The sequence below is a fragment of the Somniosus microcephalus genome, unplaced genomic scaffold, assembly GCF_052327205.1.
Source record: "Somniosus microcephalus isolate GS21.2 unplaced genomic scaffold, FLI_Smic_1.0 scaffold329, whole genome shotgun sequence".
NCBI classification, from domain to species: domain Eukaryota; kingdom Metazoa; phylum Chordata; class Chondrichthyes; order Squaliformes; family Somniosidae; genus Somniosus; species Somniosus microcephalus.
This window is the reverse complement of record NW_028225516.1, coordinates 284,347-345,811: the sequence shown is the minus strand read 5'-3', so window position 1 is coordinate 345,811 and position 61,465 is coordinate 284,347. Positions and strand designations below refer to the sequence as shown.

Sequence of the window (61,465 nt, the reverse complement as noted above, 5' to 3'; positions counted from 1 at the left end):
CACACACACACCGATACCCCACACACACACACAGATACCCCCACACACACACACAGATACCCACACACACTCACAGATACCCCCACACACAAACGCAGATACCCCACACACACACACACACGCACAGATACCCCCACACACACACACACACAGATACCCCCACACCACACACAGATACCCCCCACAGTCACACACACACAGATACCCACACACACATACACAGATACCCACACACACACACACAGATACCCCCACACACACACACACAGATACCCCACACACACACACAGATACCCACACACACACACACACAGATACCCCCACACACAAACGCAGATACCCCACACACACACACACACGCACAGATACCCCCACACACACACACACAGATACCCCCACACACACACAGATACCCCCCACACACACACACAGATACCCACACACACACACACACAGATACCCACACACACACACACAGATACCCCCCCACACACACACACACAGATACCCACACACACACACACAGATACCCCCCCACACACACACAGATACCCCCACACACACACACAGATACCCACACACACACACAGAACCCACACACACAGATACCCACACACACACACACACACAGATACCCCCACACACACACACACAGATACCCACGCACACACACACAGATACCCCCCACACACACACACAGATACCCACCACACACACACAGATACCCCCCCACACACACACACAGATACCCACACACACACACACAGATACCCCCCCACACACACACAGATACCCACACACACACACACAGATACCCCCCACACACACACAGATACCCACACACACACACAGATACCTCCACACCCACGCACACAGATACCCACACACACACACACAGATAACCCCCCACACACACACAGATACCCCCCCACACACACACAGATACCCACACACACACACACACACAGATACCAGCACACACACACACAGATACCCCCACACACACACACAGATACCCACACACACACACACACAGATACCCCCACACACACACACACAGATACCAGCACACACACACACACAGATACCCCCACACACACACACAGATACCCCCACACACACACACAGATACCCGCACACACACACACAGATACCCCCCCCACACACACACAGATACCCGCACACACACACACAGATACCCCCCACACACACACACAGATACCCGCACACACACACAGATACCCCCCCCCACACACACACAGATACCCCACACACACACACAGATACCCCCCACACACACACACAGATACCCGCACACACACACAGATACCCCCCCCACACACACACAGATACCCCACACACACACACACCACTGCAGTCTGTGTGGTGATGGTACTCTCACAGTGTTAGTAGGGAGGGAGTTCTAGGATTTTGACCCAGCGACGATGAATTTTCACACAGCAAGCTCCCACAAACAGCAATGTGATAATCTGTTTTAGTGATGTTGGTTGAGACATTAATATTGGTCAGGACACTGGGGATAACTCCCCTGCTCTTCTTTGACTAACGCACGTAAAAGATCCCTTAACTTAGGGATGCCTTTTACAATCTTACCTTTTGCCTTGTACAATCATACCTTTTGTAATTTAATCTCTCCTACCTTCCACCCTATCACAGACCTTCTCCTTTGTTCTTTCCTCCCCTCCCCCCTGTCCCTTCCTCTGTACTTCCTTAAAATCTGTTACATCTCTAACTTTTTCCAGTTCTGACGAAAGGTCCTCGACCTGAAACGTTAACTCTGTTTCTCTCTCCACAGATGCTGCCTGGCCTGCTGAGTATTTCCAGCATTTTCTGTTTTTATTTATGACTAATTTAACTAGTTTAACGGGACTAATTGTTCTGGATTTTTTTAACAATAACTCCTTAACACAAAATCTAACACTGCAATTTGGCTTTAGGACCGATTGCCCACAGTACAGGAAGTATGAGGGAGGAAACTTCACCAGCAATTTGAGCAACCTCAAGGAATACACCGAGCAGTTAAAGGAGATGGTTACGTTTTACCTGGGATGCAGCTTTTCCTTTGAGAGTGCAGTCCTCGAGGCTGGTGTTCCGATAAGAAATGTTGAACAAGGGTGTAATGTCAGCATGTACAAGGTAGGTTAAAGGTTGCACGTACACTTTCATGCATTTAGACATAAAATTAGCTGGTCCTTGTGCCATTGCTCATGATGCCAGGTAACAGGGGTATGTAGTGGTTTATGTTACTGGTCTAATATTCCAGTCGATCGTGAGTTGAGATCCCACCATGACAGTTTGAGACTTTGAATTCACTTTCAAATCAAAACCTGGTATTGTAGGAACGTGGGTTCCTAACTAAAAGACTGAGTTCTACTCAGGCGATCAAACAAACCGAACTTTAATGAAACAAACAGGCTTTAACAAGAAACTGCAGGATAACATCGAATGTAGGTCTGCTCTCTCTCTCTCTCTCTCTCTCTCGGCTCCACGAGGACTGCCCTTGCAGTCCCGTGGCTGACGTCATCACGTCATCACGTTCTCCCGCCAGTGGGGAATCACGTGATGAACGGCGTGACGTCATCACGTTTTAGCCGCGCTGTTAAAGTAACCACACTCTGTACAGTTAAACAGCATAAATAAAGATACAGACTCAGGCTGTAGCTAACATGTTGTTAAAGGAATTATATACAAACGATCTGAGTCCTTTGGTGGCTCCGCCACAGTATCAGTAAATGTGACCTTGAATCTGTTGGATTGTCGTTAAAAACCCAGCTGGTTCACTAATGTCCTTTAGGGAAGGAAACCTGCCGTCCTTACCCGGTCTGGCCTATATGTGACTCCAGTTCCCACATCAACATTGTTGATTCTTAACTCCCCACTGAAGTGACCTAGCAATACACTCAATTGTATAAAACCACCACACACTGCAGTGGGTGAAGAAGCAGGCCCACCACCACCTTCTCGGCAAGTAGGTAGTTAGAGGGCAATAAAAGCCGGCCTTGCCAGCGACGCCCATAAGAACATAAGAAATAGGAGCAGGAGTCGGCCATTTGGCCCTTCGAGCCTGCTCCGCCATTCAATAAGATCATGGCTGATCTTCTACCTCAACTCCACTTTCTTGCACTATCCCCATTTCCCTTGATTCCCTTAATATTAAAAAAAATCTATCAATCTCTGTCTTGAATATACTCAACGACTGAGCCTCCACAGCCCTCTGGGGTAGAGAATTCCAAAGATTCACCGCCCTCTGAGTGAAGAAATTTCTCCTCATCTCAGTCCCAAATGGCCAACCCCTTATTCTGAGACTGTGACCCCTGGTTCTAGACTCTCCAGCCAGGGGAAACATCCTCCCTGCATCTACCCTGTTAAGCCCTGTAAGAATTTTGTATGTTTCAATGAGATCACCTCTCATTCTTCTAAACTCTGGAGAATATAGGCCTAGACTACTCAATCTCTCCTCATAGGACAATCCCCCCATCCCAGGAATCAGTCTGGTGAACCTTCGTTGCACTCCCTCTATGGCAAGTATATGCTTCCTTAGGTAAGGAGACCAAAACTATACACAATACTCCAGGTGTGGTCTCATAATATATAATATCCCTATATAATTGCAGTAAGATGTCTTTACTCTTATACTCAAATCCTCTTGTAATAAAGGCCAACATACCATTTGCTTTCCTAATTGCTTGCTATACCTGCATGTTAACTTTCAATGATTCGTGTACAAGGACACCCAGGTCCCCCTGAACACCAACATTTCCCAATCTCTCACCATTTAAAAAATACTCTGCTTTTCTATTTTTCCTACCAAAGTGGATAACTTCACATTTCTCCACATTATAATCCATTTGTCATGTTCTTGCCCACTTACTTAGCCTATCTATATCCCCTTGAAGCCTCTTTACATTCCCACCCAGCTTTGTATCATCAGCAAACTTGGATATATTACATTTGGTCCCCTCATCCAAATCATTGATGTAGATTGTGAATAGCTGAGGCCCAAGCACTGATCCTTGTGGTACCCCACTAGTTACAGCTTGCCAACTCAAAAATTACCCGTTTATTCCTATGCTCTGTTTTCTGTCCGTTAACCAATCCTCAATCCATGCTAGTATATTACCCCCAATCCCATGAGCCCTAATTTTGTTTAATAACCTCTTGTGTGGCACCTTATCGAATGCCTTCTGAAAATCCAAATACACCACGTCCACTGGTTCCCCCTTATCGATTCTGCTAGTTACAACCTCAAAAATCTCTAACAGATTCGTAAAACACAATTTCCCTTTCATAAATCCGTGTTGACACTGCCCAATCCTATTATTATTTTCTAAGTGCCCTGTTACCATGTCCTTAATAATCCCTACTACTGATGTCAGGCTAACTGGTCTGTAGTTCCCCATTTTCTCTTTTCCCTCCTTTCTTAATTAGCGGGGTTACATTTGCTACCTTCCAATCCGTGGGAACCATTCAAGAATCTGTGGCATTTTGGAAAATGACAACCAATGCATCCACTATCTCTATAGCCACCTCTTTTAAAACCCTAGGTTGTAGGCCATCAGGTCCAGGGGATTTATCGGCGTTCAGTCCCATTAATTTCTCCAGTACTATTTTTTTACTAATACTAATTTCTTTCAGTTCCTCATTCTCGCTTGAGACCCTTGTTCTCCGCTATTTCCGAGAAGTTTTTTGCATCTTCTTCCGTGAAGACAGATACAAAGTATTTGTTTAATTTCTCTGCCATTTCCTTATTCCCCATTATAATTTCTCCTGTCTCAGCCTGTAAGGGACCCACATTTACTTTTGCTAATCTTTTCCTTTTTACATACCTATCGAAGCTTTTACAGTCTGTTTTACGTCTTTAGCTAGTTTACTCTCATATTCTATTTTCCTTTGCTTTATCAATTTCTTGTCCCTCCTTTGCTGAATTCTAAAATCCTCCCAATCCTCAGGCTTACTGTGCCTTTTCCGCCACCTCCAGTTTGATCCCACCCCCCCTTTCAGCATTCCGAGGGACCGCTACCACCGCAACACCCTGGTCCACTCCTCTATCACCCCTAACACCCCTTCCCCTTTGCCCGGCACCTTCCCATGCAAGTGCAGGAGATGCAACACCTGCCCTTTTACCTCCTCCCTTCCCACCATCCAGGGCCCCAAACACTCCTTCCGGGTGAAACAGCGATTTACTTGTACTTCTTACAATTTAATACACTGTATTTGCTGCTCACGATACGGTCTCCTCTACATTGGGGAGACCAAACACAGATTGGGTGACCGCTTTGTGGAACGCCTCCGTTCAGTCCACAAGCGTGACCCCGAGCTTCCGGTCACCTGTCACTTTAATTCACCACTCCACTCCCACTCTGATCTCTCCATCCTCGGCCTCTTACACTGTTCCAATGAAGCTCAACGTAAGCTCGAGGAACAGCACCTCATCTTTCAATTAGGCACTTTACAGTCTTCTGGACTTAACATCGAGTTCAACAATTTCAGACTATAAATTGGCCCCTGTATTTCTTTCTTTATTTTTCTCTCTCTTGTTTCCTCACATGGTAGCTGTTAATGTTGCTGCCATCGTCATTCACACATCATCTAGAACCATCTTTTGTTTCTTAACTTGTCCCATTACCTCTCCTTTTGCCTTGCACCATCATCCCTTTCGTCATTCCATCTCTCCTGCCTTCCATCCTATCACAGATCTTCCTTTTGATCTTTGCTCCTCTCCTCCCTAACCTTTTCCAGTTCTGACAAAGGGTTCGACCCGAAACATTGACTCTGTTTCTCTCTCCTCGATGCTGCCTGACTTGCTGAGTGTTTCCAGCACTTTCTGTTGTTACCTCAGGCTTACTATTCTTTTTGACAACATTATAAGCCTCTTCCTTTGATCTGATACTATCTTTAACTTCTCTTGTTAGCCACGGTTGGACCACTTTTACTGTGGAGGCTTTGTGCCTTAAAGGAATGTATATTTGTTGTAAATTATGTATTAATTCTTTAAATGCTAGCCATTGCTTGTCTACCATCATACCTTTTAATGTAGTTTCCCAATCTACCTTAGCCAACTCACCCCTCATATCTACATAGTTTGATTTGTTTAGATTTAAGACCATAGTTTCGGATTTAACTAAATCACTTTCAAACTCAATATAAAATTCTATCATATTATGATCACTCTTCCCTAAAGGTCCCTTTACTACAAGGTTATGAATTAATCCTTTCTCATTGCACAATACTAGATCTAAAATAGCCTATTCCCTAGTTGGTTCCTCAACATACTGATCTAGAAAACTATCTTGCATACATTCCATGAATTCGTCCTCCACACTATTACTGCAAATTTGGTTTGCCCAGTCTATATGTAGATTAAAGTCCCCTATGATTACTGTATTACCCTTGTTACATGCACCTCTAATTTCCTGATTTATACTCTGCTCTACATTACAACTACTGTTTGGGGGCCTATAAACAACTCCCACCAATGATTTCTGCCCCTTGCTGTTTCTTAGCTCCATCCAAACTGATTCTACTTCTTGATTTTCAGAGCTAAGATCCTTTCTCTCTACTGTCTTTATCCCATCCTTTATTATCAGGGCTACCCCCCCCCTCCTTTGCCATTTTGCCTATCTCTTCTAAAAGTTAAGTATCCTGGAATATTTAGTTCCAACTTTGGCCACTTTGCAACCACGTCTCCGTTATGGCTATTAGATCAAACCTGTTAATTTCTATCCGCGCTATTAATTCATCTATTTTGTTGCGAATGCTTTGCGCATTCAGATATAGTGTCTTTAGCTTTGACTTATTTCTATTTTTCCCTGATGCCTTATTACCTTTGTTACTCTCTCTGTCCCTTCCTGACCCACTCTGCTTATTTTTACCCAAATCTCTACTCTGCTCTTGAGCCTTGATATTTTTCTCGCTGCTTTTAAATTTACTCTTTCCTGATTCCTCCCACCCCACTTTCATTAGTTTAAAGCTCTGTCTATCTCGAGAATGAAGAAAAGAAAGCAGTCACAGCCAATCTCCTCAACTGATGTCCACACTTGTCTCTTAACTGTCCTCTGAAGTGGGTTGTATCAAACGGCCGCACAGTGTCCACCACTAAATAAAGACACATGCTGAAGCGATGCCGACTGGAGGCAAGCAGGTCTCGCTCCATCGACTCAGGGGACCCAGGATGTAGTGATGGAGGAGCCTCAGCCCCTGACCTTGTCTAACAGGTACGAGGCACTTGCTACCTGTATGGATGAAGAAAAGGACTGCAGGGAGAATGGGCAAACTGACCACGGCACCATGGTACAGGGGGCCATCCAAATGGGGGGGGAGGAAGGAATGTGATAGTGGTAGGGGACAGTATAGTCAGGGGGATAGATACTGTTCTCTGCAGCCTCGAAAGCGAGTTCCGAAGGTTGAGTTGCCTGCCAAGGTTAAGGATATCTCCTTGAGGCTGGAGAAGAACTTGGAGTAGGAGGGGAAGGATCCTCTACGGGAAACGTGATCCAGCCATGGCTAACTAAAGAAGTTAAGGATAGCATTAAATTGAAAGAAGAAGTTTATAATGTTGCAAAGAATAGTAGTAAGCCTGAGGATTGGGAGAGTTTCAGAAAACAGCAAAGGATGACCAAAAAATTGATAAAAAGGGAAAAAATAGAATATGAGAGGATACTAGCAAGACATATAAAAACAGATTGTAAGAGTTTCTACAAATATGTCAAAAGGAAAAGGGTAGCAAAAGTAAATGTTGGTCCCTTAGAGGCTGAGACAGGAGAAATTATTATGGGGAATAAGGAAATGGCAGAAGCGTTAAACAAATATTTTACATAAGAACATAAGAACATAAGAAATAGGAGCAGGAGTAGGCCAATCGGCCCCTCGAGCCTGCTCCACCATTCAATAAGATCATGGCTGATCTGATCCTAACTGCCAATCCACTATCACAGAACCATCTCCTGCATCTAACAGAATTAGACACACGAAATAGGAGCAGGATCAGGCTACACGGCCCCTGGGCCCGCTCCGCTACCCACAGGGCCATGACCGATCTGAACCTAGACTCATGTCCAAATTCCTGCCCGCTCCCCGTAACCCTTAATTCCCTTTACTTCTAGGAAACTGTCTATTTCTGTTTTAAATTTATGTAATGATGTAGCTTCTACAGTTTTTTGGGGCAGCATATTCCATGGACCTACCACCCTCTGAGTGAAGTAGTTCCTCCTCATCTCAGTTTTGAAAGAGCAGCCCCTTATTCTAAGACTATGCCCCCTAGTTCTAGTTTCACCCATCATCGGGAACATCTTCCCTGCATCCACCCGATCCAACCCCTTCACAATCTTATATGTTTCAATAAGATCGCCTCTCATTCTTCTGAACTCCAACGAGTAGAGTCCCAATCTACTCAACCTCTCCTCATATGTCCATCCCCTCATCCCCGGGATTAACCGAGTGAACCTTCTTTGTACTGACTCGAGAGCAAGTATGTCTTTTCTTAAGTATGGACACCAAAACTGTACGCAGTATTCCAGGTGCGGTCTCACCAATACCTTGTACAACTGAAGCAATACCTCCCTATTTTTATATTCTATCCCCCTATTGTATCTGTCTTCACAGTAGAAGACACAAAAAGCATACCAAAAATGGTGGGGAACTAAGGGTCTAATGAGGGTGAGGAACTTAACGTAATTAATATAAGTAGAGAAACTGTACTAGAGAAACTAATGGGACTAAAAGCCTACAAATCCCCTGGACCTGACAGCCTACATCCTAGGGTTCTAAAAGAGGTGGCTGCAGAGATAGTGGAGGCATTGGTTTTGATCTTCCAAAATTCCCTAGATTCTGGAACGGTCCCAGCAGATTGGAAGGTAGCAAATGTAACACCGCGATTCAAGAAAGAAGGGAGAGAGAAATCAGGGAATTACAGGCCAGTTAGCCTGACATCAGTCATCGGGAAAATGCTGGAATCCATTGTTAAGGAAGTGGTACAGTATCAGGGCACTTAGAAAATCATAATTAAGAGGGGGAAAATAGAGTATGAGAGTAAGATTTCAGGGAACATAAAAACTGACTGTAAAAGCTTTGATAGATATGTGAAGAGAAAAAGATTGGTGAAGTCAAGTGTAGGTCCCTTGCAGTCAGAATCAGGGAATTTATAATGGGGAACAAAGAAATGGCAGACCAATTAAATACATACTTTGGTTCTGTCTTCACAAAGGAGGACACAAATAACCTCCCAGTGATGTCGGGAAACATAGGGTCTAATGAAAGGGAGGAACTGATAGAAATCGGTATTTGTAGAGAAATGGTGTTAGAGAAATTGATGGGATTGAAGGCCGATAAATCCCCAGGGCCTGATAATCTATATCCTAGGATACTTAAGGAAGTGGCCCTAGAAATAATAGATGCATTACTGGTCATCTTCCAAAATTCGATAGACTCTGGAACAGTACCCATGGATTGGAGGGTAGCTAATGTTACCCCACTGTTCAAAAAAGGCGGTGGAGAGAAAATGGGGAATTACAGACCGGTAAGCCTGACATCGGTAGTGGGGAAAATGCTACAGTCCATTATAAAAGATGTAATAGCAGAGCACTTGGAAAACAGTGACCGGATCGGACAAAGTCAACATGGATTTACAAAAGGTAAATCGTGGTTGACTAATCTACTGGAATTTTTTGAGGATGTAACTGGTAAAATAGATAAGGGAGAACCAGTGGATGTGGTGTATTTGGACTTTCAAAAGGCTTTCGATAAGGTCCCGCATAAGAGATTAGCGTGTAAAGTTAAGGCACATGGGATTGGGGGCAAGGTATTGACTTGGATAGAAAACTGGTTGGCAGGCAGAAAGCAAAGAGTTGGAATAAACGGCTCTTTTTCCAAGTGGCAGGCAGTGACTAGTGGGGTACCGCAGGGATCGGTCCTTGGACCCCAGCTATTCACAATATATATATATGATCTGGACGAGGGAACTAGATGTAATATCTCCAAGTTTGCAGACGACACAAAGCTGGGTGGGCGTGTGTGCTGTGAGGAGGATGCCGAGAAACTCCAGTATGATTTGGACAGGTTGGGTGATTGGGCAGAAGCATGGCAGATGCAATATAACGTGGATAAATGCGAGGTTATCCACTTTGGTGTCAAAAACAAGAAGGCAGATTATTATCTGAATGGCAATAGGTTGGGAGAAGGAGAAGTGCAACGACACCTGGGCGTCCTTGTGCACCAGTCACTGAAGGTAAGCATGCGGGTGCAGCAGGCGGTTAAGAAGGCAAATGGTATGTTGGCCTTCGTAGTGAGAGGTTTCGAGTACAGGAACAAGGATGTCTTGCTGCAGTTGTACAGGGCCTTGGTGAGACCACACCTTGAGTATTGTGTGCAGTTTTGGTCACCTTATCTGCGGAAGGATGTTCTTGCCATGGAGGGAGTGCAGCGAAGATTCACCAGGCTAATACCTGGGATGGCAGGAATGACGTATGAGGAGAGATTGGGTCGATTGGGCTTGTACTCGCTGGAGTTTAGAAGAATGAGAGGGGATCTCATTGAAACTTATAAAATTCTAACAGGACTAGACAGACTAGATGCAGGAAGGATGTTCCCGATGGTCGGGGAGTCCAGAACCAGGGGTCACAGTCTAAGGATAAGGGGTAAGCCATTTAGGACAGAGATGAGGAGGAATTTCTCCACCCAGAGAGTGGTGAACCTGTGGAATTCTCTACCACAGAAGGCAGTAGAGGCCAATTCATTAAATATATTCAAGAAGGAGTTGGATATATTTCATAAGGCAAAAGGGATCAAGGGATATGGGGAGAAAGCAGGGACAGGGTACTGAATTTGGATGATCAGCCATGATCGCATTGAATGGCGGAGCAGGCTCGAGGGGCCAAATGGCCTACTCCTGCTCCTATCTTCTATGTTTCTATAACATGACTAGGCAGAGTCAACATGGTTTCATGAAAAGGAAATCGTGTTTGAAAATTTTATTTGAATTTTTTGAAGATGTAACTAGCAGGATAGATAAAGGGGAACCAGTGGGTGTTGTATATTTGGATTTCCAAAAGGCATTCGATAAGGTGCCACATAAAAGGTTATTGCACAAGATTAGGGCTCATGGGGTTGGGGGTAATCTTGTAGCATGGATAGAGGATTGGTTAATGGACAGAAAACAGAGAGTAGGGATAAATGTGTCTTTTTCAGGTTGGCAAGCTGTAACTAGTGGGCTGCCGCAAGGATCAGTGCTGGGGCCTCAGCTATTTACAATCTATATTAATGACCTAGATGAAGGGACCGAGTGTAATGTATCCATGTTTGCTGATGATACAAAGCTAGGTGGGACAGTAAGCTATGAGGAGAACACAGAGTCTGCAAAGTGATATAGATAGACTGAGTGAGTGGGCAGTAAGGTGGCAGATGGAGTATAATGTAGGGAAATGTGAGGTTATTCACTTTGGTAGGAAGAATAGAAAAGCAAAATATTTTTTAAATGGTGAGAAACTTTTAAATGTTGGTGTTCAGAGAGATTTGGGTGTCCTTGTGCAAGAAACACAGAAAGCTAGCATGCAGGTACATCAAGCAATAAGGAAAGCAATTGGCATGTTGGCCTTTATTGCAAGGGGGTTGGAGTATAAGAGTGAGGAAGTCTTGCTACAATTATACAGGGCCTTGGTGAGACCACACCTGGAGTACTGGGCACAGTTTTGGTCTCCTTATCTAAGGAGGCAGTGCTACAAAGGTTCACTAGATTGATTCCTGGGATGAGAGAGCTGTCCTATGATGAGAGATAGTGTAGAATAGGCCTATACTCTCTGGAGCTTCGAAGGATGAGAGCTGATCTCATTGAAACATACAAGATTCTGAGGGGGATTGACAGGGTAGATGATGAGATTGTTTCCCCTGGCTGGAGTGTCTAGAACTTGGGGGCATAGTCTCAGGATAAGGGGTCGGCCATTTAAGACTGAGATGAGGAGGAATTTCTTCACTCAGAGGGTTGTGAATCTTTGGAATTCTCTGCCCCAGAGGGCTGTGAATGCTGAGTCTTTGAGTATATTCAAAGCTGAGATAGGTAGATTTTTGGACTATAGGGGAATCAAGGGATATGGAGATCGGGCGGAAAAGTGGAGTTGAGGTCAATGATCAGCCATGATCTTATTGAATGGCGAAGCAGGCTCGAGGGGCCATATGGCCTATTCCTGCTCCTATTTCTTATGTTCTTATGACTCCGCTCGTGGGTGTGAACCACCCCCACCTCCATGTAGCCGACTGCAACTTTTTTGTTGACCTGGAGCTTGGCCATCGGCACGGCAACCGCTGTCTGTGTTCTGCTCAGTGCGCCAGCGCATTTCCCGTCACGATGCGTCGGACCGGCTCAGCATTAAATTACTGGGCTTCGGCCAGTCGGGCAAGAGGAATAGTAGACCTCTGATTTCGGCTGCCGCTGAGACCGGGCTGGGTGGCTGTGTGAATGCGGGAGAGCGGTTGCACCTAGGTCAGTTTGGCGTTGCTCACCTGGGTTCAATTATAGTCCAGTATTGGTCCAGTAACATAAACCACTACGCTACCGTACCCCTGTTATCTGGCATCATGAGCAAACCCACGTGGACCAGCCAATTTTATGTCTAAATGTGTGCACAATGCCTGCAAACCATATGCTGATTTTTTTTTTTATCGACAGCTTTGTGGCAAAATCTTCTTATCTTCTTTCCATTTCTTTCCCCTCCTCCCAGACGTCTATTCCATGTATCGAGGTTGGCAGTTTCCAGTGTAACATGGTGGTCACTATGCGACCCATCCCCATAGACAAGCTTGATGCAACTGTTCAAATAACCCATCGCATGGAGGATGCCCATGGTGCACCTGTACACATTGGTCATCCAGGTAACTTTACCTTAAGGCTCTTATAAAGAATGCACAAGGGGGGTTGATTTTCCTGTTCTTGCTTCTGGGACCAGCACATAGGAACAGGAGGAGGCCATTCAGCCCCTTGAGCCTGTTCCGCCATTCAGTTAGATCCTGGCTGCTCTGTATCTTAACTCCATCTGCCTGACTTGACTCCATATTCTTTTAGACTCTTGGCTATCAAAGATCTCAGATTTAAAATTATTAATTGAGCGAGCATCTGCTGCTTTTTGTGGGAGAGAGTTCCACATTTCTACCACCCTTTGCGTTAAGAAGTGTTTCCTAACTTCTCTCCTGAATGGCCTGGCACTGATTTTAAGATTATGTCATCTTGTCCTAGAGTCCCCAACCAGCAGAAAAAGTTTCTCTCTAACTACCTTATCAATTCCTTTCAAAATCCTAAAAACCGCAATCGAATCACCCCTTCACCTTCTATATTCCAGGGAATACAAGCCTAGTTTATGTAATCGCTCCTCATAATCTAACCCCTTGAGCCCTGGTAACATTCTGGTGAACCTACGCTGCCCTCCCTCCAAGGCCAATATACCCTTTCTAAGGTGCGGTGCCCAGAACTGTACACAGTGCTCCAGATGTGGTCTAACCAGGGCTTTGTATAGCTGTAGCGAAACGTCCTCCCCTTTATATTCTAGCCCTCTAGTTGTAACGGCTAACATTCCATTCGCCTTTTGGATTAATTTTTGTAATAAAAACAGAAAATGCTGGACATACTCAGCTGGTCAGGCAGCATCTGTAGAGAGAGAAACAGGTTTATTTTTGTACCTGACCATCACATTTTAGTGATCTGTGCACATGAAATCCCTAAATCTCTTTGGTACTCCAGATGCGATCTAACCATAGAGTAAAATCGCGTGGAGATAATGGCACACCCATAAAGGAGCCCTCCCCCCCTCTGTGGGACCTCTGTTTGATCATGAATTCTACCTCGCCCACGGTATCTGTTGTGTATGTAACCGTTCTACCTTTAAGAGAACTATTGTATGTAACCGTCCACCTTTAAGAGAACTATTTTAGGTGTTGCACTACTTTATTTTGGCTGCTGTATACTGTAATACCGGTGGTGACCACACCGGTATATAAGTGCTGTGTAATGAGTGATTGGGCAGATTCGCCCTGACCTTCGAATAGTAAAGTCCTGTTAAAGTTTACTCTTGTAGTCTGTGTATTAATTCGCTATACAACACACAGACTTTACAGTGGCGACGAGTTCGATCTTACCCTGCGGCAGCGATACATCCGAAGCAGTTAACAAGCGTCGAGAAGAGGCATCCGCCCTCGCCGTTCTGCTGCGAGAAGACTCGAGTCTGCAGAGCAAGGAAGAAGGAAGAATTCTGACACGAGGCCTTCCATCAGCAACAGGCAGTGATCGTCCCTTCTGTCACGGTAGTGAGTGAGCCGATCAGCCACGAGAAGCAAGTCGGCCACGTTGACTGTGAGTAGGGGGAAAAATAAAAAAGAAACGGAGGATAAGGGCAGTGAACTCGACCACGGCCAGGGGAAAGGAGCCGGACAGAAGTCGGGGCCAGAGGCGCTGAGACTGGGGCAGCGTAGGGCACGGCAGCCGCGGTGCAGGGAACGCAGCCGGTGTGAGAGACTGGACTACAAGCGGGAACGCAGCGGGTAAAAGGCCGGGCATCTACCGAGGCCGCGAGGCGCTGTGACCGGGATCATAAGGCGCGGAGGCAATAAATAAATAAATAAACCGCGAGGGACTCGGCCGCAGCCGGGGGAGGAAAGGACCGGACTGCGGGAGGTCTGGGAGAGCTGAGCGAGCGGGAGAGACGGAGCCCGAGAGAGAGAGCGAGCGAGACCGTGCCGGCGAGCGGGAGAGACAGAGCCCGAGCAAGGGGGGAGCGGGGCCGAACGAGGTTCCGGCCAGCGGCTTACACCGGCTGCCGTGAAGGACCGGGAGCTGGAGCTGTCCGACGCCAACTGGTTGTCCCCAGCGCCGGTTGCCCCTGCCGAAAAAGGGAACGCGATCGGCTGTTCTCGCGCGCGCTTCAGAATAAACTGAAGCCGGCGCGCAGGCTGCAAACCCCGTAAACCAGCGGTCGTCGTCCGAGGGCAAAGCTTACCCCTCCCACCAGAGGAAGAAACGCGGGAAGCCGCCAGTTAGGCGGGGAAGAAGACAAGCGCGAAACCGCCATCTTGAAAGTGGGCGGGGAAGAAGATCAGCGCGGGAAACCGCCATTTTAGAAAAAAAAAAAGTTAAAGGAAAACTTCGTTGTTGTTTCTTAGAAAGATTGTGAAGATGCCTAAGCGTGGTAACATCAACGATTTCGATTCCGAGGTAGAAGATTGGGCCACGTATGTAGAACGCATCGAGATATATTGTGAGGCCAATAAAATAGAAGATGATGATAAAGCTATAACCTTACTAAACTCAATGGGGGCGAAGACATACGGGCTATTGAAGCATCTTCTATCACCGGCTAAACCGGCGGATCAGACGTTCGCTAATATTGTTGCTGTCCTGAAGGATCATTTGAACCCCACACCACTGATGTTGGCGGAACGATTCAAATTTTATGCGAGAACGCAACGGAAAGAGGAAAGCAATGCGGAATATTTGGTTGAACTACGTAGACTAGCGAAATACTGTCAGTTTGGGGAAAATCTGACAGAGGCATTGAGAGACAAGTTCGTGTGCGGGTTGTCGAAGGAAGGAACACAAAAGCGACTGCTTGAAGAGAACGATCTTACACTTGATAAGGCTGTCCTTATTGCAGCATCGCACGAAGCCGCAGCGAGAGGCACGGCGGAAATGCAGCTGAAGGCAGCGGTACTCAGCGTGGATCAAATGACTTCGGGTACAACGAAATGTTATCGTTGTGGGAAGACAACACACGACCAGAACCAATGCTGGTTTAAAAACCAGGAATGTAGAAAATGTGGCAAGATTGGTCACATAGCTAAAGTATGCCGGTCAGGAAAGAAAACCAGCAACAAAAAAAAGTCACCGCAGGAAAAGCACAGTAAGGTACACAAGGTGACTGAGAAGAGTTCAGATGAACAGAATTCGGATTCAGACTCCAACAGCCAAGAACTGGATAGTCTGAGAATTCACAATGCGAGTAAGGAAGTTGACCTACAAATTATCTGGGTCACACTCAAAATAGCCGGAGTCCAAGTGAAAATGGAATTGGACACAGGATCAGCCCTAACAGTCATAAACCGAAAGGACTACAAGAGGCTATTCTCACATATTCCCTTGCGAGATACCAAGATTGTATTGCAGACATACACGGGGCGAAGAGTATACCCCATCGGAAAGATAAAAGTCAAGGTGAGAGACAAGGGCAAAGAACACCAAGGAATGGACTTATATGTACTGCCTGAGGGGGGTCCACCACTTCTGGGACGGGAGTGGATCAGGAAAATAAATATGGACTGGCACTTCCTAAAAACCATAAAGAGTGAGAACTCGGTGAAGATAATCAGCCCAGACTCTGGAACTGATGATGGTAAGACCAACCCATGTGCAAAAGACAAGGCTAAAATGGACTTGCAGACTAATGTTGGAAAAACGAAGGAGTGCATAAATGCTTATGCTTTAGAGGAGAACAAAGTTTCAGAACAGAATTCCACTGAGCAACAACAACATAGTTTGACAGAGAATTCTGAGTCTGTCCAGCCTACAGACATGCACACTTCTGAGGGACACCGGGCTCGAACTCAACTCCAATTCAAACTACAACAACAATTAGAACAAATGATTCACCGTCTTGAGCAAGAGATGAATGCAACGAAAAAGTTCTTTGATACAGAGTGGGAGAATCTGGAAAGACAACAGAAGCAGCTGATGGAGAAAATGGAGCAGGAGCACACAAACCGTCTGCGCGAGGAGGCCAAACGAATCAAAGCTGATTCGGGTTTTGAAGGGGCGTGCCCTAATCTGGTGGAGCAAGGTGTTCAGCAACCGAAGGCGCTTGTTAGCAGGTTGCAGGCAGAAAAGGCTGATTTGGTTGCCATGAATTCCGAGCTCCTACTGAAGTTGGGTGCAGCACCACCGAACGATTCATTTGTTGAAATTCGAATGGTGGAGGCTGCAGATGATGGAGAATTAGAAGCAGCAAAGGGACCCCAGTGCAAGGTTACCAACAGCCCTGTAGCCTATCCGTCAAAAACACAGGATGACGATACTGGGAAACGTCTGATGTCAGAAGGGTTAACGGTCAGTCAACTCCTTCATATGCTGAGGGACAAGACTCTGAAATGGGAAAAACTTGAACACGAGCTTCAATCTTCAAAGGAAAGGGTTTCGGAGCTCTCAAAAGTTATTGAAATAGCTGAGGTGACAACACAGACTGAGAAGACTGCAGCAGAGCAGCCCGTGGATGCCAAAAGTACGCTGACTCACGTCAATGTAGAACAACAGAAGGCTGAAACAGCTGCTCCAGTAGAGGGATTGAATAGTCCGATCAATCAATCTCCGAATGAAGTTGAAGTATTGAAATCACAAATGAGGTCATTAGTAAAAGACTTGCAGAAAGCCCAGAAAAAGCTGGATGAAGCTGAACACATGAAGAAGTCTCTTCAGGAAAAATGTCTGGATTTGGAACAAAAGCTGGCTAACGTCCAGCTGGGTATGGAGGAAATAGAAGACCCTCTCGCTGGCCTAGCTCAGGACGACACCGAATATTACCATGACCTGTTGGACGACACCGAATATTACGATGACCTGTTCTGCCCAGCTTGTGATGAAAACTCCCAAAGTGCAGAAACCATGAAGAATCACAAAAAGTCTAAGGAACACCGGGAGATGGTGGCGCTACTGTGGAAAAAGGAGGAAGAGAAGGAGGAAATGTGCATGCAGCTGGCAGCTGACAGTGGAGCCCAGAGAGTCTTCAAGAAGCAGAAAAGGAAAAGTCGAAGCAGAAGATGACCATCTGAACCATTATCACCTGCCAGATCACACACGTGGTCCCTCCGAACGGAGCCAAATCAGTTCGGAAGTAGAAAAACTTTCCAAGGTACTCAAGCTTTTAGAAGTCAGCAATGCTGGTTCAGAAGTGACGGAAGTTCAAGCTGTTAAGTCCATTGAAGGACTATTGGATGAGTCACTCCAGCAACGTGAACCGACTACACCACAGGGAACTGTTACAACACCGAGGCGTTGTCCGGACCGAGTCAGGAAGCACAGGAGACGCCTCCACAGAGACTGAATCTGTGAACTGTTTCCGCAGAGACTGAATCTGTGAACTGTTTTCCCGCAGAGACTGAATCTGTGAACTGTTTTCCGCAGAGACTACATCTGTGAACTGTTTTACATGAAGTTGGATATATGTTATGTTTAATGGGGAATAAGTATGTTGTAAGCTAAAAAGGGAGGATTGTTGTGTATGTAACCGTTCTACCTTTAAGAGAACTATTGTATGTAACCGTCCACCTTTAAGAGAACTATTTTAGGTGTTGCACTACTTTATTTTGGCTGCTGTATACTGTAATACCGGTGGTGACCACACCGGTATATAAGTGCTGTGTAATGAGTGATTGGGCAGATTCGCCCTGACCTTCGAATAGTAAAGTCCTGTTAAAGTTTACTCTTGTAGTCTGTGTATTAATTCGCTATACAACACACAGACTTTACAGTATCTCCTGAGGAAAGGGTTTGCAGAGTCCCCGCAATAGATCACATTTTGAGGTTGTCCTACCAGTCGCAGAGTGAGAAGGTAAAAACTAAGCAAGGTCCATGAAGGGGGAAGAACCAATATTTGTATTCCTCCTGGGCATTGTTGTTTTGGCGGATTTTAAATGTTTTTCCAATAAGCCACCAGCGTAGGAATTAAAACAAGTTCACTTTTGCCACCCTCAGGATCAATCGGAATTGAAGACTTGTCCAACCCAGATTTCGGGGACGCAGTTGAAGCACATCCTGGTGACACCCCAGTCTTCTGGGCATGCGGAGTCACTGGAGCAGAGGCTGTTCGCAGTTGCAGTAAGATACAGTGATAGCAGACTCGAGCAGTTGTGTAAAGTAATCCTAAACTACTAAAGTTCTAATTTTACTTAAAAAATGTAACACTTGATCGATGCTCACTTATTGGACTTTTCTTTCTTCTATTTTCTCTGTTCATTTTAATTTAAATTTTTACCCTTTTTTCGCCAAATTTATAAAGAGAATGGGGGAGCCTGACGCAGATGATTTTAATGTCCCTCAGTGGAGGGCTTGATAGATTACGTGCTTACATGCAAGAGATCGTACGTAATACATCAGGGACCCTCATCGATGGAGCAGTAACATACACATATTTTGTAAATATCAATATGAAATTGATTCCACCCTTCCCTTTTAAATTATTAAATTAAATAGCTCTTAACTGGTCCAATTCCTCTTACTTTCAGAATCCCCTCTGGCTTTCACCCACGCTCCTGGCTGCATGTTCATTACTGACCTGAGGAGTGAGCGGGAGGTGACCAGTGACTGCACTGCGGATGCAGAAACCCCACGTGTTTTCTGCATTTCTCAGAACCCGCCCCACTATAGCGTTGCCTCGGTCACCGCAGTTGAGAAAATCAAGGCGCTGGATACTCTGATTCAGCAAGATCCAGGTAAGAAAAGAATGCGAATCACAACACTAAACGATAGTGGGGTTCAGAGTTAAAATGCACTTAAGTAACACTTAAGTAACAGGAAATGGTGTGGAATTAGCGTGGGGGCTGGGCGATGAGGGGGGCAGGAATTTCCGCCTTCCGATTTCTGTAGCTATCTGGCTTCATTGATAGATTCCAACCCCCCCCCACTCCCCATTATTTTAATGGCAGTGTGGGTCAGAGAGGTCATGACCCCTTCCCCCTCTCCTCAATCATTTTTAGATTGGCCAACTTGCCGTTGGAGGACCACCTTTACTGCAGTCCCAGGAACCTCTGTCACCCGCCTTCGGTCCCCAGGTTCGGCCTGGTGAGTCTGTGCAGTTTCCCGGCTTGGCCTTTGGACCAAGTAATTCCCCAGTTCCCAGCTCGGTCCCCTGCCTGCCAAGATGGCGCAATCTCGAGTTCGACTCAAAGGATCGAATGGCCTACTCCTGCTCCTATTTCTTATGCTCTTATGTTCTTATGATTCCGCACCTGCCCCCCTTCCCTAGACTTGCTGAGGACATTTGCACTTCACAACAGTCCTGGCTGAGATGGGCTAACGCAATCGGGCTGAAACCAGGACCTTCCTAATCCATACAACAACAACAACTTGCACTTATATAGCACCTTTAACATAATAAAACGTTCGAAGGAGCATTATCAAACTAAATTTAATACCGAGCCACATTAAGAGATATTAGGACAGGTGACCAAAAGTTTGGTCAAAGAGGCAGGTTTTAAAGAGCGCCTTAAAGGAGGAGGGTAGAGAGGCGGAGAGGTTTAGGGAGGGAATTCCAGAGCTTGGGGCCCAGGCAGCTGAAAGCACGGCCACCAATGGTGGAGCGATGAAAATCGGGGATGCTGAAGAGGCCAGAATTGGAGGAGCGCAGAGCTCTCGGAGCGTTGTAGGGCCGGAGGAGGTTGCAGAGGTAGGCTGTGGCTTTCCCCGCTGGGTCAACAGGGGGGCTTGGCAGAGAGTCTTTAATAGAAAGCCTATCGCCACAAGAAGTGCCTGTGACACAAGATTCTTGTCTGCAACTAATTTACCATAAGTGAGACCAAGATGACTCCTTATCCTACTGTTAGTAACGCTGAATGGTTTGTGTGTGGTTTCCATTGTCCCCCAAACCGGGACCCAAAATAAACCCCATTACTGTGAACAACCTGTATGGTGCTCGCCCATTATCAACCTGCAATAGCAATTGGGTCTTGTTCCGATTGCTATTTTATTCAGAACTTGTACAATTGGACTGAACGTCTTAGAACGCAATTGAACCGGTTGGAATTAAGTCTTAATGAAACGTGTTTCTGTCCCGGACAGGCGACCGAGGTATCAAGCATTTGTTGACCGAAGAGCAGCTGCTGAAAGCCTCCCTCTCGCTGTCACACGCAAAATCTGTGCTCATAACCACTGGATTTCCAACCCACTTCAATCACCAGCCCCCAGAGGAGACGGATGGTCCTCCAGGAGCTATTGCCATGGCAGCTATGTTGCAGGCCCTGAAGAAAAGGGTCGTCATAGTAACAGATCAAAGAGCCTTAGAGATGTACAAGAAGATTATTGAAGAAGCTGTTGAGCAAGGTGGGGGTTTTTTTTCATTTAAAAAATGCGGCTTGATCTGGCAGCAAGTGAAGATTAATGGTTCGCCGTGGGTTTTACCACAACCAATTCCTTTTGAATGAAAGTTTCCTTTTCTTTATTAATCCCTCCATTGGGCCCAGCTCATCTAACTGTAAAGAAGCCATACTGGCAAATGCACCGAATGGTCTCAGCTAGTGACTGTGCTCCACACCCCCGCCCCCCCCCCCCCACACCCCACCGACCAGCTTTCTCCCACCATCTCTCCTAAAGACACTGAGTTATGGCAGGGTACAGCTCCACAGAGAGCATGTGGAACCTCCGATGCTTTACCCGTTCTTCATGCACAAGCCTGTGACCGAGAATAGTGGCAGGCCAGTCAATCTATGAGGGACGTTGTAGACCGTCCCCATCATGGGACATCCACACACTTAGTAGCAGAGCTGACTGGACAGTAATAAGGTGAGGGAAGGATCGCTGCCTGAGTACTGGGGACAGATGTAGCACCCACCGTGCAGCTGAGATAGTCTAACTCAACTCAGCATAGTTGGAGTTGGGGGGTGCAGGGAAGAAGCCTGGGACTTTCTTGGCTTTTGTGGCTATGTACACAGGCGCCCTTATCAAGCCCGATGCGTAATAACCAACCAAAGTTGCCCAATGGATGTGAGGTTTGAGTGGTAGACAGCCTTGAGGCTTGAAATCATGACCTCCTTGAACTGTTTGATTCCCAATTTCCCCATCCATCCCCCCCCCAACCCACCCCCTCCAGAAAATGAGATGGTTTTCCATTACTGTTAACTGGAAGAACTGATTTTTTTTATTCATTCATGGGATGTGGGTGTCGCTGGCAAGGCCAGCATTTATCGCCCAACCCTTAGTTGCTCTTGAGAAGGTGGTGGTGAGCCGCCTTCTTGAACCGCTGCAGTCCGTGTGTTGAAGGTACTCCCACAGTGCTGTTAGGGAGGGAGTTCCAGGATTTTGACCCAGCGACGATGAAGGAACGGCGATATATATTTTCAAGTCAGGATGGTGTGTAACTTGGAGGGGAACTTGGAGGTGGTGATGTTCCCATGCACCTGCTGCCCTTGTCCTTCTAGGTGCTAGAGGTCGTGGGTTTGGGAGGTGCTGCCGAAGAAGCCTTGGCAAGTTGCTGCAGTGCATCTTGTAGATGGTACACACGGCAGCCACAGTACGCCGGTGGTGGAGGGAGTGAATGTTTAAGGTGGTGGATGGGGTGCCAATCAAGCGGGCTGCTTTGTCCTGGATGGTGTCGAGCTTCTTGAGTGTTTTGGAGCTGCACTCATCCAGGATTAACAGGTCATGCTTAATTAATTCGCCTCAATTCCTAGAAATGCACAGCCAGTTAGCATCCGCAAGAGAAAGATAGGTCCAACTCCAACAGAATTGTCACCATCATGATAAAATCCTTTTATCATTGATGGCACTGAACATTGAAAGCATGCCAAGACAGAACATGCTAGAAATGCACAGGGGACAGTGGCAACATCTAGAATATCTGGAATGGAACAGTTCACCAGTTATGATTAATGTATCTCTTTCTCTTGCAGATCCTGATTGGCCACCTGCGCATTTTCAATATTTGCAACTTCTCTTTACTTCAAGACTCTCTCCTTTATTTGTCCATAGGAGTGATGAAAACCCCTGTCCCTGTTGTTAGCTTCCAGGATGATGGCGAGGCTTCATCCCTGATGTTCCTGTGTCATGATGGGAAGCCCCAGTTTCCAAGGTAAACCTTAACTGTAAAGCATGGGTTGGAGAGACAGTGGGACATTGTCCATCAATAAAACTAGGAGTCACTCTACAATGGTTCATTGTCCACCACTAAAACTAGGGGTCATTCTACAATGGAACATTCGCCACCAGTAAAATTAGGGGTCACTCTACAATGGGACATCATCAGAAAAACTAAGGGTCACTCTACATTGGGACATCGTCAGTAAAATGAGGGGTCATTCTACAATGGGTCATCAGTAAAACTAAGGGTCATTCTACATTGGGACATCGTCCATCAGTAAAACTAGGGGTCACTCCCTCAGTACTGCACTGAGGTGCCAGCCTGGATTGTGCGCTGAAGTCACCGAGCTTGAATTAAGGGCAGAAACCTAAATAAATAAAAATGGTAGTTCTGTGGATCATAAGTTGTGGAAAGGGAAATCGTGTTTGACAAATTTACTAGAGTTCTTTGAGGATGTAACGAGCAGGGTGGATAAAGGGGAACCAGTGGATGTGGTGTATTTGGATTTCCAGAAGGCATTCGATAAGGTGCCACATAAAAGGTTACTGCACAAGATAAGAACTCACGGGGTTAGGGGTAATATATTAGCATGGATAGAGGATTGGCTAACTAACAGAAAACAGAGAGTCGGGATAAATGGGTCATTTTCAGGTTGGCAAACTGTAACTAGTGGGGTGTCACAGGGATCAGTGCTGGAGCCTCAACTATTTACAATCTATATTAATGACTTGGCAAAAATTGCTGACGATACAAAGATAGATGGGAAAGCAAGTTGTGAGGACACAGAGTCTGCAAAGATCTAGTTCCTTTTCTCTCCAGTTTTGAAGAAGGGTCAAACCCGAAACGTCAACTCAAATTTCTCTCCACGGATGTTGCCTGACTTGCTGAGTTTTTCCAGCATTTTCTGTTGTTATTTCGGATTTCCAACATCTGCAGTATTTTGCTATCGTACAGATAGGTTAACTGAGTGGGCAAAAATTTGGCAGGTGGAGTATAATGTGGGAAAATGTGAAGTTATCCACTTTGGTAGGAAGAATAAAAAAGCAAAATATTATTTAAATGGAGAGAGACTACATAATGCTGCGGTACAGAGGGATCTGGGGGTCCTTGTACATGAAACACAAAAAGTTAGCATGCAGGTACAGCAAGTAATTAGAAAGGCAAATGGAATATTGGCCTTTATTGCAAGGGGGATGGAGTATAAAAAGTAGGGAAGTCTTGCTACAATTGTACTGGGCGTTGGTGAGACCACACCTGGAGTACTGTATACAGTTTTGGTCTCCTTATTTAAGGAAGGATATACTTGCATTGGAGGCAGTTCAGAGAAGGTTCACGAGGTTGATTCCTGAGTTGAAGGGGTTGTCTTATGAGGAAAGATTGAGCAGGTTGGGCCTATACTCATTGGAGTTTAGAAGAATGAGAGGGGATCTTATTGAAACATATAAGATTCTGAGGGGGCTTAACAGGATAGATGCAGGGAGGATGTTTCAACTCGTGGGGGTATCTAGAACTGGGGGCATAGTTTCAGAATAAAGGGTCGCCCATTTAAAATGATGAGGAGGAATTTCTTCTCTCAGAGGGTCATGAATCTTTGGAATTCTCTACCCCAGAGAGCTGTGGAAGCGGAGTCAGTGAATATATTCAAGGCGGAGATAGACAGATTTTTGAAAAACAGGGGAGTCGAGGGTTATGGGGAGCGGGCGGGACAGGGGAGTTGAGGCCAAGATCAGATCAGCCACGATCTTATTGAATGGCGGAGCAGGCTCGAGGGGCCGAATGGCCTACTCCTGCTCCTATTTCTTATGTTCTTATGTTCTTATGGACATCTTGCAGTAACCAGTAACTTACGTGTGGGTTCAGCCATTAACAAGTTATTGAGTAATTTTGCATGACTTTTGAATATGGACAGGTTCAACCATCTCGTAGCGATAGAACGTGCTGGAATGGCTGCAGATGGCAATTACTACAATGCATGGAGAGTGAACATTAAACATTTGGTGGATCCCATTGACAAACTGTTCCTAACAGCAGAGGACATCCCCGGAATCGTCACAACTGGTAAGTACAAACTTAACGTTGGGTTGGAAACTGTCCCACGTACTTTGAGAAAAAGGATTGTACGTCACGAGTGTGATGGAACACTCGCCACTTGCCTGGATGGTTGAAGCCAGAACTACACTCAAGGAGCTCGACACCATCCAGGACAGAGCAGTTTGCTTGATCGGTGTTGCTGCCACTGGACTCGCTATCCACACCTTCCCCCATCGGTCCACTATGGCTGTAATAAGTACAACACTCAAGAAGCTCGACACCATCCAGGACAAAGCAGCCCGCTTGATTGGCACCCCATCCACCACCTTAAACATTCACTCCCTCCACCACCGGCGTACCGTGGCTGCAGTGTGTACCATCTACAAGATGCATTGCAGCAACTCGCCAAGGCTTCTTCGGCAGCACCTCCCAAACCCGTGATCATCCACCTAGAAGGCCAAGGGCAGCAGGCGCATGGGAACACCACCACCTCCAAGTTCCCCTCCAAGCCACACACCATCCTGACTTAGAAATATATCGGCCGTTCCTTCATCGTCGCTGGGTCAAAATCCTGGAATTCCCTCCCTAACAGCAGTGTGGGAGTACCTTCACCACACGGACTGCAGCGGTTCAAGAAGGCGGCTCACCACCACCTTCTCAAGGGCAATTAGGGTTGGGCAATAAATGCTGGCCTTGCCAGCGACGCCCACATCCCATAAACAAATTTTTAAAAAAGCTACAGGATGCAGTGCGGCAACTCACCGAGGTTATTTCAACAGCTCCTCCCTCCCCTGAGACCTGTTTCTCCCAGAGGGAGAAGAGCGGCAATGTCTTGGGAACACCATCACCTGCAAGTCACACAATCTCCTGACTTGGATATTTATCGCCGTTCCTTCATCGGCTCTCGGCCCAAATCCTGACATCCAGCTCAAGTTCAACGGTTGGTCTCCGGAACTAGGAATGGGGGAAGAAATTAGCCAGGGTTCTCTCTCCGGATTGCTATCCAGCAATCCCCACAGGAAGCGTTGCGCGCCGGCAGCCCGTTTCCTAACCCGCACCAAGTCCCGTTCACCCAGCACCCCTGTGCTCGCTGACCTTCATTGACTCCCGATCTGGCAACGTCTTAATTTTAAAATTCTCATCCTTGTGTTCAAATCCCTCCATGGCCTCGCCCTCCCTATCTCTGTAACCTCCTCCAGCCCCACAACCCGCCTAGAGCTCTGCTCTCCTCCAAATCTAACCTCTTGTGTATTCATTTTAATCGCTCCATCACTGGGGGCCGTGCCTTCAGCTGCCGAAGCCCTAAGCTCTGGAATTCCCTCCCTAAACCTCTCTACCTTTCTCTCCTGCTTTAAGACTCTGCTTAAAACCTACTTCTTTGACCAAGCCTTTGGTCACCTGTCCTAATATCTCTTTATGTGGTTCGGTGTCAGACGCTATTGTTCTGATTACGCTCCTGTGAAGCGGCTTGGGATGTTTTACTATGTTAGCGGTGCTATATAAATGCAAGTTGTTGTAAATGATTGGTGAGGATTTGGCTGAGATTCCACCCCTGAGATGCCACTCACTCTTCAGGCTCACCCATCACAAATGGCCTCTATGAAAGCTGTTAGTGGATTTAAAATCTTGATCTCCATCTGTTCCTCTCCTCTCCCCCTTCTTAAATATGTCTGGGTTAGTCCCATAAAAGGGTCTGTGCGAGTTTTGGCAAAACAATCCACCCATAACATTACCCTATCATTCTCTTCAGATGCTGATCATTTCCTGCCTTTATTTCAAAAGTTAATGATAATTCCTGGAGGTGATTTGTTTTGTAGAAGGTCTCCTTGACGATGGTGATCATAAGTGTTCAGCCTAAAATTTCAGCAAATGTTACTTTTTGTACTGTAAATTCTTTCTATGTCAACCTTCTTAGGACTACATCCCAAATATGCATCTGTAAGATTGTGGGGAAGCAAGTGAACAAAGATAGGAGCAGAGAAATATACAGGATTAGAAGTGACTACTGTATTTGGTTTACCATATACTACTCTCGCTCTCTTACCCCTCAATCCCTTTCTCTGCCAAATACCTGCCCAGTTCCCTCCTGAATTGGCCAAGACTGTCCACCTTCACTACCTGCCCATTGGTCTGTTCCGTACATTCATCATCCTTTGTGTAAAGTAATTAAAGTCAAACTCTGCCTTCACCTTCCCTCTTCTGAGCTTGAGTCCTTGCCCTGATGTGTGCACCTGAACCAAGTCGGCCAGGTATTGCATTCTGATCATGGATGCAACCTAGCTTGCCCCAAGGTCAACCATCTTCAGCTGCTTCATCAATGACCTTCCCTCCATCAGGCTCAAAAATGGGAATGTTCGCTGATGATTGCACCATGTTCAGTTCCATTCGCAACTCCTCAGATAATGAAGCAGTCCATGCCCGAATGCAGCAAGTCCTGGATGACATTCACGCTTGGGCTGATAAATGGCAAGTAACATTCACGCCAGATAAGTGCCAGGTAATGACCATCTCCAACAAGTGAGAATCTAATCACCGCCCCTTGACATTCAACGGCATTACCATCGCCAAATCCCCCACCATCAACATCCTAGGGGTCACCATTGACCAGAAACTTAACTGTACCAGCCACATAAATACTGTGGCTACAAGAGCAGGTCAGAGGTTGGATATTCTGCGGCGAGTGTCTCACCTCCTGACTCCCCAAAGCCTTTCCACCATCTACAAGGCACAAGTAAGGAGTGTGATGGAATACTCTCCACTTGCCTGGGTGAGTGCAGTTCCAACAACACTCAAGGAGCTCGACATCATCCAAGACAAAGCAGCCCGCTTGATTGGCACCCCATCCACCACCTTAAACATTCACTCCCTCCACCACCGGTGCACCGTGGCTGCAGTGTGTACCATCTACAAGATGCACTGCAGCAACTCGCCAAGGCTTCTTCGGCAGCACCTCCCAAACCCGCGACCTCTACCACCTAGAAGGGCAAGGGCAGCAGGCGTATGGGAACACCACCACCTCCAAGTTCCCCTCCAAGTCACACACCATCCTAACTGGTAAATATATCGGCCGTTCCTTCATCGTCGCCGGGTCAAAATGCTGGAACTCCCTCCCTAACAGCACTTTGGGAGCACCTTCACCACACGGACTGCAGCGGTTCAAGAAGGCGGCTCACTACCACCTTCTGAAGGGCAACTAGGGATGGGCACTAAATGCCGGCCTTGCCAGCGACGCCCGCATCCCAGGAACAAATTTAAAACAAAGTTGTGTCTCTTTGTTCTCCAGGTATTGGTGATGGAGGGAACGAACTGGGAATGGGAAAGGTGAAAGAGGCCGTCAAAAAACATGTGCACAATGGGGACCTGATAGCTTGTGACGTCGAAGCAGATTTTACGGTCATCGCAGGTGGGTTTACTGGACTTTGTACCAATACATTGGACAGTCCAAAGGTTGGTCCTGAATATGTAGTAGGTACTGAGCATAGGATCGCTAATTGGTGGAATTCAAAGTTTTTAAATAATTAAATAAATTCAGGGTCAACTTTGGACAGTTATTTAATCTGTGATATTCTGGAAACAAAGTGGTGGTGCTGATCATTAGGAAACTGTTGTTAAGTCCCGGGGAGAGGGAGGATGCAAGTTTTAATTCGCACACTGTTGGATTTACTGATCTGAGCCATGCTAAGTCTAGGCTGTGGTATCTCCTGGCTGTGCTAGGTGGAGGTGATCAAATCGTTCAGTTTCTGGAGAGTACCAAGGCTTCATATGTTTAGACATAGAAACATAGAAACATAGAAGATAGGAGCAGGAGTAGGCCATTCGGCCCTTCGAGCCTGCTCCGCCATTCAATGAGATCATGGCTGATCATCCAAATTCAGTACCCTGTCCCTGCCTTCTCCCCATATCCCTTGATCCCTTTAGCCTTAAGAAATATATCCAACTCTTTTTTGAATATATTTAATGAACTGGCCTCCACCGCCCTCTGTGGCAGAGAATTCCACAGGTTCACCACTCTCTGGGTGAAGAAATTCCTCCTCATTTCAGTCCTAAATGGCTTACCCCTTATCCTTAGACTATGACCCCTGGTTCTGGACTCCCCGGCCATCATAAACATCCTTCCTGCATCTAGTCTGTCCAGGCCTGACAGAATTTTATAAGTTTCGATGAGATCCCCTCTCAATCTTCTAAACTCCAGTGAGTATAAGCCCAATCGACACAATCTCTCCTCATACGTCATTCCTGCCATCCCAGGTATCAGCCTGGTGAATCTTCGCTGCACTCCTTCCATGGCAAGAACGTCCTTCCTCAGGTAAGGCGACCAAAACTGCACACAGTACTCAAGGACACTATGGCCGCGATTTTGCCGGCGCTTAGAGTGCGGGTTTGGAGGCAGGTCAGAGGTTAAATTCGATTTGATTGACGGCGGGTTCCAATCCCACTGTCAACCCGCTTCCAAACAGCTTTCCCACGTGTCGGGTCCCCGATTTGCGAATGGACCCGACACCTAGCGGTGGGAAGCGGATTAAAGGCCTGCCTATTAACAGGTACTTGCCAGTAGTTTTCAGCCTGTTTTTGGATTTTGCCGCTTCTGGCTCGGGTTTCCCGACGTCCAGACACCGCACCAGGTCAGTGCGGCGTGTTGTGAGTCTGCTGTTTGTGGAATGATGACAGCTGCAGAAGTGGTGTGAAGAATCCAATGTTGTACGTGGTGAGTTTCAGAGCAAAGAAAATGTTGGGTACTGCATTTTTAAAACTTTTACAGATTTCTTTAACTTACAAGTTTTTAAATCCAACTATGGGGGTGATTTTGCCAATGGGGGCGCGTTGGAGGCGGGACTGCTGCTTGTCAGGTTTTAGTCCCGCCTCCATCGACTTGTGGCCACCCCACGCTATTTTCCCTTGATTGACCTTGTTAAGCCCGTCCAGCGGGCTCAGCAGGCTAATTAAGGGGAAGCCGGTTACAGAGAACGTCAGCGTATGACGTTTCATTGACAGATGAATTGTCACCGTTTGACAGCTCTGTGTTTGGTGAGTCCTTGTGTTCAAGACTCATCAAACCTCTTTCCTGAGCAGAAATTAGATGGTTGTTGCATCGGAGAATGCAGCAGCCATTCTGTCATCTCTGCCGGTGAGATGCGAGACTCTCTGGTTTACCAACTGTTGAAGCCTGCAGGAAGAAACAAAGGTAAGTAAACATGTTCTATCACTTTTCACTCACCTCACATACTTACCCCTCCACACTTGCACCCATCACTCACCTCCACAGTGCACTTTTGCACCCCTCCGACCCCGCAGACCCACTGCTCGCCTCGGTGACCCTGGTGGGGTTTCCCGATATCGGGAACATAAGAACATAAGAACATAAGAAATAGGAGCAGGAGTAGGCCAATTGGCCCCGCGAGCCTGCTCCGCCATTCAATAAGATCATGGCTGATCTGATCCTACCCGCCAATCCACTATGACAGGACTATCTCCTGAATCTAACAGAATTAGACACATGAAACAGGAGCAGGATCAGGCTACACGGCCCCTGGGCCCACTCCGCTACCCACAGGGCCATGACCGATCCGAACCTAGACTCATGTCCAAATTCCTGCCCGCTCCCCGTTGTTGTGTATGTAACCTGTTCCACCTTAAGAGAGCTTAAGCCTGTTCCACCTTAAGAGATGTACTACTTTCTCAGGCTGCTGTAGACGTAATACCGGGGGTGAACACACCGGTATATAAGCACTGTGCAGTAATCTTGTATTCAGTATAGTCCCTACCTCCAACCAGTAAAGACCTGTTTTTATTGTTACTCATTAGTCTGTGTCTTAATTAACTAAATAATTCACAGACTTAACACTGGCGACGAGTCAGGTTCTTACCCTGCGGCAGTTATTCCACGGCGGTTGAAGAGAGGTTTCAAACCTCACCACCCCACTGGAAGCGACAGGCATTAGGACCCTGAAGCCTCCATCAGCTTGTGAACTGGAGTAGAAGACAGGGCTGGGGAAGACAGAGGTACAGGGCGATAGCGATCGGCAGATAAGGGCCGGGCCGCTTTCAAATCGATCGCATCTGCGATAAGGGCGCGAGAGCCGCTTCGAGCGGGAGGCGTTTCAAGCCAGCGATCGCACTCCAGATAAGGGCCGAGAGCCGCTTCGGTCGGGAGCCGCTTCGCGATCAGCGATCGCATAAAAGATAAGGGCCGCACTCGGGCTTACAGACAGCGTCGGGGGACGGGTGAAGACCGCCAAATGCGGGAAAACCGCCATCTTGGGAGTGGAGGACGACGACAAAGAGCGGGAAGCCGCCATCTTGTGTAACATAAAATTCCAACAAAATTGTAACAATGCCTAAACACGGGAATATTGGCACCTTTGATAGTGACATCGAGGATTGGGCCATATATGTAGAACGAGTAAAAAATTATTGTAAGGCCAATAAAATTCGTGAGCAAGATAAAGCACTAACATTATTAAATTTAATGGGTGCGAAGACATACGGGCAATTGAAACACCTGTTATCACCAGATGAACCGGCGGATAAGACGTTCGATGAGATTGTTACTGTCCTGAAAGATCACTCGGTTAATCCCGGGGATGAGGGGGTGGTCATATGAGGAGAGGTTGAGTAGATTGGGACTCTACTCATTGGAGTTCAGAAGAATGAGAGGCGATCTTATTGAAACATATAAGATTGTGAAGGGGCTTGATCGGGTGGATGCGGTGAGGATGTTCCCAATGATGGGTGAAACTAGAACTAGGGGGCATAATCTTAAAATAAGGGGCTGCTCATTCAAAACTGAGATGAGGAGAAACTTCTTCACTCAGAGGGTGGTAGGTTTGTGGAATTTGCTGCCCCAGAAAGCTGTGGAAGCTACATCATTAAATAAATTTAAAACAGAAATAGATAGTTTCCTAGAAGTAAAGGGAATAAAGGGTTACGGGGAGCGGGCAGGAAATTGGACATGAGTCTGGGTTCGGAATGGTCATGGCCCTGTGGGTAGTGGAGCGGGCCCAGGGGCCGTGTAGCCTTGTTCTGCTCCTACTGTGTTCTAATTCTGTTAGATTTCAGGAGATGGTTTTATCCCTGTTCCTGGCTGGGGTGGAGATCGCCTTTACAGAAGGTAAGTACTGTAGAAAATATAGGGACAGGGTGATCTCCTGGAAGAATTTCGATCGCCTAGATGGGTCGGAGAGGAATTTCCCAGATTTTTTTCTCCCAAATTGGCCATTGGTCTTTATCTGGTTTTTCGCCTCTCCCGGGAGATCACATGGGTTCGGGTGGATGCAGAGTGATAGAAGATTTGAGGTTAGGATCAGATCAGCCATGATCTTATTGAATGGTGGAGCAGGCTCGAGGGGCCGATTGGCCTACTCCTGCTCCTATTTCTTATGTTCTTATGTTCTTATGTTATCATCTAAACCCCACGCCGCTGATGCTAGCGGAACGATTTAAATTTTACGACAGAAGGCAACTACAGAATGAAAGCAATGCTGAATATTTGCTGGAATTGCGTAAATTAGCGAAATATTGTCAGTTTGGAACGGGACTGACAGATGCACTACGAGACAAATTTGTGTGTGGTTTATTTAAACAAGATACACAAAAGCGACTGCTCGAGGAGAATGAGCTGACGCTTGAGAAGGCGGTCACTATGGCAGCAGCACACGAAGCCGCAGCGAGAGGCACGGCAGTAATGCAGCTACGGTCACCGGAGCTCAGTGCACACAAATTGGGTGTGAGTTCTGTTAAATGTTATCATTGTGGAAAGACAACGCATGATCAGAACCAGTGTTGGTTTAAAAACCAAGAATGCAGAACATGTGGTAGGCTTGGACATATAGCTAGAGTATGCAGGTCAGGGAAGAAGACCAGCAACAAGAAGTCACCGCAAGGGAAATACGCAAAGGTACACAAGGTGGCCGAACAGGAGTCCGATTCAGACGCTAGCAGTAATGAACTGGCTGGCTTAAGCAGTATTGAACTGGCTAGCTTAAGGGTACTCAACGTTGGTAAGGGTGCAGACCTCCAGACAATTTGGGTTACTCTTCAGATAGAAGGAGTCCAAGTAAAAATGGAATTGGACACTGGATCGGCATTGTCGGTCATGAATAAGAAAGATTACAGAAGGTTATTCCAACATATTCCCCTACAGGATACGGAGATTATATTGACAACCTACACGGGGCAGAGAGTGTACCCCATCGGGACAATAAAGGTTGCAGTGGCCAACAGGGGCGAAGGAAGTCAAATAATGGACTTATATGTGCTACCGGAGGGAGGTCCACCACTACTAGGCCGGGAGTGGTTTAGAAACATAAATATGGACTGGCATTCGCTAAAAGCCATAAAGAGTGAGAACTCGGTGCAGATAATCAGCCCAGACTCTAGAACTGATGATGGTAAGACCAACCCATGTGCAAAAGACAAAGTTTCAGCACAGAATTCCACTGAGCAACAACAACATAGTTTAACAGAGAATTCTGAGTCTGTCAAGTCTACCGATATGCACATTTTTGAGGGACACTGGGCTCGAACTCAACTCCATTTCAAACTACAACAGCAATTAGAACAAATGATTCGCCGTTTTGAGCAAGAGATGAATGAAATAAAAAAGTTCTTTGTTACAGAGTGGGAGAATCTGGAAAGGCAACAGAAGCAACTGATGGAGAAAATGGAGCAGGAGCACACCAACCATCTGCGCGAGGAGGCCGAACGAATCAAAGCTGATTCAGGTTCTGAAGGTGCGTGCCATAATCTGGTGTCAGAAGAGTTAACGGTCAGCCAACTCCTTCATATGCTGAGGGACAAGACTCTGAAATGGGAAAAACTTGAACACGAGCTGCGATCTTCAAAGGAAAAGGGTTCGGAGCTCTCAAAAGTCATTGAGATGGCTGATGTGACGACACAGACTGAAACGACTGCAACAGAGCAGCCATTGGATGCCAAAAGTACGCTGACTCACGTCAATGTAGAACAACAGACCGCTGAAACAGCTGCTCCGGTAGAGGGATTGCATAGTCCGATCAATCAATCTCCAAAGGAAGTTGAAGTATTAAAATCACAAATGAGGTCACTAGTAAACGACTTGCTGAAAGCCCAGAAAAAGCTGGATGCAGAGGTACACATGAAGAAGTCTCTTCAGGAAAGATGTCTGGATTTGGAACAAGAGCTGGCTAACGTCCAGCTGGGTATGAAGGAAATAGACGACCCTCTCACTGGTCTAGCTCAGGACGACACCGAATATTACCATGACCTGGTGGACGACACCGAATATTACGATGTCCTGTCCTGCCCAGCTTGTAACTTCGACTCCCAAAGTGCAGAAATCATGGAGGAGCACCAAAAGTCTACGGAACATCGGGAGAAGCTGGCTCTACGGCGGAAACAGGAGGAAGAGAAGGAGGAACTGCGCATGCAGCTGGCAGCTGTGGCAGCTGACAATGGAGCCCAGAGAGTCTCCAAGAAGCAGAAAAGGAAAAGTAAAAACAGAAGATGACCCATCTGAACCATTATCACCTCTACCAGATCACACACGTGGTCCCTCCGAACGGAGCCAAATCAGTTCGGAAGTTCAAGCTGTTAAATCCATGAAAGGACTATTGAATGAGTAACGTGAACCGACTACACCACAGAGATTGAATCAGTGAACTGTTTTCCGCAGAGACTGAATCTGTGATATGTTACGTTAAACATGAAGTTATATATGTATATATGTTATTACGTTATGTTAAATGGGGGGATGACTATAAAGCTAAGAAGGGAGGAGTGTTGTGTATGTAACCTGTTCCACCTTAAGAGAGCTTAAGCCTGTTCCACCTTAAGAGATGTACTACTTTCTCAGGCTGCTGTAGACGTAATACCGGGGGTGAACACACCGGTATATAAGCACTGTGCAGTAATCTTGTATTCAGTATAGTCCCTACCTCCAACCAGTAAAGACCTGTTTTTATTGTTACTCATTAGTCTGTGTCTTAATTAACTAAATAATTCACAGACTTAACACCCGTAACCCTTAATTCCCTTTTCTTCTAGGAAACTGTCTATTTCTGTTTTAAATTTATGTAATGATGTAGTTTCGACAGCTTTTTGGGGCAGCATATTCCATGGACCTACCACCCTCTGAGTGAAGTAGTTCCTCCTCATCTCAGTTTTGAAAGAGCAGCCCCTTATTCTAAGACTATGCCCCCTAGTTCTAGTTTCACCCATCATCTGGAACATCCTCCCTGCATCCACCTGATCCAACCCCTTCATAATCTTATATGTTTCAATAAGATCGCCTCTCATTCTTCTGAACTCCAATGAGTAGAGTCCCAATCTACTCAACCTCTCCTCATATGTCCATCCCCTCATCCCCGGGATTAACCGAGTGAACCTTCTTTGTACTGACTCGAGAGCAAGTATGTCCTTTCTTAAGTATGGACACCAAAACTGTATGCAGTATTCCAGGTGCGGTCTCACCAATACCTTGTACAACTGAAGCAATACCTCCCTATTTTTATATTCTATCCCCCTAGCAATGAAAGCCAACATTCCATTGGCCTTCTTAATCACTTGCTGCACCTGCATACTAACCTTTTGAGTTTCGTGCACCAGGACCCCCAGATCCCTTTGTACTTCAGTACTTTCCAGTTTCTTGCCATTAAGATAATAACTTGCTCTACGATTTTTCCTGCCAAAGTGCATAACCTCACACTTTCCTGTATTGTATTCCATCTGCCAAATCTCTGCCCACTTACTTAGCCTGTCTATGTCCCCTTGCAGATTTTTTATGTCCTCCTCACTCACTACTTTCCCTCCCATCTTAGTATCATCTGCAAACTTTGATGTGTTACACTCGGTCCCCTCCTCCAAATCGTTAATATAGATTGTAAAGAGTTGGGGACCCAGCACTGACCCCTACGGAACACCACTGGTTACTGATTGCCAGTCTGAGAATGAACCATTTATTCCAACTCTCTGCCTTCTGTTAGATAGCCAATCCTCTATCCATGCCAGAATATTACCTCCAATCCCGTGATTTTTTATCTTAAGCAATAATCTTTTGTGTGGCACCTTGTCAAATGCCTTTTGGAAGTCTAAATACACTACGTCCACTGGTTCACCTTTATCCACCCTATATGTTACTTCCTCAAAGAACTCCAGCAAATTTGTCAAACATGACTTCCCCTTCATAAAACCATGCTGACTTTGTCTTATTAAATTATGATTATCCAAATGTCCTGTTACTGTCTCCTTAATAATGGACTCCAAAATTTTACCTACCACAGATGTTAGGCTAACCGGTCTATAGTTTCCAGCCTTCTGTCTACTGCCCTTTTTAAATAAGGGTGTTACATTAGCAGTTTTCCAGTCTGCTGGGACCTTTGCTGAGTCCAGGGAGTTTTGGAAGATTATTACCAATGCATCCACAATCCCTACCGCCACTTCCCTCAAGACCCTAGGATGTAAGCCATCAGGTCCAGGTGATTTATCCGCCTTGAGTCCCATTATTTTACCGAGTACCACTTCCTTAGTGATTTTGATCGTGTTTATCTCCTCCCCCCCTATAGCCCCCTGCTTGTCCAGTGTTGGGATATTCTTGGTGTCCTCTACTGTAAAGACTGATACAAAATATTCATTCAGTGTTTTTGCCATCTCCATATTTCCCACCATTAATTTCCCGGTCTCATCCTCTAAGGGACCAACATTTACTTTAGCCACCCTTTTTCTTTTTATATAACTATAAAAACTCTTACTATCTGTCTTTATATTTTTTGCTAATTTACTTTCATAATCTATCTTCCCTTTCTTAATCAATCTTTTTGTTATTTTTTGCTGTCTTTTAAAGTTTTCCCAATCCTCTATCCTCCCACTAGATTTGGCTACCTTATATGCCCTTGTTTTTAGTCGAATACTATCCTTAATTTCTTTACTTAGCCACGGATGGCTGTCTTTTCTTTTACACCCTTTTTTTCTCAGTGGAATATACTTTTTTTGGAAGTTGTAAAATAACTCCTTAAATGTACACCACTGATCATGTATCGTCTTACCCTTTAATCTATTTTCTCAATCCACTTTACTCAATTCCGCTCTCATACCTTCATAGTCTCCTTTATTCAAGCTTAGCACGCTTGTTTGAGATACAACCTCCTCACCCTCTAATTGAATATGGAATTCAACCATGTTATGGTCACTCATTCCAAGGGGATCCTTTACTAGGACATTTTTAATTAATCCTGTCTCGTTACACAGGACCAGATCTAAGGTTGCTTGCCCCCTGGTCGGTTCAGTTACATACTGCTCAAGAAACCCATCCCTAATACACTCAATGAACTCATCCTCAAGGCAGCCCTGCCCAATTTGATTTGTCCAATTAATATGATAGTTAAAATCCCCCATAATTATAGATGTTCCCTTATTACAAGCCTCAACTATTTCCTGATTGATACTCCGTCCAACCGAGTTGCGACTGTTCGGAGGCCTATAGACTACGCCCACTAGTGTTTTTTTCCCCTTATTATTCCTTATCTCCACCCAAACTGTTTCATTGTCCTGATCTTTTGACCCAATATCATTTCTCTGTATTACAGTGATTCCTTCCTTTATTAACATAGCCACCCCACCTCCCCTTCCTTCCTGCCTGTCCTTCCTGATTGTTAAATAACCTGGTATGTTTAATTCCCAGGCATTGTCACCCTGCAGCCATGTTTCTGTAATGGCCACAAGATCATACCCATATGTAGCTATTTGTGCCTTTAACTCGTCTATTTTGTTACGAATGCTACGTGCATTCAGATAGAGAACTTTCAAATGTGTTTTGTGACACTTATTTCCTGCTTTTGCCCTTTTTATTACTTTACCTTTTACTCCATACCTTCTGCCCCTTCCTGACACGCTCTGGTTTTTAATTTCCCCACTGCTACCTAAGTCTATGACCTTCTCTGTTGTCATTTTTATTATTTGTTCTCTAGGAAGCTCCCCCCGACTAGTTAGTTTAAAGCCCTCTCTACAGCCTCTGCTGGAAAAATGGGGATAATCCTCTTAACCGTCTGTTAACTACCTGTTAACAGGCAGTTAAGTGGCTGTAATCCCCTTCCCGCCTCCAGGAGACGGGACCCGGCACGGGTCGGCTACCCGCCTCCTGGGAAGATGGCACAGAGGCGGGTTGGGGTGGGGGCGGGCTTGGGGTACCCGTAATTAGTTCCTCTCAATAAATTCTAGGCAAGTTATTTTTCTGAGGGAAAGAAATGAGTGTTCCATGTAGGAGACCAACAGGTGGTGTGGAATAGATGTCTGTCATAGAACAGTTGCAGGCTCTGGAATTAGTGGGATTGATGGGCCGATTGATGACACCTTGAGATTTGGCTAAATCAAAACAGAGCTCTTCCAGTCTGTAAACAGTAGAAGAAGCAATCTTAAATGGCAATGTGTTTTATTAGGTGTGTCAAACTGGGGAGGCTATGCTGTAGCCTGTGCTCTGTACATTCTCAACACCTGTACAATCCACGAACGCTACCTACGCAAAGCGGTTGGGTTTCCTAAGACGTCTGAAATGGATGGATGTATCTCGGCACTACCTAGTGTCCGTAAGGTAGGTAACAGTATTTTCTCACCAGGATAGAGGACCATTTCTCTCTATCTCCTTCCTCCAGTGGAGTTGCATGTGATCCTTTTCTAGCCTCTTGCTCCTATCGCCTCTCTCTCTCTTCCCATCGCAGCCTTTTCTTGTCTCTTATTTTATCAATACTACTAAGCTCAATGCTCCTGAGTTTTACTCTCTTGTTCCTTCAGCTCTCCACCTTCCTCTTCCCTGCATTTTCACTGTTTTGAAATCAAGACTCATCACACCATCTCTTCTGGCTTGTTCCTTCTCATGATCTCAAAATTATGGAACTCCTACCCTCTGTTCATTTTAAGAACATTAGAATTAGGAGCAGGAGTAGGCCATACAGCATTTTGAGCCTGCTCCACCATTCAATAAGATCATGGCTGATCTTCGACCTCAACTCCACTTTCCCGCCCCATCCCCACATCCCTTGATTCCCCTAGAGTCCAAAAATCTATCGATCTCAGCCTTGAATATACTCAACGACTCAGCATCCACAGCCCTCTGGGGTAGAGAATTCCAAAGACTCACAACCCTCTGAGCGAAGAAATTTCTCCTCATCTCAGTCCTAAATGGCTGACCCCTTATACTGAGACTGTGACCCCTAGTTCTGGACTCCCCATCCAGGGGAAACAGCCTTTTGGCATCTACCCTGTCAATCTCCCTCAGAATCTTATATGTTTCAATGAGATCATCTCTCATTCTTCTAAACTCCAGAGAGTACAGGCCCAATCTACTCAATCTCTACACATAGGACAACCCTCTCATCCAAGGAACCAATCTAGTGAACCTTCGTTGCACCGCCTCTAAGGAGTATATCCTTCCTTATATATCACCCTCCTCCTAGACCCAAAAGCTTTCAAAGAAGAGATGGGGAGTTCAATCCTGGACCAATATTTCTCAACCAGCATCACTAAAAAAAAATTATCTGGTCATTATCACATTGCCCTTTGTTTAGGTTTACAGTGCGCGTGTGTGAATGCACGAAGTGTGGTAAATAAGGTTGATGAGCTGTAGGCACAATTAGCCACATGGGAATATGATGTTGTGGCGATAACGGAGACCTAGCTCAAAAAAGGGCAGGATTGGGTTTTAAATATTCCTGGATATAAGGGCCTAGAAATTGGGTTTTGGCTTAGCCAGGGCTTTAGCGCCGGAAATTAGTGCCGGCGCTAAGTCCCCTGCGCGCGCCAAAAATTCAGTGGCGCCGCGCCCAAACGGCTGCCGGCGCCACTGAAGGGTCTTAGCGCCTGGAAAAGGGCGCTAACTGCCGTTTCGCGCCACAATTCCGGCGCTGCGGCACCCGATGCGGTGCGGCAGGCTGGGGAAGTGCAGGCCTCCTCCTTCCGTTAAGAAGGAGCTGCCTGCACCCGGCCGCGGCCCGCGCAAATCTGCTTAAAAATGAGCCCGGCACCTCGGACAAGTGCCGGGCTTGCATCTGTTCCGGGGGGGGTGGGTGGAGAGAAGTCCGGGGAGGGAGCTGTGGGCAGGCGGCCGGCGGGAAAGCGGCCGGCCGCCGCGGGGCCTTTAATGCGCCGGCGCTAACTGCAGTAAGGCACCTCTGACAAAACGCTGGTTGCGGCTGCCACGGGCGAGGCGGCCGCAACTCAATTTCGGAGTTCGGGCGGGTTACCACGGCAACCGGGACGCTGCGCACACCGATGACGTCATCGGTGCCGGCGCAGCGTTACTGGAGCAACGCCGATTTAGGGCCCCAGGGAATTTCACTACTGGCCATAACTCCGGCGCAAGGCCCTCTAGCGCCTCAAATGAGGCGCTAAGGCTACTGAATTTTCAGCCGAAGGTGTTCAGGAAAGATAGGGAAGGAAAGAAAGGAGGTGGGGTGGTAGTATTGGTTAAGGAGAATGCTACAGTGCTGGAGAGAGAGGATGTCCTGGAGGGGTCAAGGACAGAATCTATTTGGTTATAGTTAAGAAATAATAGAAGTGCCATTACACTACTAGGTGTATTCTATAGGCCACCAACTAGTGGGAAAGATATAGAGGAGCAAATTTGCAGGGAAATTACAGAGAGGTGCAAGAACTATAGAGTTGTGATAATGGGCGACTTCAACTGTCCTAATATAGACTGGGATAGTAATAGTGTAAAAGGCAGAGATGGGGACGAATTTCTGAAGTGTGTTCAGGAGAACTTTCTTGATCAGTATGTTTCCGGCCCAACGAGGGAGGAGGCATTGCTGGATCTGGTTCTGGGGAATGAGGTGGGTCAAGTGGAGCAAATGTCAGTAGGGGAACATCTAGGGAACAGTAATCACAGTATCATAAGGTTTGGATTAGCTATGGAAAAGGACAGGGAGCAATCTAGAGTAAAAATACTTAATTGGAGGAAGGCAAATTTTTGTGGGTTGAGAACGGATCTGGCCCGGGTAAATTGGAATCAAAGATTGGCAGACAAAACTGTAATCGAACAATGGGCTGCCTTTCAAGAGGAGATGGTTCGGGTACAGTCGAGGTACATTCCCACGAGGGGGAAAGGTAGGGCAACTAAAGCCAGAGCTCCCTGGATGATGGAAGAGATAAAGCATAAGATGAAGCAGAAAAAGGGGGCATATGACAGATGTCAGGTTGAGAATACATCTGAGAATCAGGCTAAATATAGAAAGTTTAGAGAAGAACTGAAAAAGAAAATAAGAGGGGCAGAGAGAGAGCATGAGAATAGATTGGCAGCTAACATAAAAGGGAATTCAAAAGTCTTCTATAGGCATATTAAATAATAAACGGATAGTAAGAGGAGGGGTGGGGCCGATTAGGGACCAAAAAGGAGACGTACGCATGGAGGCAGAGGGCATGGCTGAGGTACTAAATGAGTACTTTGCATCTGTCTTCACCAAGGAAGAAGATGCTGTCAAAGTCATAGTAAAAGAGGAGGTAGTGGAGATACTGGATGAGTTAAGAATTGATAAAGAGGAGCTACTAGAAAGGCTGTCTGAACTTAAAGTTGATAAGTCACCAGGACCGGATGGGATGCATCCTAGGATGCTGAGGGAGGTTAAGGAGGAAATCGTGGAGGTACTCGCCATAATCTTCCAATCCTCCTTAGATACGGGGGTGGTGCCAGAGGACTAGAGAATTGCAAATGTTACACCCTTGTTCAAAAAAGGGTGTAAAGATAAACCCAGCAACTACAGGCCAGTCAGTTTAACCTCGGTAGTGGGAAAGCATTTGGAAATGATAATCAGGGATAAAGTGTGGATTAAAGCCAGCACGGATTTGTTAAAGGAAAATCGTGTTCAACTAACTTGATCGAGTTTCTTGATGAGGTAACAGAGAGGGTTGATGAGGGCAATGCAGTTGATGTGGTGAACATAATAGGCTTGCCGGCAAAGTTGAAGCCCATGGAATAAAAGGGACAGTGGCAACATGGATACGAAATTGGCTAAGTGACAGGAAACAGAGAGCAGTGGTGAACGGTTGTTTTTCGGAATGGAGGAAGGTATACAGTGGTGTTCCCCAGGGGTCAGTACTAGGACCACTGCTTTTCTTGATTTATATTTATGACTTGCGAGTACAGGGCACAATTTCAAAATTTGCAGATGACACAAAACTTGGAAGTGTAGTGAACAGTGAGAAGGATAGTGATAGACTTCAAGAAGACATAGACAGGCTGGTGAAATGGGCGGACACATGGCAGATGAAATTTAGCGCAGAAAAGTGTGAAGTGATACATTTTGGTAGGAAGAATGAGGAGAGGCAATATAAACTAAATGGTACAATTCTAAAGCAGGTGCATGAACAGAGAGACCTGGGGGTACATGTGCAATAATCATTAAAGGTGGCAGGGCAGGTTGAGAAAGCTGTTAAAAAAGCATACGGTATTCTGGACTTCATAAATAGAGGCATAGAGTACAAAAGCAAGGAAGTTATGATGAACCTTTATAAAACACTGGTTCGGCCTCAACTGGAGTATTGTGTCCAATTCTGGGCACCACACTTTAGGAACGATGTGAAGGTCTTAGAGAGGGTACAGAAAAGATTTACAAGAATGGTTCCAGGGTTGAGGCACATCAGTTACGTGGACAGACTGGAGAAGCTGGGGCTGTTCTCCTTAGAGCAGAGGGTTGAGAGGAGATTTGATAGACGTGTTCAAAATCATGAGGGGTCTGGACAGAGTAGATAGAGAGAAACTGTTCCTATTGGCGGAAGGGTCGAGAAGCAGAGGGCACAGATTCAAGGTGATTGGCAGAAGAACCAAAGACGGTGTGAGGAAAGTCTTTTTTACGCAGCGAGTGGTTAGGATCTGGAATTCACTGCCTGAAAGGGTGGTGGAGGCAGATTCAATCGTGGCTTTCAAAAGGGAATTGGATAAGTACCTGAAGGAAAAAATTTGTGGGGCTACGGGGAATGGGCCGGGGAGTGGGACTAGCTGAAGTGCTCTTACAGAGAGGCAGCACGGGCTCGAGGGGCCAAATGGCCTCCTGTGCTGTAACCGTTCTATGATTCTAAATTGGCTGACGTGTTTCCTACATTACAACAGTGACTACACTTCAAAAAGTACTTCAGTGGCTGTAAAGTGCTTTGGGACTTTCTGAGGTTGTGAATGGCACTGTAGAAATACAAGTCTGTTGAGATACCACGGCAAACGTGGGAGTCGAGACCAGAGTTGATGGAACACAACTGCTTTAATTTACATCATGGCAAAAACAAGTGCTTAAAAAGCCCGCGCAACCACTTAAATACTCCCCAGACAAGAAGTGCTCCCGGCAGCCTATCCCTACGGGAAACAAGCTGCCGGAGGAAAGGGCCCACGGCTGGGGGCGGCTGCTGCCGGCAGTGCGCCTGCGTAAACTGTCTGTGCCGCCGTGAGCGGATTATGTCCAATGGTGGCATGTCGCCACAGAGCTCCCCCCAGAATCCGCTTAGGAGGAGTAGACGAGTCGTGACGGTGGTCTAATGGTTCTGCCGGAGCGGCTCTGAGTGGCCGCCGGTCTAGTTGGTGAGGCCGGGCGGTTCGCCGCCGGCTGTGCTAGCTTGCTGGCGGGACGGCCTCTAGTTGGAGGTCGGGCCACGGGGACCTGTTCCCCTGGTTCTGTGTGTGCTGGTTTGAGTCGGTCGATGGAGACCGTTTCAACCCTGTCGCCGAGTCGCAGCTTGAAGACCTTGTCCCCGGTTTGTAGTACCTCGTACGGTCCGTCGTACAGGGGTCGCAGGGGTCTGCGGTGTGCGTCGTGTCGCACGAAGACGAAACGTGCCTGCTGTAAGTTTGGCGGGACGTAAGGTGCGAGTTCGCCGTGTCGGTTGACTGGAAGTGGGGCGAACTGTTGAGCGGAAGAGAAAGAGTTGAGCTGCTGCTGTTCGGCCGACCAAGGCGTGGTAGCCTCCGGAAGGAATTCGCCTGGTACGCGCAGCGGTTGTCCATAGACTAACTCCGCTGCTGAGGACTGGAGGTCTTCCTTGACCACGGTACGTAGGCCTAGCAGCACCCACGGTAGGCGGTCAGTCCAGGTACTGTCCTGCAGGCTGGTGCGAAGTGAGGCCTTGAGTGACCTGTGGAAGCGTTCACACAGCCCATTGGCCTGTGGGTGGTACGCCGTGGTTCGGTGGAGCGTCACCCCGAGGTTGCGTGCTGTGGCCGTCCAGAGTTCGGAGGTGAACTGGGTGCCTCTGTCGGAGGTTATGTCGGCCGGTACACCGAATCTCGCGACCCAGGTGTTAATGAACGCCCTGGCGATGTCGGCTGTGGTGGTGGAGGTCAGCGGCACTGCCTCAGGCCAGCGTGTGTAGCGGTCGACCATCGTGAGAAGATAAGTTTGGCCTTGCGATGGCGGCAGAGGACCGACGATGTCGACGTGTACGTGGTCGAAGCGGCGGCTGGGTACCTCGAAGTCTCCCAGGGGTGCTTTTGTGTGCAGCTGCACCTTAGCCCGTTGGCAGGCGAGGCAGGAGTTGGCCCAAGTCCGAACATCTTTGCTAAGGCCGCGCCAGACGAAGCGCTGGGAGAGGAGTTTAACGGATGCGCGGGAACCCGGATGGGAGAGCCTATGGAGCGCGTCGAAGATGCGGCGGCGCCAGGTTGCAGGGACGACCGGCCTGGGTTGGCCGAGTGAGACGTCGCAAGTGACTGCCGTGGCTTCGGGCCCGTGCACGACCTTGGCTAGGCGTAGCCCTGGCAGGCTGGTAGCCGCCGAGAGGAGGTCTGGGTCCGTGAGCTGGGCCGCTGCTAGTTGCGCGCAGTCGGCCGCTAGGTGATTCGTGCAGACGGCAGGACGGGAAAGGCAGTCGGCGACAATGTTGTCTCTACCGGAGACGTGCTGGATGTCCGTGGTAAACTCGGACACGGCCGCGAGCTGGCGTTGCTGCCTAGCGGACCAGGGGTCGGTGTTCTTAGCCATCGCGTATGTGAGCGGCTTGTGGTCCACGTACGCGGTAAAGGGGCGGCCCTCCAGCAGGAACCTGAAATGGCGGACCGACAGGTGGAGCGCGAGGAGCTTGCGGTCGAAAGTAGAGTATTTGACCTCCGGGGGGCGCAGTTGGCGGCTGTAGAAGGCAAGTGGCTGCCACACGCCATTGACCCACTGCTCGAACACGGCTCCGACCGCATGGTCGGAGGCGTCGGTGGTGAGCGCGACCCGGGCATCAGCCCTCGGGTGCGCGAGCAAGGTGGCGTCGGCGAGCGCGTTTTTGGTGGCGTCGGAGGCGCCTGACGTGTCAGCGGTCCAGGCTACGGCCATCTTGCCGGATTTACCTTGGAGGGAATCGTATAGGGGCTTCATGAGGGCTGCAGCTCTGGGGATGAACCTGTTGTAAAAGTTCACCATCCCGAGGAACTCCTGGAGGCCCTTGATGGTTTTAGGGCGGGGGAATTGCTGGACGGCCTGCACCTTGTTGGGCAGGGGGACGGCCCCAACAGGAGTGATGTGGTGGCCGAGAAAATCGATCTCGGCTAGGCCGAATTGGCACTTCGCCGGGCTGAGGATAAGCCCGTGTTGGGCTAAGCGCCCGAACAGGATGCAAAGGTGTTCGAGGTGTTCCTGTTTGGAGGAGCTGGCCACGAGAATGTCGTCTAGATAGACGAATAGAAAGTTCAGGTCCCGGAGGACTGAGTCCATAAGGTGCTGAAAAGCCTGGGCTGCATTCTTGAGGCCGAAGGGCTTCCTCAGGTACTCGAACAGGCCGAATGGGGTGATGACGGCCGTTTTGGGGATGTCCGCGGGGTGTACGGGGACTTGGTGGTAACCGCGCACCAGGTCGACCTTGGAGAAGACGGTTCGTCCGGCCAATCGGGCCGAGAAGTCCTGGATGTGCGGCACCGGGTATCGGTTGGGGGTGGTGGCATCGTTGAGGCGGCGGTAGTCCCCGCAGGGGCGCCAGCCTCCGCCGGGATTGGGGGCGATGTGGAGGGGCAAGGCCCAAGGGCTGCTGGAGCGGCGGATGATGCCGAGTTGCTCCATGGTGGTGAACTCGGCCCGCGCGATTTCCAGCTTGGCCGGGTCGAGTCTGCGGGCGTGGGCAGCGACCGGGGGGGCCGGTGGTGGGGATATAGTGCTCCACACCGTGTTTGGCGGCTTTGGCCGAAAAGGTCGGGTTAGTGAGGGCGGGAAACTCGACTAGTAGTGCCGAGTAGTCGTCCGTGGCTCTGGCGAGGCAGTAGGTCGTCAGGCCGGCCGAACGGGCCGGGGTGACTGCGCCAGGTATGGGGGCCATAGTGTTGATGTCGACGAGGCGGTGCCTCGGAATGTCGACAAGGAGGCCGTGGGCGCGTAGGAAGTCGGCACCGATGAGTGGACAGAGGACCTTGGCTGTGAGGAACTCCCAGTGGTAGCGGCGGCCTGCGAGGTCGAGCGTGACCATGCGGGTGCCGTATGTGCGGATGTCAGAGCCATTGGCTGCAGCCAGCGTAACACCCCGTGCACCGCGTTGGATTTCGAGGGCGGAGGCGGGGGTGATGCTGTGCTGGGCTCCTGTGTCGCACAGGAATCGGCGGTTGGTGCTGTCGTCGATGACGTACAGTAGGGGCCCCTTTTGCCCCGCGGCCATCGTGGGGGCCGGTGCGGGGAGGGGTTTGAAAGTGCACGGTGGCGTGCAGCGTTGGGCCCTAGTGCCAAAACGGGTGTGGTAGTAGCAGTGACCCGGAGTGGAAGGGCGGTCGGGCCTAGTGAGCCGGGGGGACCGCGTGGTCGTTGCCGTGAGGTCGGGCGCGACGTCGCGGGCGGTCTGCGCGGAGAGCAGCCGGTCGGCCTTTTCAGCTATCTCATTCAGGTCCATGGAGCCAGACTCCACAATGAGCGGGTGGATGCTGGCGGGGAGCTGCCAAATGAAAAGCGTGCGAAAGAGGGCGCCGGGTTTTTTGTCGTCCGAGAGGGACAGCATGTGGGAAAGCAGGTCTGATGGTGAAGCGTCACCAAGGCCTGGAAGGTCGAGGAGTTGGCAGTTGCGCTGGTAGGAGGACGCCTGAAGTTTTTTAAGGAGCGCAGCCTTCAGATGTTCGTACTTGCCTTCCTCTGGTGGATCCTGCAGCGCTGCCCGAACCTTAGGGACTGTGGCGCAGGTGAGAGAGGCGACGAGGTAGTCGTACTTCGTGGCATCGACTGTAATGCTTCTCAGCCGGAATCTGGACTCGGCTTGAATGAATCAGGCCTCGGCCAGGTTCTCCCAAAAGTCCGGTAGTTTAACCGTGACTGCGTTTGTATCCGCCATGCTAGCTTAGGATTCGTCCTGAGCGTCGGGGTCACCAGTGTTGAGATACCGCGGCAAACATGGGAGTCGAGACCAGAGTTGATGGAACACAACTGCTTTAATTTACATCATGGCAAAAACAAGTGCTTAAAAAGCCCGCGCAACCACTTAAATACTCCCCAGACAGGAAGTGCTCCCGGCAGCCTGTCCCTATGGGAAACAAGCTGCCGGAGGAAAGGGCACACGGCTGGGGGCGGCTGCTGCCGGCAGTGCGCCTGCGTAAACTGTCCGTGCCGCCGTGAGCGGATTATGTCCAATGGTGGCATGTCGCCACAGTCTCTTTTTCTTTTTCTTTCAAACCAATACTTCTTGATTGGTTGTGTTTTCTAATCTATTACCACCTCGATGATGTCCTAGGCTGCAGTGCTAGCCTTTTAGCCCTTAAAAAAAACTCACTTTGTTTTGGAAATGGACGAATCGTGTCAGTCGTTTCCTGTGCATTTTGTTTCCTCCTCGACATTAGGTTTCCTACATCACGCCCTGCTCTCCAGCAAGGTGGGTAAAGCTTACTCCTTTGACCCATCTTTTGGTCACCTGCCCTAATATCTCCTCCTTTGACTTGGTGTCAATTTTTTTGTCTGATTGCGTTTCCGCAACGCACCTTGGGACGTTTTCCTACATTAAAGGCGCTATATAAATGCAAGTTGTCGCTGTAATTGGCCTGTTTCACTATCTCTCGTCAAGAAGGAAAGACTTGCATTTACTTAGCGCCTTATCCTGTCTCTCAGAAGTGTCCCAAAGTGCTTTACGTCCAATAAATTAGTTTGAAGTGCAGTAGCTGTTGTTGGGTAGGCAACTGGCTCAAAGAACACATAGAACATAGGAACAGGAGGAGGCCATTCAGCCCCTCGAGCCTGCACCGCCATTCAATTAGATCACGGCTGATCTGTATCTTAACTCCATTTCCCCGCCTTGGTTCCGTATCCCTTAATACCCTTGCCTAACAAAAATCTATCAATCTTAGTTTTGAAATTTTCAATTGACCCCCTAGCCTCAACAGCTTTTTAGGGTAGAGAGCTCCAGATTACTACTACCCCTTTGTGTGAAGAAGTGTTTCCTGACATCGCCCCTGAACGGCCTGGCTCTAATTTTAAGGTTTATGCCCCCTTGTTCTGGACTCCCCCCACCAGAGGAAATAATTTCTCTCCATCTAACCTATCAGCACCTTTAATCATTTTAACCACCTCAGTTAGATCACCCCTTAGCCTTCTATACTCGAGGGAATACAAGCCCAGTCTGTGCAAGCTGCCCTCATAATTTGACCCTTGTAGCCCAGGTATCATTCTGGTGAATCTGAGCTGCACCTCCCCCAAGGCCAATATATCCTTCCTGAGGAGCGGTGCCCGGAACTGAACGCAGTTACTCCAGATGGGGGCTAACCAGAGCTTTGTATAACTGTAACGTAACTTTTACTTTTTGTATTCCAGCCCCCTTGGTATTTTTTGTACCTGTCCACTAGCTTTTGGTGTTAGGAGGAACAGTATAGGTTAACTGACCCTTTTGATTTCTTTTATTCATCTCTTCCCTCAATGAAGTAGTTTCTCCTCAGTTGCTCTGGGTAATATCAGGAAGACATCTTTTGTTTAATTGTAGGGGTGAAGCCACGTCCTACCACCGTGTTGCACAGACCCAGCAGCACACGTGACATAGGAATACATTCTTGCTAACTCAATGCTCCATCCTTTTGTTACACTGAATGTTACACCGAGTTAAATCGAGTTTACAGCACAGAAACCGTCCATTCAGCCCAACTGGTCTATGCTGGCGTTTGTGCGCCACACGACCCTCCTCCCACCCCTCTTCATCAGCATAACTTTCTATTCCTTTCTCTCTCATGTGCTTATCTACCATTTCCTTAAATGCATCTATACTATTTGGCTCAACTCCTCCTTGTGGGAGCGAGTTTCACGTTCTCACCACTCTCTGGGTAAAGAAGTTTCTCCTGAATTCCCTATTGGATTTATTAGTGTCTGGCATATATTTATGGCCTCTAGTTCTGGTCTCCCCCACAAGTGGAAACACCTTCTCTGCCTCTACCCTATCAAATCCCTTCATAATCTTAAAGACTTCTATCAGCTCACCTCTCAGTCTTCTCTTTTCCAGATAAAAGAGCCCCAGCCTGTTCAATCTTTCCTGATGCTTATAACCTCTCAGTTCTGTAGTCAATCTTTTCATCTGTCCTTAGGAAGAAAAGCTGCTGGAGTTGCTGGTGGAACATGGAATACGAAGCGGAAAAACCGGGAATCTGGGAATGGAAGTGGACGGCTTGCTGTTTCATGACACGCACTCAACTATGATCAAACAGCTGTTGGAGATCACCCTAGGACAGGCCCTATCGAACTAGGTCACAATGTGAGCAATAAGGGAACCTTTAATATAGAATTACAATCATTCTTGCCAACCTTTTAACTGAGAAAGTTCTCGTTAGGTTTACACTAACTAATCAATGTAATGATATTTGCACGACAGGTATGTTATAATGCAGTGTTGCATTTATTTTTGATTTATGTAATTTTTTATGGCTGTGTTGTGCTTCTGTTTCACTTCAAGAATTAATACAACAAATGTTTTTTTCTTCCCCACAAAACAGTTTATTCCAGTGTTTGTGTCAGTCATTTCGAAACTGTTCTTTAGATAATTGTGCCCAGTACTGTTCAGGGTTTCATTTTGCCTCAGAAGTCTGACAAATTTAAAGAAGAAGATTGGATAGATAAAGGAAAAGCCTAGGAAATATTGTTGTGACTAGAATATTTTAGGACTTGGATACAATAGTGGGAGATGTTGATTTAGGGAGCTCCTAGTGCTGAAACCATATGCACCTAGGCAAGTTTTATCAAACAAAGGCTGTGAATTTCCTTGGCACTGCTCCCGTTCTACTGTCATAACTTCCATGGACATGTGGTGGAAATCCCGTTTACACACGAAAGTGAGGTTTCCTCCACTCTTCCTGTGAAGTTACAAAGTGGAACAGGAGCACCTCCGAGGAAATTCTCGGCCAAAGTTGTTTTCTTGATGGCTCCACTGTTAGGTTTAACAACTACATCTACAAGCTTGCATTGTTTGATACTTGTCTGATGGGAACCCACAAGTCCATGGGAACACCATCACCTCCAAGTTCCCCTCCAAGTCACACACCATCCCGACTTGGAAATATATCGGCCGTTCCTTCATCGTCACTGGGTCAAAATCCTGGAACTCCCTCCCTAACAGCACTGTAGGAGTACCTTCACCACACGGACTGCAGCGGTTCAAGAAGGCGGCTCACCACCACCTTCTCAAGGGGCAACTAGGGATGGGCAATAAATGCTGGACCTTGCCAGTGACACCCAAATCCTGAGAATGAATAAAAAAAATAAGAAATGACCTTCAGAGCATTTGTAATTTGGTTGACTTTAGATCAGAAGCTGCTGGAGTATCCAAAGTTCATAGCGAGGAAAGAATTTCTTTTGCATTTAACTACGTAGAGAATTCGGAGAGAAGTATGGGTTGACTCTACTTCCCACCTACACACACACACACAAAGAAAAAAGACAAAGAACATCTAAGAGACACCAGCTGTGATTTACATGTAAAAAAAACTCTGGCGGAAGGGCCGAGAACACAGATTTAAGGTGATTGGCAGAAGAACCAAAGGCGACATGAGGAATACTTTTTTACGCAGTGAGTGGTTAGGATCTGGAATGCACTGCCTGAGAGGGTGGTGGAGGCAGATTCAATCGTGGCTTTCAAAAGGGAATTGGATAAGTACCTGAAGGAAAAAAATTTGCAGGGCTACGGGGAAAGGGCGGGGGAGTGGGACTAGATGAAGTGCTCTTGTAGAGAGCCGGCATGGGCTCGACAGGCCGAATGGCTTCCTTCTGTGCTGTAACCATTCTATGATTCAATGACCTAGCCAATTTAAATTAAAAGATCTATAATGTAAAAGTGTTACAATTAGAAACCAGATGCTCTAATACAACCATATTCTTATCTAGCCTCAATTCTTATCTGAAGCTGTAATCCAATTCAAGTTCTCATCAAAAATTCTAATCTGTATCAATCAATCTTTACCAAAAACTCTAATCCAATCCCAAAACTTTACCAAAAGCTCTAATCCAATCCCAGTTCTCATCCTGAAACTCAAATCCAACCCAAATCTATACCAAAAATTATAATCCAACCTCAATTCTTCCTTGCGTGTCAGCTGTGGCTCAGTTGGTGGCAGCACTCTCGTCTCTGAATCAGAAGGTTGTGGGTTCAAGCCCCACACCAGAGACTTGAGCCCATAATCTAGGCTGGCACTCCCAGTGCAGTACTGAGGGAGCGCTGCACTGTCGGAGGCGCCGTCTTTCGGATGAGATGTTAAAACCGAGGTCCCGTCTGTTCTCTCGGGTGGACGTAAAAGATCCCATGGCTGCTATTTCGAAGAAGAGGAAGGGCGTTAACCCTGGTGTTGTGGCCAATATTTATCCCAAAATCACTAAAACAGATTATCACATTGCTGTTTGTGGGAGCTTGTTGTGTGCAAATTGACTGCCATGTTTTCTACATTACAACACTGACTACACTTCAGAAAGTACTTCATTGGCTGTAAAGTGCTTTGGGATGTCCCGTGGTCGTGAAAGGTGCTATATAAATGCAAGTCTTTCTTTGGAGGTCTAATCCAATCCCAGTCTTCACCAGAATCCCTAATCTAAGTCCATTTCTTACTGATAGTTGTAATCCAATCACAATATTTACCAGAAAACTACAGCAATTTTACTTCTTACCCGAAATCCAATTATAAATCTTACTGAAAATGCTAGCTCTTACCCAAAGCTCTAATTCAGAGCTCTATTCTATACCTAAAAATAAAAGGAGCACTTGCTTGTTTACAACACACTGTAAGATGAGGCCATCATTGTTTTCAAAGCTTTTGCGGTGTCCTCAACATGTAAGGTTACTTTAAATCATAACTGGTGATTTGGTCTTCATCTCCACGGTCTCAATTTCTCGTCTCTTCTGGCAGTGAAAGAGATTTCTAACAGGATCCAGGAATCTGGCTAGCCAGCTCTGTGAACTCTGAGATATAAAGCAGTACAAGATGGGGTCGGCCACGCAGTTTAAACTCGTTAGCAGAAGCCCAAAATGGTAAACGTCAAAAATATCTTGAGCGAACTCACAGCTGTGCTCGAATATGGTCCGAATCATCAGGAAAATGTGATAGGGTGCGAAGCAAACCAGCAAAATGATGATTGTCCCAGACACCAATTTTTTTACTCTTAATTTCTGATTTTCGTTAAGCCCACGGACCTTGTGGACAACCGTCAACACTTTGTAGTAAGAGAAGACTAATAATATAAACGGGAGGAAGAACCCAACAGAGAGCCTGTAAATATTTAAATCCCTGTCTAATGGGCGCAGAGGATAATGTTCGAAACACAAGGTGTCATTCTCCTTGTCTTTACTGAGAACCTTGGAGCCTATGAAGAAAGTGCAGATGACTGCCTCCTTGAGCCAGATGATAACACTGATGAGCACTGCAGTCTTCATGGTGTGCAGGGATTTAAAGTTCACAGGGTAGGCCACGGCGAGGAAGCGATTGATGGAGATAAAGCAGAGGAAGCCGATGCTGATGTAGATATTCTGGTAGAGGAGCAGGCCGCTGAACTTGCAGAGTCCCCGGGATAAGATCCAGTCATCGTGTTGCAGCATATACTGAACCCACAAGGGCAAGGAGATGAGGTACAATAGGTCTGAGATGGTCAGGTTGCAGAGGTAGACTCCCAGCTCGTTCCCCTGCCTGATCTGCAGGTAGCTGTGATACAGGGACAGGAGATTAGTCGGGAGGCCGACGATGAAGACCAAGATGTAGACCGTGGGAAACAGGGTCTGGTGGATACCGTGGTCGATAGAACAGTTGGTCATCATTCAACACAATACTGGGACTTTCTCGTCTAATAAATTTTATGATACTTTTCTGTTTAATTCTTCTTCACTGAAACATGTCTCTCTAGAGGAAAAACAGAGAAGTTATGAAACAATATAATTATCGAACATTACAGCACAGAAGGAGGCCATTTGGCCCATCGTGCCACTGAAAGCCCACTGAATGATCCATCCAATCTGTCCTATTCGCCTGCCCTTTCCTCATACCATTTCAATATTTCTTTTTCAAATATTTATGTTTCTGCTAAGGCATTTAAAAACAACCTTCTGTGCTAAAAATTCTCCTAACCTCTCCAGCTATGGTGATTTTTTTCAATATTCATTCTCAAATGTGGGCGTCGCTGGCAAGGCCAGCATTTATTGCCCATCCCTAATTGCCCTCGAGAAGGTGGCGGTTGTAGTGATCAATAGCATGTCATTCTATAGTGGACACTAGGTGGAGCCGTAGAGCTGTATATAGCTGTATGTATAAGACTACACTACCCAGCTATATATTATATTAGGACTACATTACCCATGAGGCTAGGCTACCCACAAGGCAGCAGTCAAGATGGAAGCCTCTACAAGATGCTGTACAAGTCCACATGTGCTCAATAAAAGTGTCTAGCAAAAGCTAGCTGTGTTCATAATAAGAATATCTATTTATAAATGAACATAACACGGTACCAGGGTGGTGAAGATCTGCTGAAAATTGTGAAAAGCAACATGGAGAATTTGAAGCCACCAGAGCGTTTGAATCTCGAGGGAAATATCGACTACGACTGTCTGTGTGGAGTTTGCACATTCTCCCCGTGTTTGCGTGGGTTTTCTCCGGGTGCTCCGGTTTCCTCCCACAGTCCAAAGATGTGCAGGTTAGGTTGATTGGCTATGATAAATTGACCCTTAGTGTTAGGGGGATTAAATACGTGGGGTTACAGGGATAGGGTGGGATATGTGTAGGGGTTACGGGGATCGGGTGGGATATGTGTCGGTGCAGGCTCGATGGGCCGAAATGGCCTCTATCTGCACTGTGGGGCTTCTGTGAATCTGTGATACAATTGGCGGATTTTTAAACAACAATTCGAACTCTACATTGCAGCCACCGGATTCGGTATGAAGCCAGACGCAAGGAAGATAGCATTGCTGCTTACGGTTGCAGGCCCACAGGCGATAGAGGTATTTAATACATTTGTATTTAATCCAGTGGAGAACAGAGAAAAATTAGAAGATGTGCTAAAAAAATTTGATGCACATTGCTCTCCCAAAAAGAATGAGACCTATGAAAGATACATCTTCTGTTCTCGGACACAGCAGCAAAATGAGACTTTTGATAGCTTTATAACTGATCTGAAACTGAAAGCACAGACATGTAATTTCTCTGAGCTCAAAGCATCCATGATTCGTGACCAGATTGTATTTGGTATTCATGATAAAAAAGTCAGGGAACGTCTGTTGAGAGAAACCGAACTAAATTTGGAAAATGCGGTGAAAATATGCCAAGCCAGCGAGCTAGCTCGAAAGCACGCAAAGACTTTCAGTGAAATCAATAATGATGTGATTGTAACGAGTGATAATGCTGCTGTCGGTGCTGTGTCCTATAAGGGGAAGAAACATGGGCAGAACAGAAATGAAAAGCAATCGGAGGATGAAATTTTTAATTGTAAACTCTGTGGTTACAAACACCAGTTAAGACAATGCCCAGCGTTTGGAAAAATGTGCACAAAGTGTAATGGAAAGAATCACTTTGCCAAACAATGCTTTTCAAAAGTAAAAACAACGAAAGGGCAACAAGTTAATGTGATTGAGGACACTGATTTAAGTGAGACATTTTTTGTAGGAATGGTGTCATGTGACGATATCAAAAAAGATACAGAAAATGTGCAGCCCTCAGAAATGGACAATGCTGAACATAAAGTCAATGCAGTAAAAGTGGACAAATGGATGATCCCACTGCAGATAAATGGAGCATTAGTTACATTGAAACTGGACACTGGGGCAAAAGCAAACTTAATCAGTATGAGTGACATAAAAAATATGAAAGAAAAGCCCAAAATACAGAATAAGTCAGTACTACTGAAGAGCTATAATGGACAGAAAATAGATAGCTTAGGTGTATGCAGACTTAAAGTGACAGTCAAAGACAAAGTGCATCATCTCATGTTTTCTGTTGTGGCTGAAAGACTTGATTCGATACTAGGTGACAAAGCTTGTGAAGACTTAGAACTGGTCAAGAGAGTCTACCGTATAAACTGTGCCATAGGCAGACCAGATGACTCAGGTGATGAAGCAGAGAGCCCATCAAGGATGAAAAGGCCAAAGGGTATCCATGTCTTCAAAAAGCCTAGTTTCTCCAAGAAGAAAGTAAAAGACTTTAAGGTCAAAGAGAAGCCAAAGGAAGAAAAGCACAAAGAGAAAAAACACAAGGAGAAAAAGTCCAAAGATATAACCGCAGCAGATATTGTTAAGCAGTGGAAAGAGAAAAAGAAAAAGAAGAAGCCTGCACCAGAGCAGAAAGCAGTTCCGGTGGATACTCCTTCTTCCCTCAGGCCAATCTTTGGTGTCCCATTAGCCGAGGCTGCTGAGAGGACTATGCTGTATGATGGGATCCAGCTGCCAGCAGTTTTTCGAGAGTGCATTGACTACATTGAGAGTTATGGCATGAAGAGTGAAGGAAACACTGAAACCCTCTCCAAGCAAAGATCGCAAGGAGACCTCGATCTATACAAGAGCAGATTGATGACAATGCCGCAACTGCATCTTGTCATTCACCGCCAGAACAATCTCATGAAGACACATCAGACTTACCCGTGTTGAGAAGATCCACACGTGAAGTAAAAAAGCCTGATAGACTTAATCTTTGAGTACAATGTAAAGCTTTGAAAATGTGTTGACTGTTTTGAAAATGTTTATGTTTATAGAGCACTAACAAAAGTGTTACTGATATTATCTTTATTGTTTTCTTGAAAGTTGATTGATATTGATTTTGTTAAACCTCAAAGAAAGGGGGATGTAGTGATCAATAGCATGTCATTCTATAGTGGACACTAGGTGGAGCCGTAGAGCTGTATATAGCTGTATGTATTAGACTACACTACCCAGCTGTATATATATTAAGACTACATTACCCATGAGGCTAGGCTACCCACAAGGCAGCAGTCAAGATGGAAGTCTCTACAAGATGCTGTACAAGTCCACATGTGCTCAATAAAAGTGTCTAGCAAAAGCTAGCTGTGTTCATAATAAGAATGTCTATTTATAAAATGAACATAACAGTGGTGAGCCGCCTTCTTGAACCGCTGCAGTCCAGGTGTGGTCTCACCAGCCAGGGTAAACAATCGAAGTCCGTAGTTTAGGCCACAACTGGGCAGAGAGAAGACAATGTAAGTGAAAAATTAATGGTTGAGTGAATTCAGGACATGTTTTTTTAAGAAGTTTGTAAACTATAGGAGAGGGGATGGCTGAGGGAAGCAGAAACATAAATGATCTAGACGAGGGAACTAGATGTAATATCTCCAAGATTGCAGACAACACAAAGCTGGGTGGGCATGTGTGCTGTGAGGAGGATGCAGAGAAACTCCAGTATGATTTGGACAGGTTGGGTGATTGGGCAGATGCATGGCAAATGCAGTATAATGTGGATAAATGCGAGATTATCCACTTCGGTGGCAAAAACAGGAAGACAGATTATTATCTGAACGGCAATAGATTGGGAAAAGGGGAAGTGCAACAAGACCTGGGTGTCCTTGTGCACCAGTCGCTGAAGGTAAGCATGCAGGTGCAGCAGGCGATTAAGAAGGCAAATGGTATGTTAGCCTTAATAGCGAGAGGATTCGCGTACAGGAGCAAGGATGTCTTGCTGCAGTTGTACAGGGCTTTGCTGAGACCACACCTTGAGTATTGTGTGCAGTTCTGATCACCTTATCTGAGGAAGGATGTTCTTGCCATGGAGAGAGTGCAGCGAAGATTCACCAGGCTGATACCTGGGATGGCAGGAATGACGTATGAGGAGAGATTGGGTCGATTGGGCTTATATTCGCTGGAGTTTAGAAGAATGAGAGGGGATCTCATTGAAACTTATAAAATTCTAACAGGACTAGACAGACTAGATGCAGGAAGGATGTTCCCGATGGCGGGGGAGTCCAGAACCAGGGGTCACAGTCTAAGGATAAGGGGTAAGCCATTTAGGACTGAGATGAGGAGGAATTTCTTCACCCAGAGAGTGGTGAACCTGTGGAATTCTCTACCACACAAGTCAGTTGAGGCCAATTCATTAAATATATTCAAGAAGGAGTTAGATATATTTCTTAAGGCTAAAGGGATCAAGGGATATGGCGAGAAAGCAGGGACAGGGTACTCAATTTGGATGATCAGCCATGATCTCATTGAATGGCGGAGCAGGCTCGAGGGGCCGAATGGCCTACTCCTGCTCCTATCTTCTATGTTTCTATGTATCTTCTATATTTCTATGAGGAGATCCAGATTTGAGGTTCAGGTGATGGAGCGACGAGTCTTGGTTTCTTTTTTTATATTCATTCGCGGGATGTGGGCGTCGCTGGCAGGGCCAACATTTATTGCCCATCACTAATTGCCCTTGAGAAGGTGGTGGTGAGTCGCCGCCTTGAACCGCTGCAGTCCGTGTGGTGAAGGTACTCCCACAGTGCTGTTAGGGAGGGAGATCCAGGATTTTGACCCAGCGATGATGAAGGAACGGTGATATACTTCCAAGTCAGGATGGTGTGTGACTTGGAGGGGAACTTGGAGGTGGTGGTGTTCCCATGCACCTGCTGCCCTTTTCCTTCTAGGTGGTAGAGATCACGGGTTTGGGAGGTGCTGTCGAAGAAGCCTTGGTGAGTTGCTGCAGTGCATCTTGTAGATAGTACATACTGCAGCCACGGTTCGCCAGTTGTGGATGTATAGGCTAGTGGAGGAGGTGCCAGATGAAGCGAACTGCTTTGTTCTGCATAGTGCCGTACTTCTGGTGTGTTGTTACAGCTTCAGCTCATCCAAAGCCCTGCTGCCTGTACCCTCTCCCGCACCGCGCCCCATCCACCCATCACCCCTGTCCTTGCCAAGCTACGTTGCCCTCCCCAGCCGGTTCCCCAATATCTCCAATTTAAAATTCTCATCCTTATAGTCATAGGCCTAGAAATTCAGTTGGTAGCGCCAGCCGCTAGCGCCTTAAGAGGGCGATAAGTGGGGCGCGAAACGGCTAGCGCCCGGGCGCGGCGCGATCTGCGCCTCTCGGGAACTTGAGTGAAGAATTAACGGCGGCGCAAAACCGCAACGCCCGCTCAGCTGCGCACGAGATCCTGATGTCATTTCATGGTGCAACGCCCTTGGTGCGCCCCGAACCGGAACTTCAGTGGCGCCCCCCTTCTTTCTGCCTGGCGCTCACAGCGACTGGTTGAGTGGAACGGTTCCCAGTCGCTGTGGGGCTGGGGGGGCGCTATTTAAAGGGGACTCTTCCTGCATTCTTTGTGGTAGCCATTTTGGACCACTCCTGTGTGTGTGAGAGAGAGAGATTTGCAGAGAGACAATGGGAGAGAGCTTTCTGCTTTGACTCAGCGCTCGCACAGGTACTTCTGGCTTCAGCCCAGAGCTTTGCAGTTGGATTGATTTTTCAGTGCCATAGCCTTGAGTGGCCACTTATAATGAGGCTGCAATGGGTGGAAACGTTGGGTTTCTCCATTGCATTGAAAGGGCTCAGAGACGCTGAGAGAGAGTGCCAATCATGGCCAGGCGGAGGAGGGCCAACAGGCGTCAGCAAAGGAGGCCTTACCCTCCCAGGTTATACCGCCAGCACTTCTCCTACCTCAACATGTCTGAGGAGCAGTGCATTCGGAGGCTTCGATTCAGAAGGGAGGTGGTCACTGAGATCTGCCACCTGCTTCAGAGAGATCTGCAGCCTCAGCTGAGGAGCAGGACGTCTCTGTCGGTGGCAGTGAAGGTGACAGTGGCTCTGAACTTATATGACACCGGCTCCTTCCAATCCACTACTGGGGACATTGCCAATGTCTCCCAGTTCGCGGTGCATTGCTGCATCTGCCAGGTCACGAATGCCCTCTTCAAAAGGAGACGTCAGTACATTTCCTTCCCCATGACCCTGGAGAAGCAGCAAGAGCATGCAATGGGATTTGCAAGAATAGCGGGCTTCCCCATGGTCCAGGGCGCCATTGACTGCACGCATGTGGCTTTGCAGGCGCCTCTAGAGAATGCCGATGATTACCGCAACTGGAAGGGGTACCATTCGTTGAACGTGCAGTTGGTGTTCTTATGTTCATTAATTAATAGACATTCTTATTATGAACACAGCTAGCTTTTGCCAGTTACTTTATTGAGCACATGTGGACTAGGTACAGTATCTGTAGAGGCTTCCATCTTGACTGCTGCCTTGTGGGTAGCCTAGTGCCTCATGGGTAATGTAGTCTTAATATATATACAGCTGGGTAGTGTAGTCTTATATACAGCTCTACACAGCTCTACGGCTCCACCTAGTGTCCACTATAGAATGACATGTTATTGATCATTACATCCCCCTTTCTTTGAGGTTTAACAAAATCAATATCAATCAACTTTCAAGAAAACAATAAAGATAATATCAGTAACACTTTTGTTAGTGCTCTATAAACATAAACATTTTCAAAACAGTCAACACATTTTCAAAGCTTTACATTGTACTCAAAGATTAAGTCTATCCGGCTTTTTTACTTCACGTGTGGATCTTCTCAACACGGGTAAGTCTGATGTGTCTTCATGAGATTGTTCTGGCGGTGAATGACAAGATGCAGTTGCGGCATTGTCATCAACCTGGCCTTGAATAGTCTCCTGTGTTTTTAGGAGGGAATGGTGGTTCCTCCTGAGAATCTGTCCTTCCTCAGTTCTAACAGTGTATGACCTTGGTCCTACTTCCTCAAGAACTGTAGCTTTCCTGTTCCATGCATCTGGATCCTCAATCCTGACAACATCATCCCTTGTCAATGGTTTTAGAGTTTTGGATGACTTGTCATAGTATGATTTCTGTTTCAGCTTTAACAGTTGAAGTCTCTGTCTCAGTTCCTCACTTTGCTGTTCTTTTGCACAGCAGGGTAGCATGGTGCGCAACTTGCGACCCATTAGTAGTTCAGCAGGTGAAGAACCACAGTCTAAAGGTGAGGCTCGATAGCTCAGCAGGGCGAGATAAGGATCAGACTTGCTTTCTGTCGCTTTCTTCAGTAGCTGCTTGAGAACTTGAACACCTTTCTCTGCCTTACCATTTGACTGAGCATACAAAGGACTGGATGTGATGTGCTGAAAGTCATACTGTGCTGCAAACTGTTGCCACTCCTTACAGTTGAAGCACGGACCATTGTCGCTAACGGCAATCCTGTGAATTCCATGTCTGGCGAAGATGGTTTCACATGCATTATGATACTGCTTGCTGTGGTGCTTGAGAGCAGCGCCATCTCAGGATAGTTAGAATAGTAGTCAATCACTATTAGATAATCTTTACTATTTAAATGAAAAGGGTCCATACCAACCTTTTGCCATGGTGCTGTTGGTATGTCAGCTACTATCATTGGTTCCTTTGCTTGTTTGTTTTGGTGTTTTTGACATGTCTCACATTTGCCTATCATGTTCTCAATGTCCTTATTTATGCCAGGCCAATAAACAGTGTCTCTTGCTCTCCTTTTGCATTTTTCAATTCCGAGGTGTCCCTCATGAATCCTTTTGAGCATGTCTTGACGTAGAGCCTGTGGAATGACTATTCTGTTCTGTTTTAGTAATAGTCCACTTGCGACACTCAATTCTGACCTTATGTGAAAATATTTTGGACAGGAACCTTTTGGCCAACCATGATGAATGTTCTCTATTACTGTTTGTAATACTGTATCTTTTACTGTTTCTTCTGTTATTTGCTTTGATTTTGTGTCTGACACAGGCAGCGCAGCAGTGACCATACTCACATGAACATCCACGTCTTCCTCAGTAGAGCTCACATGACTCATTGTGGGTGCTCGGGATAGTGCATCTGCTAACACTATGTATTTGCCTGGTGTGTAGATCAGTTCAAAGTCATATCTTTGCAGCTTCATCATGAGTCTTTGAATCCTTGGAGATATCTCATTCAGGTTTTTTTTTATGGTGGCAACCAGAGGGCTGTGGTCTGTCTCAACTGTGAAGGTGGGAAGTCCATATATGTAGCCATGAAACTTTTCTAGTCCAACTACCAAGCCTAGACATTCCTTTTCAATCTGGGCGTATCGACACTCAGTATCAGTCATAGACCTGGAGGCATAGGCAACAGGCTTCCAATCTTCACCCTCTGCTTGTAGCAAGACCACACCTAGGCCATCTTTTGATGCATCCGTTGACACTTTGATTCTTTTTGTTGGGTCAAAGAAGGTGAGTACAGGTGTGGTTATCAGCACTGTTTTGATGTTTACATAAGAACATAAGAAATAGGAGCAGGAGTA

The 61,465-nt window shown here is 46.8% G+C and overlaps 2 protein-coding genes across 3 annotated transcripts; one reads left to right on the top strand and one right to left on the bottom strand.

The window, feature by feature from the left end:
- Positions 1-1,848: 1,848 nt before the first annotated feature.
- Positions 1,849-49,718, top strand: LOC147081869 (D-glutamate cyclase, mitochondrial-like). 2 transcript variants are annotated; one of them, XM_085980647.1, is made up of 10 exons: positions 1,849-2,157; positions 12,729-12,879; positions 18,734-18,856; positions 19,264-19,470; positions 20,816-21,076; positions 22,721-22,820; positions 24,739-24,887; positions 28,144-28,263; positions 38,267-38,418; positions 49,312-49,718. In XM_085980647.1, the coding sequence occupies exons 1-10, from the start codon at positions 1,864-1,866 to the stop codon at positions 49,468-49,470; spliced, it is 1,716 nt and encodes a 571-aa protein (XP_085836773.1). In that variant the 5' UTR covers positions 1,849-1,863; the 3' UTR covers positions 49,471-49,718. The 2 variants fall into 2 exon arrangements, with proteins under 2 accessions (XP_085836773.1, XP_085836774.1); XM_085980648.1 differs by lacking the exon at positions 38,267-38,418.
- Positions 49,719-52,004: 2,286 nt separating this feature from the next.
- Positions 52,005-53,118, bottom strand: LOC147081868 (G protein-coupled receptor 68-like). The gene has a single exon (XM_085980643.1). The coding sequence runs from the start codon at positions 53,013-53,015 to the stop codon at positions 52,050-52,052; it is 966 nt and encodes a 321-aa protein (XP_085836769.1). The 5' UTR covers positions 53,016-53,118; the 3' UTR covers positions 52,005-52,049.
- Positions 53,119-61,465: the final 8,347 nt, after the last annotated feature.

What these genes read in the sequence shown, in the direction of transcription:
- LOC147081869 (XM_085980647.1), top strand. Translation starts at nt 1,864, where the DNA reads ATGACTAATTTAACTAGTTTAACGGGACTAATTGTTCTGGATTTTTTT. An exon ending in TCTGATTCAGCAAGATCCAG is followed by an intron (nt 19,471 to 20,815) that starts GTAAGAAAAGAA and finishes TGTCCCGGACAG; the next exon opens with GCGACCGAGGTATCAAGCAT. An exon ending in CACTACCTAGTGTCCGTAAG is followed by an intron (nt 38,419 to 49,311) that starts GTAGGTAACAGT and finishes ATCTGTCCTTAG; the next exon opens with GAAGAAAAGCTGCTGGAGTT.
- LOC147081868 (XM_085980643.1), bottom strand. Translation starts at nt 53,015, where the DNA reads ATGATGACCAACTGTTCTATCGACCACGGTATCCACCAGACCCTGTTT.